The 72089-nt window shown below is 34.4% G+C and overlaps 6 protein-coding genes across 10 annotated transcripts in view; 1 reads left to right on the forward strand and 5 right to left on the reverse strand.

The window, feature by feature from the left end:
- LOC144567866 (uncharacterized) overlaps positions 1-680 on the forward strand; it is a 5110-nt gene extending 4430 nt beyond the window's left edge. The window contains exon 9 of the mRNA XM_078318073.1: positions 1-680. This exon is cut by the window's left edge and continues 250 nt beyond it. The gene's annotated coding sequence lies outside the window, so the exon portion shown is untranslated.
- Positions 681-2043: 1363 nt separating this feature from the next.
- LOC144567864 (glycosyltransferase family 92 protein At1g27200-like) lies at positions 2044-4115 on the reverse strand. The gene has a single exon (XM_078318072.1). It carries the CDS (start codon positions 3884-3886, stop codon positions 2243-2245), a length of 1644 nt encoding a protein of 547 aa, XP_078174198.1. The 5' UTR covers positions 3887-4115; the 3' UTR covers positions 2044-2242.
- Positions 4116-15105: 10990 nt separating this feature from the next.
- LOC144567863 (protein NLP1-like) lies at positions 15106-19119 on the reverse strand. 2 transcript variants are annotated; one of them, XM_078318070.1, is made up of 5 exons: positions 18880-19119; positions 17662-18365; positions 17356-17403; positions 16478-17261; positions 15106-16117 (listed from the first exon to the last, which is right to left on the reverse strand). In XM_078318070.1, the coding sequence occupies exons 2-5, from the start codon at positions 18298-18300 to the stop codon at positions 15480-15482; spliced, it is 2109 nt and encodes a 702-aa protein (XP_078174196.1). In that variant the 5' UTR covers positions 18301-18365; positions 18880-19119; the 3' UTR covers positions 15106-15479. The 2 variants fall into 2 exon arrangements, with proteins under 2 accessions (XP_078174196.1, XP_078174197.1); XM_078318071.1 differs by lacking the exon at positions 18880-19119 and adding an exon at positions 18778-18846.
- Positions 19120-27299: 8180 nt separating this feature from the next.
- LOC144567744 (uncharacterized) lies at positions 27300-33627 on the reverse strand. 2 transcript variants are annotated; one of them, XM_078317909.1, is made up of 18 exons: positions 33421-33551; positions 33106-33233; positions 32687-32834; positions 32506-32589; positions 32099-32327; positions 31899-31983; positions 31666-31787; positions 31448-31498; positions 31239-31358; positions 31018-31137; positions 30756-30897; positions 30479-30649; positions 30111-30266; positions 29873-29979; positions 29179-29269; positions 28947-29088; positions 28608-28764; positions 28401-28521 (listed from the first exon to the last, which is right to left on the reverse strand). In XM_078317909.1, exons 5-18 carry the CDS (start codon positions 32122-32124, stop codon positions 28401-28403), a joined length of 1611 nt encoding a protein of 536 aa, XP_078174035.1. In that variant the 5' UTR covers positions 32125-32327; positions 32506-32589; positions 32687-32834; positions 33106-33233; positions 33421-33551. The 2 variants fall into 2 exon arrangements, with proteins under 2 accessions (XP_078174034.1, XP_078174035.1); XM_078317908.1 differs by lacking the exons at positions 32506-32589; positions 32687-32834; positions 33106-33233 and adding exons at positions 27300-27783; positions 28185-28311 and having other exon boundaries at positions 28405-28521; positions 33421-33627.
- A 2396-nt stretch (positions 33628-36023) lies between these two features.
- LOC144567858 (ubiquitin domain-containing protein DSK2b-like) lies at positions 36024-40494 on the reverse strand. Its single transcript, XM_078318065.1, has 7 exons — positions 40134-40494; positions 39149-39565; positions 38665-38816; positions 38480-38538; positions 37936-37964; positions 37522-37614; positions 36024-36480 (listed from the first exon to the last, which is right to left on the reverse strand). The coding sequence occupies exons 1-7, from the start codon at positions 40339-40341 to the stop codon at positions 36293-36295; spliced, it is 1146 nt and encodes a 381-aa protein (XP_078174191.1). The 5' UTR covers positions 40342-40494; the 3' UTR covers positions 36024-36292.
- Positions 40495-44036: 3542 nt separating this feature from the next.
- On the reverse strand, positions 44037-46213 carry LOC144567765 (Phosphoglycerate mutase family protein). 3 transcript variants are annotated; one of them, XM_078317936.1, is made up of 6 exons: positions 46034-46213; positions 45849-45929; positions 45577-45705; positions 45398-45457; positions 45006-45130; positions 44037-44347 (listed from the first exon to the last, which is right to left on the reverse strand). In XM_078317936.1, the coding sequence occupies exons 1-6, from the start codon at positions 46136-46138 to the stop codon at positions 44158-44160; spliced, it is 690 nt and encodes a 229-aa protein (XP_078174062.1). In that variant the 5' UTR covers positions 46139-46213; the 3' UTR covers positions 44037-44157. The 3 variants fall into 3 exon arrangements, with proteins under 3 accessions (XP_078174062.1, XP_078174063.1, XP_078174064.1); XM_078317937.1 differs by having other exon boundaries at positions 45577-45702; positions 46034-46194; XM_078317938.1 differs by lacking the exon at positions 45577-45705 and having other exon boundaries at positions 46034-46194.
- Between the last annotated feature and the right edge of the window lie 25876 nt (positions 46214-72089).

Consider the following 72089-nt stretch of genomic DNA (forward strand, 5'->3'; position numbering starts at 1 on the left):
CAAGTCCCAATAGATACCTAACTGAACCCAAGTGCAGAAGCTATACCTGTTTCTGGTACAGTGGCACCTGCCAAAATTATTGGAGGCAGTAAAGGATGCAGCCAAGTGCCCTGTTTCAATTGAACATTGCGAGGTAATGTGTCTTCTCAAGTAAAGAATTGGGTGGGAATCATTGGGGCTGTCCTTGGGAGCAGCAGCTGCGGCCAGATAGAAATGGAGGGGTTGAAGTATGGTTGCAGTAATGGACTTTGTGTAGTTCAAGGGTTGTGAATAGGAGCAGTGTAGCACCCTCAGATCTGAACTTTAGGGTTTCAATCGCATGGACCTGGTTCACCTTGGTCTGCTGTTGTTGTGGATGGGCGATGACAGCAGCCCGATTTGGCCCTGCATTGGCGAGGGTCCTTAGTAGAAAATTATTTTGAGAGAGAGAGAGAGAGAGGTGAATTTATCTGATTTGAGGACATTTTAGGATTTTCTACAGATTGATTCAAATTGAAAATGATTTTTTTTTTTTATTTCAAATGGAAGCATAATATTAAATGTGTTGCACTGGTGCAGTGCTGCGTTGGAATATTCTGCCTGAATGGCTCTTTGCTCCCTTTGTTTCTGTCATGTGAACAAGTGATATATTATATTTTTCATTTATAGAGTCCTATCAAATACAGATTGATAGTTAATTATCTTTTTTTTTTTTTTTTTTAATTTTGTGAATTGTTCCCTTTTCAAGTTTAAATTGTGCTAATGGATTTGACACCGATGCCCTTTGTTAGGAACTCAGGTGTGCTATTAAATCTGACTAGATCAAAGACAAATATTATGCTTATCCAGCTTTGTACCCTGTTGATCCAGAGAAAAATAAGATGCAGATTAGTGGATGTTTTTCTTTTGTACTCATCGTTGAGCTCTCTCATTTAAAAAAAGAAAAAGGAAAAAGTATAATCTGTGAACTGCTCTCTCTCGTTTAGCAGTTAGCACAGGAAAATGTGAAGAAAGGGAAGGGCCTACCTAGGATTTAAGAATTCTTAAAAGTTCAAATTTGAGCTGATTATTGCACTTTTAATACATCGATGTGTGCAGTCAGTTTGGCAGATACAGAAGCAGAAATCTGTGCGTGATTTAGTTCGTTAATAATAACCCGATGAGGCCGATTCAAATGAACAAGTCTTCAGTAAGTAAAAGTTGCAGATGTGAATGCATCGGAGCAAGCTTGTACTTGTTTTTTGATCCTCTATTTGCTCAACTTGGATGAACATAAATCACCGTAATATGTAAAACAATACAATTCTCTTTCTAGAAAGAGAGAGCGATTAAGGGTTGGACAGACTATTCTCATTTCTTATTTCGATTGAATAAAATTTGCAGCAACCCAGGACCTGAACAAGAATGGCTGCTCAGTTGGGCTCCACCTCTTCTTATCAACTCAAATATACCTGGCATGTTTCATTCCTAGGTTTTCTTCTTATCAACTCAGTTGGGCTCCACATATCTTCTTATCATCCATGTACTATGTACACACTTAACCTCTAGGTTGTGTAATGATAGTGACGCATGCTTCTGTGGAAGATGTTGATTTAAGCATGGCATTTTGTTATACTAGCTTATCCGTCAATTTAAGCAAGCTGGTTAATTAGTCCGGTTTCCTTGTGGTGCAGGTCTCTGTCCCACATTGGCATTTCCAAATTCCTGAAACAGTCCGGTCTACCATGTCCATGTGGTGCTGATCGCTGCCCCAAATTGACATAGCTAGTTGTAGGGAGTCGAAAAATTTAATGAGATTGGGGTTGCAATATATTTAGAAGGGGACGGTCGTTCATACCTAAACACACTGAGTTTATTATTATTTTTTTTTTTTGTCTTTTTTTGATAGAGCGCAGACACTTCAAATAATATTAATCCGTATTTATTTAACTCTTTTACAAAGTATAGTAATTTTATACATAACTTCTGCTTTCAGTGGATATTACTGAACATGGGTAAAAAAAAAAAAAAATAGGGGTCTAGCCCGTATTACAAGAGATTGATTAAATCAGTAAATACACCAAGTTAGCCGGTCCCATGGAATATTGATATTATACTAATTATGAGAAAAATAATATAGAACCACGACTTTAACATAATTTTTCTCTCAAATAATAAGGATATATATATATATCTGCGTCTTTGCCACGTTTTGGTTTTCCTACCTATGTACAACAAAAATATCTAACAAAGAATAAAAGAATAAGAATTAAAAAAAGCAAAACTATACCCTTTCCCATTTCAATTTGAACCTTCCATCAGTTTCCTTTGTCATAAACCATCGGCGGGTCACATCTCGGAGCAGCGTGTCATTTTCCTCACAAAACTTGTGAGCCCAGCCGTCCGGTTCAACCGGCTCAAAACCTAATCCGGGTGTTCTATCCTGTGAACCAGGGTTCAATTGATCTTTCCAGTCAACCACGTAGGCTGATACCCGTCTCCGAAATTTCATCCGAAATTCCTCCCAAACTTGGTACTTGTAATGGTTTATACGTACCGATGCCAAATTCTTTGTTTTAAATCCATCCTTGAGTTTGAAGTGGTGCACTGAGTTAACCAGACTACGATCCACGGCTCTGAGCCGAAGTATCGACTTATGCCTCTGCACGGATTTTCTGCGGCAGATGTAACCCTGTGTAATGCCGTTTTTCGGGTGGGCCCTAAGACCGGAAGGTGCAAAATCATGGCAACGGATGATGATTTGCCCCACTTCACTCCTGACATGTTGTACCAACGAAGCAAGCATGGTAGGATTCGGTTGGTCTGAATCAGCCCATGCTGGTGCAAAGACGAATTCATCCACGTCAATGAATGCCATCCATTGGCAACTTTGCTCGTTCACGGCTGCACAGTGAGAGAACCCCGCCTCCTGAGTCTTTGGCCATGGCCAGTAATAAGTTGCCACGTCGTATCCCTCGTGTAATAATTGGCTGACAGTGGTCCCCAATTCATCCTCGCTTCCATTGTCATACAAAATGAACTTTACTACACCAATACTAGCATGGTATAAGACCCATTCCCTTAGAAACTTGGCCACATTAAAAACCATGGTGCAAGCACATATTAGTGATTGGTTGATCATTTTGGTATCATGCACCGGTGCACGTGGCAGACTGTAAGTGGCTATAGACGGTATCGGAGTCTTATTTGCACCAACCGCAAGGGAAATTTTAACAAGAGAGGAACTATTGAAGAAATTCAAATCCATCGAAGAAGGATGTGGGCAGCGAAACACTTCCTGAGCAGAGCTTATAGCTCCATAGGTGGCTGCATGGCCGTTGGCCACAGAGAGATAGACGCACTCCACATCACTAGCTGGAAGGTTTGTACCAGAGCGTCTATTCAATCCCTTGGCAAAAATTATTACATCCAGAGGTGTTGTAACTGCATCATACACTAGCTGGATCCATCTCAGCATCTCTGGTGCAGAATCAGAATCAAATTCTAATTTCTCTGAGCCTTTTGATAATGAATTACGTGAAATACTAGTAGAGATGATGCGAGGAGATAAGAAAGGTCGGGTACGACGCACCGATTTTGGTAGGAGGCAATTAAATGTAATACGGCCTGACGAGGGGACGACACCACCGAAGAAAGCTGCTGAGGTGGCACCATTCTGGAATTGACACATCATCTTTGAACGTGCATAAGCAGAGGAGGAATGAGGCGGTAGTAGAACGAAAACCTCCCAGTCAGGTAGCAGAATTGCATCAGTATGATCGGAGGAGATGATGTGGAGATGATCGACTGGTTGCACAGACCGGTTAAGTGCTGGGTTAACCACGCCGATGAAAGAAGAGAAATGATAAAGTATTTTTAGAGAGAGAACGAACAGGATGATGAGAAAGAAGCTCTTCAACTTGACCATGGTGATGACCTTAATACCGAGAGAAGGGAAGCTTTTTATGTTTTAATGCACATGAAAAGAATGGAATTTGTGGAAGAGATAAAATTATTAGTAGGAAATATATAAGAGCTTTCCATTTAAGAGAGATTGTACATGAATAGAGAAGATCAATACGGGGTTTCCCTTTCCATTTAGTGGAGATTGGAGAATATCTTTTTAGTTAATGTTGTTTATTTGCAAGCTCTTAGAGACGATGAAATAATTACACACATACATATAATAAAATGGTTACATGAGCAACAGATTGTACACCACAAAGTTGCTTACATCTAGATGTGTGGTTCACGATCGAACGTGCTTAGATATGTTACCATCAAGGAAAGAAACCGAGGGTAATTTAATTGGTCAAATTAGAACCATCCGGTGGATTCTGGTCTTAATTTTTTATCACATATAAAATATGATTAATTAGAGGGAATAAATTGACTAAGGTAGGCCCAATTGTTATATGATTCAGCAACGTATTACTATGTTTTTGTTCTCCTGTGTTAATTATTTAGTTTCAGTTGTAAGAATGATAACGATGTGATAAAGAAAAATAATATTTAATTAATTGTTTTATTTGCTTTATAATAAATATCAGCAAAAGTGGTGTAATTTGTCGCATCAAACTTTGCGTGGTGATGGTGAATTGGTGATGTTATATATCTTTAATTGGGAAAACTTAAAATACTTTTTAAAACAAACTAAAATGGACCACGAAAGGACACGACTGCTGAAACTTGCTGATTTGTCTCAAATATAAAATTTGATAAAGAAAAGAAAATTAGAAAAATACTATATAAAAAGAGGAGATATATATCAATGAGGAGGGTTCAAATGCCTCCATGTTTTTGTGCCTCCATCATGCCTCCATCTCTCTCTATCATTTTCAAAGTTTAAACAGTCGATCCGAACCGCTCAATCTAACCTCCATACTAAAATATGTTTGGAGACCAAATTTTATATTTTTATAAATTTTTTTACTATTTTTTAGATAGGTACAAAAATACTGTTTTTAGATGGTTCAGATTTACTGATTTTGTACCTATCTAAAAAAATAGTAAAAAAATTCCTAAAAATATAAAATTTGGTCTCCAAACATATTTTAGTATGGAGGTTAGATTGAGCGGTTCGGATCAACTGTTTGAACTTTGAAAATGATGAAGAGAGATGAAGGCATGATAGAAGCACAAAAACATGGAGGCATTTGAACCCTCCTCTATATCAATAGCCTGCTCAATACAATCATTATTGCTACCCACTATTTTAATAGCCTAAACTTTAATGTAAATAAGTGGAATATTAAAGTCAATAAACTGAATAATAATATATAATATAGTAAGGTCATATAAGTCTTGTCCTAAATCCTAAGACAAATAAGGTGAATATTAAGGTTGATAATCTAAATACTAATGTCAATAAATAAAATAAGCTTTATGTCCTAAGTCTTAAAACAAATAAATTGAATGTTAAGATAAATAAGATGAATATTAGGACTAATAAAGTGAATACTAAGATCGAAAAATTGAATGAAAAAAAAAACACACACACACAGTTCGAGGTTTGCCAAATTATTGTGAAATCTTCGCCAGAAGTTTCATACAGAGTTTGAATTTTGAAAATTAAGATAAAGATATTGAATATGATTGGAATACAAAGAATACATATCTCTTCAGGTCAAATAACTTGACTAAGTATACTTGAAACAAACGGTTCAAAATCATTTTCTTTAACTTAGCACGAATATCAAAGCACAAATAATACTGTCTCCTTTGCCATCCCGAATAGGCACTGGTTAAGAGTAAATCTGGACCGTCCGTTTCAATTGCATTGAGTCAGTACCTGAAAAAAAATATGGACCCGAGACAAAAAATAATAAGGCATTTTAACTCAACTCTTATTTAAAATATGAATTTGTCAACTATTGGTAGGTTGTAAGACTCTGAAGTTTTATTTTCTAATAAAACAGACTTTGGCCTTTTTAAAAAAAAGATGACGGTGTTATGAATATAATGGATGATCCATTCATATTTATTTATAATTGATAACCAATAGAGATATTATAATTTTATATTGTACATATGAAAAATATATGAACAAGAGACAGTCATCATTTGTATCTTATTTATATTTATTTATTTTTACTTTATTACAGATCGCAGCTTCTCGTAAAAAAATAAAACAAGAGGCGAATCAGAATACCGCATTCGGTCAGGAGTGCGTATCCTCTGAGATATCTCAACTTTTGCGTGACCTACGTGTCCGGTGCCTATTCGGGGGTGATGTAGGGGGTCCCTATTTTGTGTGCTTTGAGATTCGTGCAGAACGTCCTTAAACAGTTGGGATTTTCTATAAAATCACGCAAAGTTTGAGATATCTCAGAGGATATGAATTCTTCGGTCAGCTTAGGAAGCAGCTGCACACGGCAAGCATCTTTATCTTTTTAAAAGAAATATTCCTTTTGAAAAGGTTTCGAACTTCTGGCTTTCTCAACCTGTGGTAACACTTGAGACGGGTCATGTATATGAAATTGCGTTCACGAGCATGGTGACAAATGAATTATTCATGTTTGATTTGGCAAGATCAAAAATTCGTGATTCGAGAATAATTCGGGTATAATTTGAAAATGATTTGGAATTGTCTGGATTAGAGATCTTAGTTCTGCAATAGAGCAAAAAAAAATTGTTTTGGAAAAAATTATGAAAAAATTCTCAAAATTGAATTTTTTTTTTCTAAAATTAGAGAAAAATTGATATATTAATAGATTATACCTATTTATAGACAAATTTGAGCCCTTTATATATACAAAATTTGAACTCTAATCTTTTATTTATTTTTAACATATCCAAATTTTTTTTTATATATATACAAACTTTTTTTTTTGGAGGCCCCTTAAATTTTGGGACCCGGGGCAGTCGCCCTGACTGCACAGCACCAGGACTGAGCCTGACAATAATAATCGTCTTTTAGTATGTTTATTTTAATATAATACATAATTAAAATATATATTATTGATGAGTATTTTTGAGATATGGAATTGTGCTTTATGTATACTATTTTTGCCTTTAAATTTATTACCTTTAATACTCAAAGAAAGGTTTGTTGCAAGCGCACAACCGATCAATGTAGTAGTTAGGGTGTTGAACCACATGGAGTACGTTTAGATACTTAGCTTAAACTTTAACAATAAATTTCAGATAAATAAGGAAAGTAAAGTACAATAAAGTAGAAATGAGGGGATTTTGTTCTATCAATCTTAAATTTGGATTCAATACCCGAAGAAATGAGTTTTAAACAATAAATGAAAATAAAATAAAGAAAAGAAAGATTAGTTTGCTTTCAAGTTGAGGAGATCTATGGGCATTTGGTCTACAATCCCTTGCTAATTCTATCTATTCGTTATTGTTTAAATTCATGTATGATTTGATGAGGTTTCCAACTTAATGTGTCATTAAGGGTTACTTTCGTGAATTAATAATGTGCCTAAGTAATTTGGACTTCACGGTTAGGTCCTTTACCCTAGCTACCTAGACCATAAGCTCTTGTTAGCCTATTTTAACTAATTATTGATACAAATATTTTGGTGCGGTGGGTTAATGTTCCTCGAATTTTAGGTGCTGTCACTATCCTAAAGGGATATTTAACGCTCGTGCACACAAAATACATATCAATACTTAATCAATCTAAGTGTCTTATGTAAGGGTCTGACTTCACGGTCATTCTTCACCAAACCCTAACCTTTAATTTCTATAGTTCCGATTTTGGATATCAAAGTACGGTCGTTTCTAATCTAAATCCTAAGGTATTTATGTTCATAATTTAGTACTCTCATCTCATCCTAACTACTTTGGTTCTTTTGAATCAAAAGGGAATCCAAAGCAGGACTACATCGATTGCAAGTATTAAACTATGTAATCAATACAAATGATAAATCACAGAAATTAACAATCATAATAAAAATAAATAACCAAATAATATAAAATTAAACAAGTTAATGCATTGACCTAAATCCCTAGAGAGAGATGTACTCTTTCTTGGAGAGATCCATTACAAAGTTTGACAAAAATAAGAAGAAATGAAATAAAGAAATGATTACACCCTTTATCAAATCAAAAACCTCAATCTTGCCGAAATCTTGATCGGATCTTCTTCTTCTCCTTCCTTGAAAAGCCTCTGAAACTTCGAGAATTTCTGCAGATTTTCCACTGTATTTTATGGAAATAGACATGCACTAAGGGATAATGAGAGAGATGAGATTGATGCCTTGAATGGGAATTAACCCCATCTTTTATAGCTAAAGTTCATGCCCAATTTAGAGGCTAGAATGTGGGGTTAGTGGGTGCTATCTTTGCATTATTTTCCAGACTGTCATGTTTAAATTTAGACCCTTGAAACGCGTCTTGAATGCGCCAGAAATAGAAAAACTATCAAAAATGCGTATTTCTGGCTATCTGTGGGTCCAATGCGGATGATTTGGGCCGCACTGGAGGTGAGTGCGTCCGCATTAGGCTCGGACTTTTTCTGTGAAGTGCTGAAATATTGAAAATTTGTCCAATTATTGAGTGATTCTGCATTTTTCTTTTTTTAGTTTCTCAAGTTATAGATCTTCTCGCTAGCTTTCTGAAAAGTGGTCATACACCCAAAACGGAGTTACGAGTCAAAAGTTATGGCCGTTTTAAGTTCAGACTCCATTTTTGGCAGGCTGCTACAGTGCGTCCGCACTAGGGCATTTTTCTTCATGTTTCATCATTTCATGCACTGTAAAGCCAAAGCAAACATAGTAACTTGATTCTAGGTGTATTCTATTTACTTTATATTTAAAATACAAGATATTTGGTATTATTTTATGATAAAAACTAGATCGAATGTATATTTTATGCTTATCAATTACTATTATATTTAAAATTATACAAATATATCATATATCTGTTGTTCTAAGAAATAATCTTTTTCGTCTATTTGACTAATTTGCAAAACATACAATTATTGAATTTTACGATTTCTTCTATTTTAGAGTTATGCAGGTGCAAGCAAATTGGAATTGCAATATGGATTGCTTGAACTGAAGAAATCATGAAGACATTTATCAATAATTTAAATTGTAATATTTTAAACTTGGTAAAGTGTGTTTGATGTTGTTTCAACAGAATAAAAATGTTGGTAACATTTGTAAAACATTATAACGATTTAACCTGTAAGAAAACGCTGAGGAACAGCTTGATCAAACTCAGAAGGAATCACAAACGTTGGTAACGTTTGTCAATTGTTACAATGATTTAATTAATTCAGCGTTGTAACGTTTGATAAACGTTGTAACGATTTAATTAAATCCAACCTTCAGAAATTTCTGTTTTTGATTAAGTTTTTACAGGGAGCAATCGTTAGTAACGTTTTATAAATGTTGGTAACGTTTTGATCAATCTCGCAGAAAAAGAAAACCTAATTTGAATTTTGAACTAAAACGTTGGTAACATTTTAAGTCAAATTGTTCTTTCTGGAGCTGTTTCTATAAATAGAGTTTTGGGCCTCCATCTCAAATCCTCCCAGCCGACCCTAACGTTCAAAAACACTGTTTTTTTTGTGAGCTTGGTTCCTCCATTGTTGATTGAGCTTAAAATTTCAATATCTCTCAAACAACCTCAAATCCACTTTAGTAATCTTGAGTTAGATTAGGTTAGGTGAGATCTTGAGTGTTCTTCTTGAGGATCTAAACTTTGAGACTTTGTTCTCTCTTTGAGTTGGCTGTGTGACTTCCCGTTGGTTTGTAAGGATTCACCGGTTCACAAGTTATAAACCTTTCTCGTTGGGTATAGAAAGGCGCACCTAGAAGAGGTTGCAATGCCCCGGAGATGTAGGTCATTGGTTTGCCGAACTCCGTTATCATCCCGTGTGTCAAATTTCTCTAAACTCATCTATTTATTTTTTAATCACAATTATTTTTTTATTTTATGCGATTAGCGGTGCATTTAGTATAAAACAATATCATATTAATAAATTATGAGATGAGTTACAGTGAGTTGTAAAAAAAGTAAAAACTATTTCTTACTTCACATTTAAACATTGGTTTTCTACCTATCTGATAGTAAATAATTCTAAAAAAAATATAAAATTTGATTTTCGAAACATTTTCATATGAAGATCAAATTGAGTGGTTTGAATTGACTGTTTGAATTTTGAAAGTTGAATATATGAATGTAAAGTAAGAAAACTCTTACTTTACAACTCACTATAGTCAAGCTTATAAATAATTTAGTAATTAATTAATCAATGGTTTTATATTATGTTTGTAAAATAAATTATTAACACAAACTACCATTCTATTATTATACTTAGGCCGGATGGGTGTGCATAACTCAAAATCCTGTCTTAGTCCAGCAGCCTATCAACAGATTAGGCCCAATTTGATCCATTGAATATAAGATCGGATCAGGTCGGCTGTCGGACAAAATAGGCTTATGTGAATGTGAGCTTACTTGTCACTATTCTATTAATATAACACCAAACGAGAAGATTCGTACAAATCATAAGTTGCTGTCATGGGGATAGGGGTGATTAATGAGCGAGCATGAGCGAGTTAGAGTATGCTCATGCTCGCTCATTAAGTAAATGAGCGAGTTGTTAATGAGCGAGTTATGAGCGACTCACGAGTTATGACTTATGACTCATAACAAAATTATATAGTGTGCCCACGCATAACAAAATTTGTTAAAAGTCATCATAACAAAATTCAACAAATTGTCATAATTCATTTAAATAAAATATAATAAAAATCCAACAAAAATATAATCATATTAAAAAATCAACAGTATCATCAACACTTCAACAATAATACTTTCACAGCCATCGTCCAACAAACAATAATAAAATATTACAAAAATCAACAGTATCATCCAACAAAGTGTAATACTTTCACAGTAGCATCAACAGACAACAATCAACATATTACAAAAATAAAATAACTATGCTCACTATCTATCAATCTTAATAAGGCAAGATTGATGTTACACAGAATTATACAGGATTAAATGTGGCAAATTCTTAATGAGCGAGTTATGAGCGAGTTGGGTCATGCTAATGCTCGCTCATTAAGTAAATGAGCGAGTTGTTAATGAGCAAGTTTAGACGAGCTTTTAATGAGCGAGTTATGAGCAATTTACTCACCCCTACATGGGGATGATACAAAGACAGAATTCGTACCCTCTGCATTAACTCAAAATAGGAATCTTTCGAGTTAATACATCTAGACCGTCCGATTAATTTTAAGATTCGTGTGAATTAAAACTGCATTAATATTAAAGACTCTTATGTTTTAAACGGAACCGGATAGGCTCCGTTTACAATCGGACAGTCGATATCTATTAACTCAAAAGTTGCTCTTTTGAGTTAATGCAGACGATGCGGACTCAGACAAAGAATCCCCGCCATCACTCTAGCTTATTATGATCTTCCAAGTATATAAAATTTGCCAAAAAAAAAAGCCATGGTAAACTTAAGAAATCTATTAGAATGTCAGATATTAGATGTAACTTTACAATTGTGTACTGACACGGAACAAATAATTTTACAAAATGTCTTTCCTTTTTAAAACATTCCTTTTTCTAAATTTATTAATAAAATGTTCAATATACACCTTGTCACGTTCTCTGTTCCCTCTCTCTCTCCGTCTTTTACAAAAATTTGCCAGCATTCCATCTTATTTTATGGAAATTAAAGCACGGTATGTAAAAAATACGAGAGTGTATCGAGTTGTTTAATTTAAAAAAAAAACACGGTAAATAAAAAGCTCCAGAACTAAACGGCTGATTTTTTTTTCCCTATATGTAATTTGTAAGCTTGAGTTCAGAACAAAATCAGGGCAGAAACAAAGAAGGGTGGGTGGGTGTGTTTTTTTTTTGTAGTTCTAATTAATATTTGCTCTTGTTATGCTTGTTTTGTGGTTCTTTGGTTTAGTCGTTTGCACATGGTTCTTTCGTTGGAATTTTTTTTTTCACGCTTTGTGTCAAAATGGAGGTACGTAGCTGTGAACTCTTCGTCCTGTTTCCTCTAAATATACCATTGAGAGCATACCTGAAATTCAAATAAATGAAGTAAATGTATTTCTTTTTTTTATTTTTTATTTTTTATTTTGTTTTGGTAGGTTTTTTTTTTTTTTTATCTTTCTCTCAATTATATAAAAAAATATTAAATGAGCCTATAATTATAATCTCCAGAATGGTTGATACTTGCCAATATTATAATTTAGTTCATGTACAACAAATAAGGTGCAGATCACATGCACTGAAGTGGAATTAATTTTTTTTTTCTTAGTAAAAATTAGAGCTTAATCCATCTAACTATTTAATATCTACCAAAAAAATTTCTATTTAGATTTCAAATCTACGACTTCTAACAAAGATGACATTGTCTTGCATTGCACTAGATTAAAGGGTGATTCTTCACTAAGGTAAATTATCATTGTCTAATTCAATTCTTTATTTTCTCTTGGAAATTATAAAAGAACGCTGCAATCAACATTATTTATTCAGAAAAGCATAACAAAATGATATAAAGAATTAAGAATATAAAGGAAACAAATATATTAAATTAGCCGGTGCAGAAAAGACATGAGCCACAAGCAATCTGTTTTGAGTAGAACTATTGTGTTTGTAAGTTCACCAAGATTTTTGGTGAAGTCAAGTCTAAAATCTATTAAATCGGTTTTAAATGACGAATCCGAACCGTTGAAACCCACCTACTTTACGAGTGAAACATCTACATGTGAAAATTTTAAACATTTGAATTAATTTAGTTTAAAGTCAAGCGGTCAAAACTAGAAGGTTAATAAAATAATTTTAATGTATTCATTTTTTGAACGTATTTTGACCACTTGACTCTATACAAAATTAATTTTTTTTACATGTAGACTCATCACTCATAAAGTAGGTAGATTTCAAAAGTTCAGATTCATTGTTTAAAACAGATTTGATGAGATTTGCCTTGGTGAACTTAAGAACACCCTAGTTCTACTCATCTGTTTTTTTGTTCTTCGTAAAAGAAAGTAATGGCAGGATATATATTTGGATTTTACATAAATATTTGTCAAATTCAAATTTGAAGGAAGAATATTTACTTGATGTTCTAAGAAAGAGAATATTTCATAAAGTCCGCCACACTGAACGGTAAGCAACAATATATAGAAGTAAAAATCTATTTTTCTTGGACAATTAATTCGAAATATGGATACTTTTTATTGATTAAGTCTTTTATCCATGATCTTATGTTAAATAAGACTAATGTCAGTTAAAAAAATGCTAGACAAAGTAGAAATAAATCGGGAGTGCTTCAATGAGTATCTGATCAAATTTATCGGACCAAATTAGGTCAAATGTCAGATTAGAATTGTATGATTTGCATCAAGAATTGTGTTGTCAACTTTATAATTTGTACAGATAAAATGTGTGCTCATCCTTATGTCAATCGGACGGCTCTGATCAGAAATTGAATGCCCCCCGCTTCGAGTAGGAATAACTTTTCTTTTCATTTTAAGACATATACAACAACATGATGTGTGTTTAGCCCAAAAATAATTCCCGCCATACCCCTCTCTCTGAAGTCGGACAAATCAGTGATGACTCAGGGGCTCAGGGCCATTGAATAGCTCGCTGTTCTCTCTCAGCCTCTCAGGTCGAAGCTTCTTCAGGAGATAAATCTAAAGGCATTCAACAAGGGGGAATTCGTATCCTCTGCATTTAGGGGTGCAAATGGGTTGGATATTATCCGATCGTATCCGACTCTGCATCCGAAAATTTAATACGGATCTCTGATATACGAATATCCGTACAGATACAGATACGAAAATTTGAATTATCCGTATCCTTATATTATATAATTTAATATGAATTATGAAAAAAATGATGTTATTCACTATTATAAAAAGCGGATATCCATATCCGTATCCGGTTAATATCCGATCCGTATTCATATCCATATCCGTCTAATATCCGATCCGTATCCGAAAAATAAAAATGGATATGAATATGATTTTACCACTATTCGATCCGTTTGCATCCCTATCTGCATTAACTCAAAAAGAAATCTTTTGAGTTAATATATTTGGACTGCCTGATCAGCTTTAAGATTCGTACAAATTAAATCCAGACTAACATTAAAGACCTCTCATGTTTTAGATAGAAATAAGATGGACTCCGTTTACAATCGGACAAACTATATCTATTAAATCAAAAGATGTTCTCATGAGTTAATGAAGACGATGCGGACTCTTGCGGGGGCGGTTAGCAATCTCCAAATATTTTCTTGTGTTGTAATAATGTAATATGTCACAACTCACGAACTCAATTCGAATTGGGAGAAATCTTTTGACTTTGACTAGGTCAATGAGGGGATGGAGAAGGGAAGGTCGGTCAGGGGGTGAGACCGACTTAACTAAGGAGGACATTAATCTCCACTAAGGCAGACCTGTTCGGTCGGATTAAGAACAAAAGGAGCTTTAAGGACCCTTAAGCCACCGTGCCGAACAGGTACAAAGTTACACAGGAAAGTTGGGGCTAACAGTCAGAAATGGAGAGCAGAAGAATTAAGGAAATGGAGAGCAGAAGGGTTGATCGTTAAGAAGGTCGTTTGGCCAGATCAGCAAAGTTCGTCCAACACATCGCTTACGTGTCGCGTCGTAGTTAATTCCAGAGATTTAGTCAGGGAATCAAAATTGTTTCTTTTGTTAGAGTATCGCCTAGAAAAGGCAAATCCATGTATAGATTCAATTTATGCAATAACAAAGTAATCATTGAATTTCAACTCTCGTTTTCGCTCTTTTGCATTAACATGTATCTCTCCGATTATCTCAAATCCACTCAAATATTTGATTGTTGTTGTAAAGTCTTGATTCTCTAATCAAATTAGATTCTGTACTTAACATAATTTGTAAGATTGCGTACGATACGATCTCCCTTCTCTATTTTTCTTTTATTCTTTGTCCTTTCGAGATTTATTATGCTAGGTTGATTAATTAATAGTCCGGAGAATGCTACCATTAGTATTGCTTTCTTTTGACAGCGTATTTTCTTGATGTTTTGTTTTTCTATGCTTTTTTGTTTTTACATAAGCTTGAATATCGTCTAGTTTGGATAAGAGAATGACAACTGTATCATTACACGCAAATCAAATATTTTGAAACTGGAATATACAAAGGAACCGAAAATTCAGCACAAAAGAATGCAAGCAAAAATTATAATTTACTAGTACGAATTTACAAGAACAACCCTTGAAAGGTACCAAATCTAACAGTACAAATTACAAAAGTGTCTTTTCTACCACCCAACTACTCTCTACTTGAGTTCTAAAGCAATAATCATCATTTCGACAGATTCACGGAAGACCTGAACTGTATTGAAAATATGAAGAAAATTTTCTGGTAAATTCCCAAATTTTATAGATCCCAGTTCCCCTTTCTACTCTAACCTTCGCAATTATCTTGCTCCAATCCCCCAATAAATCTTTCTAACACCAAATATTAATATGCTATTCTAATATTAGCTTTAAAGAAAAAAAAAATCATCCTGAAAATGAAATTACTACATTATGACTGTCTTGAAGTTTGAACGCAGATTTTGATTGTAGCAGCCTTAGATGATTTATACACCTGTACGCACTCCTTCAAATCGGCCTCGCAAGTTAAAAGAATCCATTCAGACTCGTCATCCAAGTACCTTAAATTCACAGAATTACTATTCTCTATATTAAAGCGGCTACAAATCTCATCTTTTAACTCCTTAACACCCCAATTTGGATCTAATCGGAGCCGTATGTTCTCTGAACAATAAGTTGCCTTTATTCTACTCAATACTTCTCCATTCCTTTGTGACTTATTTCGAGTACTCTGTTCAGCTTCAGCGGTTTCTTTTTGTTCAGCTCCAATGGTTTTCTCTGGAGAAGCATTTTCTTTTGTTGTGCCATTAGAAGAGGGCCCACTTGAGCTAGAATTATTGCTGCCTGATGAGGCTGATTTCTTATCTTTCAGTGAGTTATTTTGTGGTGATGGGGCTTTTGTTAGGTCTTGGTATAAGGTGGTGAGCTGGATGGCTGGATCTGCACCGTGGACCGAGTCTATGATCAGTTGGAGCTTCTTTAGAGAGTGGTCCACCTTTTTTATTTTCCGAGATGGCCACCGGGTTATGCCATGCTGTCTACAAATTCTCTTTAGAGTTGTAGGGCAAACTGTAAAAATAAAGGAGAAAAAAAATGTGTTAAATTTTGGAAATAAAAGGATTGAGCAATTTTATAGTATTGGATGACAAATAGTTGGATAAAATGTCTATATGATCAGAAGCTTAGGATCAAATAGTGAACTTGACTCCTGATATTAGCAAAAGATAATTGTGCCAATGATGGTAATTTAGGTTGATTAGCACTCTCATGTTGTAAATTGATCAAGATGGAAATGTGAAGTGAATAGTAAAATTAATGCAATGCATCCTTATAGATAAATGAGGAAATTTCTTTCCTGAAATAGTTGAAAAATGAAAATCCCAAATTTATCACGATTTTAATCTTTTAAGTAAATATATTACTACTAACCTCCAAGGCTTTTTGCAGCATCTTTCAAACTACCGGCAAAGTATTTTCTCAGAACTGACAAGCTGATGGTCTTCTCTGCCTTAGTTCGTTTCTTCTCTGTTCTAGACGCCTCACCTTGTAAATTTAAATCAGCACCATTTGACAAGTCTTCTTTATCTTCATCCATTAGTTGATTGCTTTCTCCAATTTCGGAGTCGATCAGAACATTTAATTCACGTAATTCCAACACAGTTTCTTCCTCAATCTCACTGTCTTTTACAACACGTAATGTCTGGCAAGCCTTTTGCACTGTGGTAGACAAAGAATTGAGCAAAACCTTCTGGTCTTCCATTTTTACGCAATCAAATGGTAGGAAAAATTCTAATACAAAATCAGCTGTACCGGTATGGGTGCACCTTAACCTAATCGCCACCACTCCCTTTAAATTAAACATCCTCGCATGGTGAGATAAAGGATAATCATATTTACTAAAAGAGGATATGTCAGGAGCAAAACAAGGTTGGTTTGTTGTAAATGCCTTTCCTGCCATGCCCTGGCCTCTTACCAGGTGGTGCTCTGAGCATGCCACATGGAAGGCCATGATTGATGGGTCATTTATATAGCAAGCTGAATCAACGGTTGAGATACAGTGGTGGTAGTTTTCATCTGTGTGACGGGTGCCCCTTTTTCCTTGTTGGATACATCGAACCCATGTTTGTGCTAGCGGAAGATTGTGTTTGTGGCATACCGTGGTCAATACATGCTGTATTTCTGGTAAAGCTGCTTGGTAGGAGTTGCTGTTAAACTGAGAGGAAGTATAAATATATATATATATACTTTAGTAAGTACTTTAAAAATATGAGTTTTAAATCTTTGTTTTAATTTGTTAATGTGCTTACTGTTAAGAGGGAAGCAACTGAAACTTCAGAGGTTCTGAGATCAACTGCCTGTAATTAAGAGTATGTTAAAAAGAAGAAAATTAGACAATCAATTTTATATGACAAGGAGTTTAAATAGTATATAATATGCTCCTTAGCTTTGTTAATGTCTGGGAAGCAACTGTATTTCACATCTAGCTTGGGTAGATTTCACATGGTAGGTGCCCAATGACATAAATTAGTCATCTTATGGGCAATGAATCTAATCATAGAATATTAATATCAAACACAAAGAAGCAATTTGTTTACTAGTATATCATTGATTACCTGTAGGGCACTACAAATTGTGACAAGCTCAGGGGCAAAACTGGTCTTTTGTGCTGTCACGATCACTTCCACCACACCTAGACATGTGCCACTGTCTCGTTCAAACACCGGAAGGGCTATAGAGCCGTGCATATCAAATCTGTGTGCATAGATCACTCGAGGATACTCATATTTACTAAAAAAGCTGACATCTGGGGTCCACTCTGGCAGCCTCCCAACAAAAACCCTTCCCGGCAAACCAAGTGACTGGCTAGTACCCACCTCGGCTGAAAATTCATAATTCGTCGAGACATTTCTGTAATTCACTAATTTGTCGCTGTTTTCATTTAGAGCGTATGGCTGGCCCCCGGTTGTCAGCAGCAGTTTGTTTCCTTTCTGTACTGGGACCCACAACTGTACTAGGAAATTGGATTCAATTCGTGCTTCTCTGATGAAACTCAATGCTTCTTGAACCCTCTCCTTTAGGGAGTTGTTGGATTGCCAGAGAGGGGAGAATGATGTGGAATTGGGGATACTAGTTGACGCATCTAACCAATTATTATCTGTTGAGAGAAGCTGGTCTAATAGATCAAAATCGGATGTACCGCCTGAGAGAGTGAAGTCAACTGAGATTCCAGCTGGATTGAGGCTATCTTCCATGTGAAATTTTTTCTCTAGGTTCTTCTCATATTGCTCAGAACTCAGAAATTATGCGATAATTGTGCCTGGTAAAAGAGACAAAAATGATTGTTATCTCATAATAATTATCAAAGCAGGCTTGAGAGATTGCAAATTCATTAGTTAACAGAAATTGGCAATAAAAAAAACTACAGCTGAAGAGTGTGCTCTTGTGGTACTTGTAATTTTTAAATTGAGGCATGAATTCAAAAAGAAGAGCAGATACAAAGTAACATTAATAGCTTATTAGAGTTAAAAATATCAGGATTGGTGTTAAAGGATGAAAAGAAAAAAGAAAATTTTGTTAATAGGCTTAATTTTCTTCTGATGTAAATGCGCAAACTCCTTAAATTATTAAAACAGAGAAAAGGATCACATAATTGCAAAGATTTATTTACAATCTCAAGAGAGAAGTCTTGATACTTTAAAGAAACACAAACAAGTGAAAAATTATCATACCTGATATTCTCAGATAACTTTAACAAAACAAAAGAAATATCTTCAAAGAAAAGAGAACAGGAGGCAGTAAACAATAGTAACAACAAAGAGAGAGAGCACTACCTTTCGTGGAAGAAATTCCCCCTTTCCTGGAAGGCTCTGTCTTTGTCCTGATAACTCTCTCTTGTAATTAAATCACAAGCACTTTTTCCTGATAACTCTCTTTTTGAAAGAAAAAGAAAACGAAGGAGAAATTGAAAACCACCTGTTTCCCCTTTCCTATGAGCCGACTTCTCTTCCTTCCTGTGAGCTAGTGGTGGTTTTTTATTTTGACGCTTGAACCACAAAAGAAATTGAGCTGGTGCTCTACTGAACCCAGACCATATATTCCATTCAATACTTGCATCCTTGGAATCCTGAGGGAAGAGAGGGACCTTTTGGCATTTTCCCGGGAAACTTTTGCGTGTGGGACCCTATAATATTTTTTTGGGAAATGTTTCCAACTGCCAACCGATTCACAGCAAAATAAGCCGCCACCTTCTTTTTTTTTTTTTATTTACATACAAATAATTCTTTAATTTCTTTCCTAGTATATACACTTTTTATATAAAAAAATTCAGCATTAGAAATAAAAATCTGTTGTTTTTTTAAACTAAACTTGGTTATATCATTGGCGAGAAAAGCTGCTGTTATTCTTTTGGAAAAACAAAACATAAACTTATTTTTTCTCATCCAACCGTTGTTTTTATCGAGATCCGGACATTAAAATAAATAAGAATCCGTTTTTTAAAGAAAAATAACAGTCGATTCGTACTCTATACCATTGTGCTACCGTCTCAGTACAACTTTATCAAAACTAATATATATATTTGTTGCTACAGTAAGCCTACTTGTTGTCTTGTTGATGCAGTATATATTTATCAATAAAGTGTCTGTATTTTTCTTTTTCTTTTTAAAAAAATGACAACATGTATTTTTCTAAATAACTTATCCAATATATAAAATCTTATATTGGATCTTGGCCTGGCCCTTGGCCATTTTTTTCTTTGTCTTCTAGTGTCATGCCAGGAATTTTTAATGCTAGAATATTTCGCTCTCATCCTGGGGTCCACAAGCTTTGAGGAATCCAACCATCTCTTATTCCTTATTAAAGTCAACTTTATAGACAGTTGTGTAATTATGTTTTCTTTTGTGATTAACTATGTAATTATTGAAGGTGGATTTTGAAAAGGATTCCATCCGTTGAAAGGAATATTAAATACTTTTCATCTCATTTCTGCGGGTAGTTGAGTTGGGCAGGACTCCTCTCAGTGGTTTTACGACTTCCCCTTGGGCAGTACTTTTCATTTCATTTCTCTTTTCTCTTTTCATCTCTTTTCACCTATTTGTTACTTGTTTATTTATTTCTACTTTGTAATCTTAAATTGATAACCATAACAATTTTATTTTAAATTGCACACAAATATTTGACCTTTAAAATTTTGATTATTGGATACCTTTAAAAGATTCAATCATTCATGAGTTAATTAGAGCAACTACTTTATGGATTGTTTAGTTGATCAGAAATAAAATTTATTTTCAAAATACACAAGTGTCATCTATTAGTTATGTAGCATCTTCTATTATTGTTTTGACTTCATATTGGTGTAAGTCTCGTTTAGATAATTCATATTTTAAATTGTCATTGATTATGTCTTTTGATATTTCTACTCTGACTCAGATAGGTCCCCTGATAGTGATATTGGACACAGACTCTTAGGACAGAACCAGCTCCCATATGGTTTTAGATGGGGTCTCTTCTCTTGGTTTAGGAGAGTCAGATGATAGAGACATGTATGATGCCATTGATGAGGCAGCTAGTTTATTATCTCTTGATTGGTCTTTAAGCTGATAATAGCTCTTCTTCCACTGATGTGATTGCTATTATGATTGATATTAGCGATTTTAGTGATGTTAGTTTGATTATATTTTTTGGTATACTACTTTGTTTTGTGGTTACTGATACTAGTTGATTGATGTTTCACTAATTTAGAATAAATGAATTTTTGTATAAACTATATTGTTTCGTAATAAAACAGGTGGAATTTCACTTTTTCAAAAAAAAAAAAAAATTGAGACTTAAATAGACTTAAATAAATGATGATAATCCAAACAATTAGAATGTGAAAATAAGATTAAGAAACGAGCTAATTAGCCTCCAAATTTTGGAAGGAAATAAAATATCTATCTTAAAACCATTTAGTACAGTATTGACTGACATATTTCCCTAGCATATGGAAATGCATGTAGAATAGGATTTTTAGACTTCAATTCATTCAAATCAAACAAGAATCCGTTTTAAAACTGCAGATATAATTTTAAAACAGTGTGGGTGTTCAAAATACCGATAGTAATTAATATAAGTAATCTCGGAATTCGGAGATAATTATCTCCGTGGAATTATACATGACATTAGTCATTTTTTTTCCACATTCTTTATATAGATTTTCTTAGAATTATGAAGATGAGGTGAAACATAATAAAATACAATATCTAGCATGGCCTACTGATCACTACAACCCTAACAAGTATTGATATGTACTTCATACTATATATGATAGTGATTCTGAATTGCTGATGTTGCTGGGAAAAAGGTTCGGACATAAACTATATTGGATATTTGGATCCATCTTTCATTAAATGAAAGTGCAAGTGGATTCCTAGCTTACTACTCTGTTATTAATTTATAAATCATACTTTGTGGTTAAGGTGCTTTGTGATGAAGCAATGATCAATTAGCTAGTGCATTCATTCTAAATCTTCATTTTTGAACTTAATTTGAATGGCTGATCTAATTAATAATTCAATATAACCTAGCTACATATATAATGAAATAATGTACGAATGTATATATTGCTTTATTAATTTTCTTATTTTATTTTTTCTACTATTATTTAGAAAGAAAGAAATTCCATTGATTTCAAAAAATTCGGTAATCCCTAATTTCTCGGGTGCAAAATTAAAATCTTTAAGGAATAAAATCTAGAATCCTAAAATAATAAGTCCAAGACAAGAAATTACGATGGATGAATAATGTTCAATCTCATTTTAAGCACTTTAAATAACGATTATTGTGATTAAGATTAATCAATTTCGAACAAAATATTGATATTTAACATGCTTTAGTATAGAACGTGAGTAATGCAGTGGCACGAGCCTCGTCTCTCTATAGCTAGAGATATATGTTTAATTCTAAAAAAAATAACAACTAAAATATGTTGGATTTACTTTTTCTTTAAAAAAGGTATATAAAACTAAATTTATTTTTTTCCTTAAAGTTAGCAAAAGCTACATTCAAATTAATACCAATGCAAATTTCTTTTCCTTCAATTTTTATTGACAAAATTAGCTAATATAATTCATTTTTTTAATGTAGTTTTTGTTTTTTTGAGTGAAGATTGGAGGTCAAACCACTTAACTATTTAACATCTACAAAAAATTCCTTCATACGAATTTCAAACCGGCGACCTTCTATACAAATAACATTGCCTTTTCTTCTAAACCAAAGGCTAGTCCTCAATATAGTTTTTGTTGAACTTTATTAAATTGAAGATATATCAATTATCATTTATATTAAGTATTGTTGTATAATTGATTAGTTATTTGTTAATAAAATTTTAAGGCTATTCTTATCACTACTTTATGTTTACTCTTAGTCCTCTCTATTTCATTCTTCTAGCACCTCTGTGCACATCCAACATAACATATTTATATAAAATATTTTGGATCTTCATTCAATTTTTAAGGATCTTTTTAATACATTAAATGAGATTTGGTAATTTCCAACGCATAAAGACTCAAGAACTGAATCCACAAGCAAGCATTAATTAGAATCCACCACCACTCAGGTGCTTGATCTTTGCTAGCTATTAATTGTTCAGAATTTAAAATTGCTCATTAATACAAATTAACCATTAATGTCACATCACTGATTAATACAAGTTGTATGTTAGCTTGCAATTGGATTTAAAAAAAAAAAATGGAAAGATGCACCAAATAATCATTGACCTGTTTCTGTACATGAATGAACTATGAAGGTGACAAAGTTGGAGATTTTACATGAAGAAAATATTTTCTTTTTTAGAATAATAATAATAACAACAAAAGCTTGTTTGATGTCTTTGATCTGTGTTTTAAAGTTTTTTTTTTTTGAGAGAAGTGTTTTCAAGTAGACTTTTTCCGAGGTTGTACTGGCAAGAGGGTGACATGTTCGGTCCAAATTTAAAATTAAAAAAAAAAAAAAAAAAAAAAAACAAGGAGTTCATTGATGGGATGGTGCTGATTTTATTTCTCCTTTTCCTATTTAATGGAGCTCCATTAAGAGATTTAGACTAATTAAATATTAGCTCATATTCTGAAATTTGAGTTTATTATAGAGTTACTTGTACGGAAGTTGTACTGAGACTTTTATCATTTTTTATATATGTAGTTTGATGACGATGAACCTACCTGTTATTTTCACAAAAGAAAGGAGAAATATTTCCGAAATATTTAAATGCTTCGTTTTTTTTAATCTCTATTTCAGGTCTATTTATTAAATTTTTCATATGAAATTTTTTACACATTTAAATAACAAGATAAACAGTTGAATCTGATTTTTTTTTTTTTTTTTTTAAATACATGTAAAATGTTGTAAATAATGCTTCATTTGTTTCATCCACAATCCACATCAATTGATACTATACCGATCTCTTAATTATCACATAAATAAAACTGAACTGTTCAAAAACTTCCAATGCATGTTAAATAAACGATACAGCTAGCTCTGACAATTGCATACAATTAAATTTTATTATTTTTTACTTTAGATATCTCATTGTTAATTAAGAATATGAAAATTGGAGACACGAACTGCCTCCAAGCACAATCAAGACATCACTTTCATGGTGACATCTCTCTGCTAAAAGAAAATGAAAAATTAATATTGTTCGTTTGGTTGCCTTGTCATGTGTCACTATTAAGAGAAAGAGAATCAGCTCAGCTCAGCGCCTGCTAAAAGAAAGAAAAAAAATGAAAAATATGATTCCGTGTATGATTCCGTCATGAATTCCACCAATAGAAGTGGACCAGAGCATCTTTTGGAATTTTGTTCCCGAAGACCATGACTCTATTAATTAACACCAACTCTGTTTGTGTTAAATGTCTCCAACAATTTGGGTACACTACAAAGGAATCAAAATATGGGCTCAAACAGGAAACTTTGTCTGGTACAAATCATTGCAAGTGGTACAAGATGCAAAGCATTGCAAGTGGTAGCAAGTAGTAACCATGTAAAATGTTAATTGTACTCTCCAATCTCCATGCCATTATGCCAATACCTCACAAGAGCACATGGTTGCCTATTTCATGGTATCATATATATATATATATATATATATATATATATATATATTGCTAATTGCTAAAAAGGAAAAGTGGTTCCTTTCATTGGTTATCGTTATTTTTGGTTATAGCACCGCTCTGGTTAGATCGATAGATGGACTTGGATTCATTCATAGTCAAGTTATCATTTATTAAAGTGGGGTCTTTTTTGTTTTTGTTTTGATGGAGCTTAGTAAATTTATCATTTATTCAGTGTTAATTGGACTTTCCAGTTATTTTCTCAATAACTATATAATTGTAATTTTAATTTAATTGCATCGCTATGTCTTTTGTAAATCAAATTATAAAAATCATTATTTTTTCTTTAAATAATTAGTTTGTAAATAAAAACTAAGTAATTAAGCTAATATATGTGAAAATAGATAGATCACATCTTTTAAGACAAAATCAATTTTGGTAAAACTTAAAATATAACCTATATATATGTTCTTGACACGTTCATTATTATTATTATTATTATTTTTTCAAAAATCAAACATATAGATTGAGAATTATGAATATAATTCTTCAATAATGCATTTATAACGTATTATGTGTGTTTGATGGAATGAAATTCCTGCTTTTTCATCCAACCGTTAATTTTTTTGTTGAGATTCGTGCATAAAAAAACTTGAACGGTTGGGTGATGCTTTTCCAAATGAAAGGTATGAGATTTTCAATTTGTTTGATGACCTTCATAAGTATGAATTAATACAAAAGATCTCAGAATTGATTTATCATACATAAATATGAACCTCACATTGAATAATTAATTATGAATATATGTGTTCTTTCACGGACCCACTGTGATTAATTGTTGTTGTATACAATAATAAAATTATAATATAACTTGAATATGAAATAAGTATCTAAATCTTTTACTTATCAAATTTACTTATTTTAGAATATAAATATTAAATTGAAAATTATTGTTCATTATTATATATTTATGATCTCTATCTAAAGAGATTGTCGCAGTGTCGCCAACAAAGCATGTACTCAGCTCTTACTATTAATTTTGTCACATATATTCTATTCTAATGTAGATAAACACTTTATTTTATTTTTTTTTAGATATCACGAATACCTGTACATATTTAACTACATATATATATTGAGAATGTCAACTATTCACAAAATTTCAAACACCCAATCAATGTTGGTCATTTTATCTATCTATCAAGTACAATCTGCTTTTATACAATACTGCATTTTAACTAGAATTAAATTGGGTCATGATATTAAAACTGTTAACCTTTTTTTATTTTTTATTAATGTAACTTATCTAAATATTTTAATATATATAGTCATTTTTATTCTTCATTTATTTTCTTTTAAAACTGCTTCTCTTCCATAAATTATTATAGAATTTCTTTCATTAATAATTATATTTAAAGTAATTATTATGTTTAAAGGTGCTTCTCTTTCATACATTATTATATGATTTTCTTTCATTAAAAGTTAATACAAAATAAATCAATATTATGTCTCATTTGTTATTTGTATCTCGTCATATCCAAGAATTCTAAAGATATTACGAAAATTAAAGAGATTATTGAAAATCTATCAACTTGGTATATTGATTTATCCATTCAGCTCCACAAATTAACTTTTATTGATAATCTACTTAAAAAATGTTTTGACGAATTTTATCATTATTTTCACAAAGTAAACTAAAGAAAATGACATGATTACTTATAAAAATAACAATACCCCCTAACACTACAAAAAAATATATACATCAATCATGCTAAAATTAATAAATTGATGATAACTCATTCATTTTTGAAAAAATCCCTCAAGTTGATGATAACTCATTCATTTTTTTTTCTCCTTAATGATGTATTCTCTTGAAAATTATTTATGCTTTGCTATTTCCATGAACTTTTGGATTATTATATGTTCTTTAGAAGAGATACCTATTTAATCCAAAATCATAAGAAAGAGAAGAAATAGCATCTAACAATTATGAAAATAATATTTAATAAATCATCACAACATTAATTACATTATGAAAATATATGACAACTAGAAAGACATTTAAAGAGGCTAAAATTGTTCATACTTTTTTAAGATATTATGCTAATAAAAAAATAATGGTGTTAATAAAAATATTAGTTACTATTAGAAAAACAGTTTAACTTATAAAGTTGCTCCCTACCCTAGCCCATACATAGTCTAAGTTAAATTATTTTTTGATTAAAAATAAATTATAGTTAGATATATGAGCTAACTTAAATTGTTATCATTAAAATTATTATATTAAGTAAACAATACTTTTATACGTCATACAAAAAAATTGGTCTATCGAATTAAAATGGCATGAAAATTCTAAAGGAGAAAAAGGAGATTTTTTTTTTTTGTTCCGTTCCTTGTTCTTTATATATGCTAGAAAGTAGAAAAGAGTTGTAATTAGGCAATACGTAGTAACAAATTAGAAATTTGAATCTAATCATATTAAACATAATTCATAATTTTCGTTACAATACAAATCGATAATAGTTCATTTTCTATTTTACAAATCATGTACAAAATTAATGTTGATCTTTTAAACAAGCAAACAAAAATATTCTCAAAAGTTTGCAAATTATTCATGTTAAGTTGTATATTCTTTGTAAAATTTACAAATAATATTTGAGACCTTCCTCAAGAGTCAAGACAACTAGTACTTGTTAGAAAACGGAACAAATAATACAGATTATTTTCTCCAAAAATCATTCAACTTTATCAAAGAACACTTTAATTAGTTCCACAAATTGCAAGTGCTACCTCCACCTCTTATTACTTTAAGAGATGTCTGGTTCCTTAATGGAGTTGCATAATAATCCACTTCTGATTTTATAATTAAGTAAACACATTTAAGTTATTTTTTGCGTCTACTCTACGAGACTGACAAAATTAAGTATTTAAAATTAAAACCGCTGGAAAGCTTCCCCACATGTTGCCTATACCAGTTTACCAGTTCATACTGGGCTTAGTCACCACCAACTTTGGATCAACTTGTAATTTAAAAAGTTGGAATGCATTTTCAAAAAGCAAGAAATCATATACAATTTTCTGTTTGAATTTTCCAGTAGCTTGGTGAATTAATATTCTAACCCCGGCCGTACCAGAGCTTGTATCATTCAATGCTAAATTAAGAATACCAACAAATTAAAGTTCTCTAAAGTCGTACGCTGTACTCTAATAGCACTCCTGGATCTATAATTGAATATACCAAGTCAGGAGAATATGATTCCTTACAGCTTCTTAATTAAAATTTTCACATATTTCGTACATCTAATAAATCTGTTAATAATCTTGGGGAAATAAATCGTACAGCTGGAGTTCGTGGCACCGGTGCGGTATCCATGTGTAAATAAACAAATCTCCGCTTTACTGATGCTAAGCTGATGTAGGCGGCCCCTCCATGCGAATATAATCATACATAATGCCTTGAAAAGGGCTTTGGGTTCTATTTTGTGTCAGAAATATTATGTTCTCTCCTTGCACAAGCCAACCACTTTGCACGTCGATATTGTATACCCAGTATAGACCATGGATTCCATGTCTTGCAATAGAATTGTCTCGACCGATTAGACCCGTAGTGAAATGAGGCCGATTTGTTGTTGCATCATTGAACCGGACCTAAATTACAAATGAAAAGAAGAATATATTTATTATATTTTCATTTTGTCATGATTTCCTAGAATCATGATTCTTTTTCATAAATGTTAGAGAGATTGTGGTTTATTGTATTAGTACAGAAGTATATATATTTTCTTTGTTATGAAAAAGGGGCTAGCTATATCACAATATGATACTTTTAGGGTCTTTGCTGTAAATGTTCCATAGCTAGGATATAAATTTTTTTGGGGCTGTAGAAAAAATCAAAAAGCAGCCACCACGTTTGCTTCAATCTATTTTTTTTTCTTCATACTCTTTGTTTTTCTTCTAATTAAGACATTCAAGTTTCTCAATCCTTAATAAAGTCCAGTTCTTATTTCAATAGAAATCCCTAAAAGAAGTTTAATTTTGACAAATCATACCTGTAATTCAGAAAGTGCGGCTGATGCAAGTGCTACTCTGAGTTTGTAGGTGGCATTTTGATGAACAGTTTCGAGTTGAAACTTAATTTGCCATGTGGCTGCTTTAAAGGAGTTATCATTACTCTTTCTGTAGATCATAAAAATCAAAATACATGATATTGCTATTTGAGTTTCATCAGATATACATACTGTAATACTTTGAACTTCTTTTAAGTATCACCTGGTAACATGAGCAAAAAACCAATCTCTGGTATAATCACTTTCACCAACTGTGTAAATAAGATCGGTGTCAGGATAAATCTCAGTATATCTCTCCCATAGACCATACTGCTTAAATCTGAACAAATGCGAACAAAAATTGAGTATTACACTTTAATAATTTATATTAAAGCAAATTACAAGCCAATGCAAAACAAAAGTTACTTGTCGGGATGATTGATGAAAAGCCGGTTGACAAAATTAGGGTTAGGGTCAGGAATGTAAAACTCAGAAGCTGAGCGGTCCGGGATGCCTATCTCCCACAAAGTGGGTCCGTCTCTTGGTGGTTCATATACAAGCTCACTGAGATTAATATCTTCACCTTCATCAGATTATAACAAACATCATATGCTTGAGTCATACAAATTTAAATTATAACTTTGAAGTTGAATCAAAACTCAAGAAAAATAAATTTTCACCACTCAAAAAAACTACATTAGCAAGGAAAGTGCACAAATAACTCCTGAAGTGTATGAGCATTTAAATTCTTAATAAGAGACGAACCAGATGAGATGGTTACTGTTGCTTCAAGCTTGTAATCCCCTATAAAACCAGGTACCCATGCGTAAAGATTATAATTGCCGGCTCGTACATTGCTTATGTAGAAGTTACCAAATTCATCAGCTCGGTTCCAAAATTGGTATCCCTATAAAAGAACAATGATATTCAGTACTGTGCTGTACTGTAATACAAAAAATATAAACAGGATGTAATGGAGCTTCTAAAGTATTCTTACCTTGCATTCTCTTTGCCATGATCCAGCTTCACCTGGTAAGGCTAGACCAACATAAGCTTGACTAGCTGGTATATCAATGTCACTAGCATACCTAATTAATATAAAACAATGTCAGATGAGACAGGAACAGAAAGCAATTTACATGCCCAAGTATAGCCGAAATTTTTATTAATAGGAAAATAAATAAATAAATATCAACAGTGGGGAAGGAAATGGCGGAATTTTGACATCTAGGAAAAATGTGATAGTTTAACATATAGGAAATTTTTATGGACTATGAGGACGTTTTAAACAATCATGGCCTGCTTAGCAAAATCTATAACTACTCTCTAACTAAACAGCGGAAAAAAAATTCTAGACTTCATAGTCCATTACAGCCAGAGATCTTTGGCCGTGATGGACTATGAAGTTCATGTATTCTCTAGCTGTGATGGATTATGAAGCCCATAATTTTTTTTTTCCGCGGTTTAGTTAGAGAGTAATTAGATTTCGCTAAGCTGATCATCATTGTTTATAAACTATCATGTTTTTCCTAGATGTCAAATTTACACCATTTCTTTCTCCATTGTCGATATTTATTTATTTATTTTCCTATTAATAAAAATTTCAGCAAGTAAAGTTTACCTAGCTTTCCAAATGAAGATGGAAAAAAATAAAATTAAAAAAAAAGGCTCATAATAAATTAGATGATTACCTATCTCGAACAAGCAGGCGGCCGCTAATAGAACCTCTCTGCCAAGATTTGTCAAAATCATTAGAAGCTGGAAAACAATATGGCCAGCTCTCCACTTCGATTAGCATCTGAATTCATTTTGAAAAAAAGGAGATGTCTATTTTCAATTCATGCATTAGGAAATTTCATACCAAATTACTAAAAAATAAGAGCATTTTCATATTGTAAAAATCATATAAAATATAAATAGAACTACAACCTGAACTTTGGCATCTTCCCAGAGGAGAGTGGGGTCGGATCCATCATAAGATGAATTACAGTACATAAATACAGGACCGAATACTTTCTTCCAGTATTCGCCATTTGTGAACTTCGGTGAAAGATCATCTCCAGCATAATGCGCACTCATGAACATCTACACTTTGATCAAATTAATGCAAAAATCAGAAAGTAGAACTTCAGTCAAAGGTGTCTCTCCTTTATGTTACTGAGATGTAATTTTTATTTATTTTGGTGTAAGATATCCTAGTTGTGCTTTCTAAATGTAGTTTCCCATTTAAGTATTCTTTTTCAAGTTGAGTTTCCAATCAAATATTTAACCGGGTAATTTCCACGTAAAGGACTTACTGCTAGAGTGGTAGGACCCACATGGGAGGTCAAATTCTGCTTAGGGGGGCCACCAGTACGGAACTCGTCACTAGGTGTGATCTGCCAAAAGCCAATCGGAGGATCGAAACTTATCCATCCATGCACCTTGTTGTCCTTGTTATCACATGAGTACTGGTACTTGTCATCCACCTTGCATAACCATTCTAAATTATTTAGATATAGGGAAAACAAAAACCTAAATTATTTGTAATTGCACAAACTTGACCAATTAATTAAATAACATGAATCGCATTACCTCTCCTCTGAGATTTGCATTAACAGGGTTGGTTAGAAGAACAGCCTCAGGGTATCCTAACTGTTGGCATCTTCCAGGTAATCTGTCATCTGGCAGTGGCATCACTCTTTGCTTATTGTCAGCCATAGCCATGTACTGAAATCTACAATTAAAATATAATTATTTTAAAAAATTTGCCAGTATTACAACATAAGACAAATATTGGTGATCATCTTCTAAGTTCCGATCTAAAAATATGGGAAGGATGGAAATTTGTTCTTACTTGTCTTTTCTAAGCTTGAAAGCAACTCTAGTCTCGCCTATACTGAAGTCTGGCCATCCTTCCAAATGTTCATAAATTGCGTAAGTGTAGAAACCTGAGCTGCCTCTGAGAACTATAAACCTTGAAGTTTTAAATAGTTAACAACATGCATCAATAGATTATAACCCAAGATATCATGCATGTAAAATTGAGATTAAATATAAATAACCAAATTGATGTACCTTTTATCAATGTTCAAAGGAACAAGTTTGCCTTGAAAAGATGGGTCCCATGTCCTTGTGAATGACACTTCCACTTGATCATCGTCTTGTGTAACTATGCTGAAATTTGTTCCTTTTATACTGTAAAAGTTATACACAATTAGCATGTTTCACACCTTTGTATGGAGGAGAAAAAAATGTGCAAATAGAATTTAAATTAGTGCACTTACACATCGAATATACCAGATTTTCCTGGTTCATTCCATACAATGTCCCAATACCTACACACAAAACAACGCTTATGTACATTAATTACTCCAATAAGGAAGTTAATAATTACAGCTGCATGATAGGCTTTAAAATTCGTGCTCAGTTACTAATTTTAGTCCCTAGGTCCATAGTTCAATTATTGGTTTTGCCATTAGGGAAATAATATGAGATAGTGTACCCTCTATTATCTTCTTTGTTAAGTATCTCCATCAGATTATCCACACCATTGTACTGAATCCCTGTTACAACCCCATCAGGCTTTGAAAGTGTGAGCTGAATTATCCCATTTTCAATCACAACCTGACATATTTTTAAATTTTATTATCGATGTACATCAACAAGCATCAATTGCAACAAAAAGGATACAAAACTTAAAAAAAAAAATTATAACCAAAGAAAAGTTGCACCTACATATCGATCCAATACTTTAATTCTGACACCAGTAGGAGCCATTTCAGGCAGAGGTCCTGAGCAACAAGACAACACACCTTTGCAGCTATAGATATATTGATCACAAAAGCAAATTAGACTTGCATTTAACTTGTTATGAAATATCAGATATATATAGAGAGAGAGGTGATATCAAAGTATCAAACATTGAGTGCACTTACCACTTAAGCATGCGCTTACTAGCCATGATTCAATTGGCTCTGTCTAGCGCCTTCAACAGTGGCATGCAACCAAAGACTATATCCCTTGTTTTGGAAGCAAAGCATGCATGGCTTGAAAGCTAAGCCACAGAGAAATGGAAACTGGTAAAGAGTGAGAAGATCTAGGAGAGTCTTGATGCAAGCTTGGGCTTCTGATTTGGTGCAAAAATTGGGACACGTGTCATAGCAACTGCATCCCCGTTTAAAGAAGACGGAAGATTTGATTTGTTAAGTATTGGGCCTTTAAAAAAAATGCCCCGGCCCAAAGGCCTAACTAAATGTCCGAGGGCTATTTTCATGTTTCCCAGTGGGTCCCACATAACGGGAGATACGAGAAAGAAGTGAAAGAAGACAAAACAAAGTGGCACCTTTTCAGTTTTCACCTGCTATCTATCGATCCCTCCTTTCTAGAAAAACTATTCCAAGTAATTAAGGTTTCTCTCTCGTCACGTCTGTCGAAAGCGTAACCAATAAGAATAGGGAATCTTTTCAAAAAAAAAAAATAAGAATAGGAAAAAAACAGACAAGAAAAGACAAGTAGAGTACTACGTCTCTTTGCTGGATTTGAGATCTTAGCATCATAGCATGCGCAGATCTGACGGTCACATTGCAGCTCCGTTTCATTGAGATGTGCGCTGAGCAGCTATGAAAATCTTTTCTATAAATCCAAGGGCCAAAATCTTTTCTATGAAAACCCCTACAAGTGACGAGTGCACGTTTCTATTGTTTATCACAAAGCCCAATAAGTTTAGTGCATTTTTTTAATATATTGGTTTCGTACAAAGCTCAGATATATTCAAACTTTTTTTCATGTAAATGCTACTTACAAAAAATAAAAATAAAACATCAAGTTCTATGTCCTTTTGTTTCTATCAAGTTCTATGTCCTTTTGTTTCTTTCGCAAGTGTTGCGTACGCAAAAGAGTTATTTAAAATACGAAATTGACAATGATGGGGAAGATATTGGACCTCATAACAGAGTACAACGCGGGAAATTGATTCTGCGCCACAGAAGATCCAGAGAGCGACGATAAAAAAATCCTGCTTCCTGATATGGGTTAATTGGCAGCGATTGGGATCTCGACTTAGATCTCTTCCTGAGCTTAGTTTAATAGAAAAACCTTTGTTTAAATATACCGATAATTGATTAAGCATATTGAACCAAGTTATTTCTTGTCTCATGCGCTCTTGGGAGAGAGCGAGTAAAAGAGAAAAAAGGGGAAAAAAAAAAAAAGTAGCTTAGAAAATGAAGTAAAATGATTGAAGGGATGAATTAGAGCGCACCTGTTATTTGTTTCCTTTTGCTTCTCGATTGCACAGATTAATTGGAAACTCACCCGCTTCTGCTCCTCCCTGTTCGAATCTAATTTGCAGAATTGCAGAATGGGTATTTCTTTACACCCGATTGAGGAAATGTTTAGACCAGATTCTGATTGTCAGCGATCTTGACAGCTGAGCTGCTTTAATTAAAGTAATTTTAAAGGACGGACTTGAGAAATATCACCCGTTGTCTAAAGAATAGTTTCAATTTATTCTTAGATTGAGAGATGATATATTGATCTCACTATTAATAGCATGTTGATATCACAATTCATTCAATTAGTCAATTTTTTGTATCGGTTCATAATATCTACATTTCTTCTTCTCCAAATTTTTTTTTATCGGTAAATAGCTTTCATTGATATATATTTTTCTCAATTATATTAAAGGGTCCTAGTACATTATATAATCTTTTAGATGTTATTCTCGAGAATTAATATGCGTCTCTATGTAGAGAGATCGTGCCACTGCACTAAGTCATAGTTTTATTTGATTATTCAATTCTTTTATATACATTTTTCTTAAAAAAAAATAACTTTCTAGCTATGGTAGAGCTTCGATATACTATTGGCAGAGAGCTTCGACATACTATTGAACTTTTCACGATTTTAAGAAAAATTTCGGAAATATATAATGTAAAAAATAAAACACATAACGTGAACAATACAAAAATCAATATGAATAATTAAACAATGCAATCAAAATGAATAATTATTATTTCTGACGGAACTCCAAGGAACTTCGGACGGAGACACCTAATGTGACCAATAAAGCGCACACAAAATTAACATAAATAATAAAACAAAGTAATCAAATTGAATAATAACTTTTGAAGGAGCTCTAACACAAAATAAATAATAAAGTAATAAACATGAATAATATATAAAGAACTCAAAATTGATAATACTAATTAAGAATGCTATTCATTAATTATTCATGTTGAGTATTTTAATATCAGATACTTTTGTTATTCAATTTGCTTGTTTTGTTTATTATTTACAATTACATTGAGTGCTTTATTATTCACATTATTATTTTTCTATTCACAATAAACGTAAACGTCTCCATTTCCTGATCGAGTTTGTCAGGAGGTAGAGCATGGAGGAAAAGAATTGAATTAGGTCTTTTGCCATATAGCCATTAAAATTTAGTGAAGTCTCGAAAGATCATATTTAGTTTTTAAATGCATGCATCGCAAATTTTATTTACATTCATGTGCTCAAAAAAATTGAAAAATATTAATTTTGTTTGCAAGTTTTCATGCATTCAGTACTTGGAATTTTTTTGTTTGCATCTTTTAATTGTTTGAACAAACAAATTCAATATAAATTACTAAATTCAGTTGATTGGCTGAGAGCCGGGCCCACACTCGTAATTGACTTGAACTGACATATACGTACTAGAAAGAAATTGCTAATGATGTCAAGGCAGGACAATGTTACTCGATCAAAACCTAACTTGCTCACCAATTGGCGTGCATCATGTAATCTGAAAATGTGAATCTACATGATTAATATTTAACACAAGCGAAGTTGGTCAGATACTCAGATGTATCTCTCTTCAATAGTAGACTGATAGAATTAAATTGAGTTCGGTTGGATATTTGGGATTGACATACATCCAACATGACGCGTATTCATTGATGATTAAACGGACGCGATCTGAACCCTGGCAATCAAAATATCCCTTATACGTTATACCTATTTTCAAAACCTAAAAAATGTTATATTTCATTGAAAACTATACACTAAGATTTTTTTTTTTTTTTTCTAATGATGAAGTTCATACTCAGTTTCGTTCTCTCTTTGCAAGTACAATCAAAGGTTGTCATGAAAGCTACTTCCATTGTTTTTTAGCTTCTTCTTCAGTTGTCTTATAAATTAATTGTTTTTTTTTTTTTTTGCCAAAAACACGACTTAGAAGTTAAAATTGAGAATATATACCAGTTGGCTGCTGAAATCAATGATGAAAGTTCTTTTTTAAGAACATATAACTCTTAATTTTCATTTTTCTGAGGAAAGTCTGCTCAATCTTTCTTCTGAGCAGAAAATTAAGGTCTTCAATGTTTCCTATTCTTAAAAAATTAGTGGTGATCTTTGCAATGTCCTTGCAATTTTTTTATATCCCATATATCCAAATACATGTGCAACATGAGAGAGAGAGACACAGACAGAGTGAGAGAGAAATGATTCGATCAGATGACCGGTGAACAGCATTGTACTCTTGTTAAGTAGGTATCACCTCAATCAGACTTGAATCAGGGATAGAAACCCAAGAATCAGACGGCCAGTGAGTCTAGTTGATGTTGTCTGTATAATTCTGTTTTATACGAAAAAAAGGAAAGAAAGGAAATAAATGAAAATTAACCAACCACTGTCAAAGGTAAATGCAAATCAGCAAGGCGAATGCAACTTAAATTGAACTGCATGTTCATAAAGTAACTAAAAGAATTTATGGATATAAAATTTGCCTTAAACAAGCCGTCTATACAGATTAATTATTATGCAACGAAATAAAATAAAAAAGATCTAGACAAAGTTTACTTAATCAAATGCATCTTGTATCTATTCAGTACCATCAAATAATTAACTACTGAACAAGCTGAAAAGAATATAGAAATTATGTATCACAGATGCCATTCATCCACATGCTCATATTTACACTTGAAAAAATTCTACACCATGAACCATGACAAAGACAGAGAAAAAAATGAACTCATCAGTATGAAACAATTCTTTATTTTCTTCCAAACGAAGTCATGAGGTGGTGAATTAAAAAAAAAAAAAAAGGTAACTCATGAGGTTTAAAGCAACTCGAGAAAAGCTTGTCATCATAATCATTGTCCCTCCTCTGGATATGTTTTTTCTAGAAGCCTCTCGACAGCCTGCTCCACATCAGCCCCAGACTTGAGCAAAGCTCTGAGATTTTCTTCACAGTTCATGAACCCCATCTCCTCCATTTCTGCCAACTGCAAGGCAAGCAGCTCCTCTGATTTTTCCTCCAGAGCAAAGCCATAGCTGCTATCTAAATTATGCATATGCACAACATCAACTATAATAACAAATGTAATTTGTCATGTCTCAAAATCTGAAGCTACCAAAAAGTTATACTGCCAGAATTTTTATTTATAGCATAATAAAAACAAAACAAAACACACATTTGATCGGAATTCGAGAATTACCCATGCCGCAAATTGGTTCTGGAGTCCGTAGAACCAATCTGCGGCCCCAACTTTTGTTTTGTTTTTTTTATACAGAAAATATATTAATAAAAAAACAAAAAAGTTAGTTTCTGTGCAAGTCAGAGTAAAATTGCAGAGAAGGTCAGACTACTGTAGCTTGTGCTGCCACTGAAACATGTCAAAAAAAAAAAAGTTTTTTGTTCTATCTCTGACATGCACAGAAACCAATTTTTTTTGTTTTTTATAAATAAATTTTCTATAAAAAAAAGTTGGGGCCGTAGATTGGTTCTGCGGACTCAAATACTGGGTCCACAGAACCAATATGCAGCTTGGGTATTTGTCGAAATCCTCCCGAACCGGGGTGATTTGGTTTATTTTTAACTTTTTTATGCAATAAATAAAATTTCGGGTTCTATTGGCGGTTATTATCAAATATTCATGAGCTGATATGCCTACTGAAATCTGAATTGACTGTGACTATTGATTGCCTTTTGGGTTTCTAGTAATAAACCCTATTTGAGCTGATACCCCATTCTAGTGATGTATGTAACATATGGCAGTGGCCTGTCCCAGTTCGTGTAACAAACAACAACTGGCATCCCTGTTCAAAGCAATTTTGACACGTAGAAACCAGTATACTACTTCTACCAATTCGACTTTGCAATTATGATGGCATGGGAACACCATGCTAAAATGCACCAGCCCCAACCTAAATTCCAGTTCTTGTACTGAGTAGGTGGGTAAATTTTTACATGAAAATGGTAGAGCATTTACCACTAGCTGAACAACAAGAATCATCTCGTCATTTTGAAGTGCACAAAGCATTTTTTTAATAGGACCAAGTAGACAGGTAATTTTTTACATAAAAATAGTAGATTTATTACCATTAGATGAACAGGATGAATTGTAATCCAGGTCATTTGGAAGCACAAAATTCAGATTTGCGCAAGGAGGCCAATGTGGATCAAGCAGTTTACCTGTTATAAAGCATGTAAGAGTTTGACATAGTAGGTTTAAATTATAGATACTTAAAGTTAAAAGAGTAAACATTTTTACTTTTTAACAGTATGTCCAATTGCTTAGAAGACATGTATTAAATGAGAGGCCTTCGTTACAAAAGCATAAAAATGCATCATCCAGTGAAGTTTCAGCGAGTTCAAGTTCCTCTATTTCATTTTGTGAAATTTTAGTATTATAAATGCAATCATATGTATTATTCAGCTGGGAACAAAATGGAAGAAAAAGATAATATTGTTATCAAAACAAATGGGGAGTAGATTACTATCAAAATATGTTACCTAGTCCGTCTCGTGTAGAATAGGAATATCTGCAGCCACAGACAGAGTTATTTGAATGTCAGAAGTGATAAAAAGGTTGGGTATGAACTAACATGCCAGCTCATCAAACCATTTAAGGGATCAGAAAGGAAAAGATTTATAAATATGCTAAAATATGATACTTACGGAAAAGAAAGGCACTTTCAATGCATTCTAAATTTAAATCTGGATGGATGTTTTCGACGCAAGTCCCCATTAACTTAATATTATAATAATTACTTCTGGATATTGTTCAATTCGGAAGAGTTATTGTTGCCATGGCTGAGTCGTCAGTCAATTATGTTACAATGAAATGTTATTTCCTTGTGAATTATTACAATACAAGGTACAGCACCAATTTGTTTAATCAGATTCTGCCATAAGGTTAATCATAGACTACCCATCAAATATTCAAAGAACAGCTCATGTAAAGATGAGAGTTGTCGACAATTATGCCCGATAAATCAAAGATACGATGTTCTGACAATAAGAAAAATAATTTCAAAAAGGGTATCATATGACTTACCGACTGGGATCATCCCACCCAAGCATTGTAACAATAGCACGATCAATTGATTCACCTTGCTGAACAGAAAAATTAGAGAAAAAAGGAGAATCAATATATGGACACATGATGCATAAAAGAACAAAATACAGTGCAATACAAATTGTAAGTGTGAGGTGGAAATATTCTAAAAGTATGTGCCTAACCTTCTTGTAATGTCTCAAAAAAGTGGCATCAGAGAAGAGGATCTGCTCAAAATTATCAATGGCTTCTTCATGAGCTTCATGCCTAAAGGATGGTTCCACTAACTCGTTACTTCCACATGCTTGTTCCATTTCTGACAAACAGGTTCCATTGGCTGGTAAAAGGTAAAGAGGATACCATAAAGTTAGTTAATTATGGGAAGGATTTTCATCGGGGAGCTATATTTCTTATCTTTTACTGGGTCCTACGTTCTTTTTTATTGCTATTTTCTACGTTGCTTTTTGGGATAGAACACAGAAACCAAAGAAGAACAAAAAATAAGTAGTTATCTGGTAATCAATTAACAAAAACAAGCACCCAATGGGTTGCGAAGTGGGTCTGTATTGAGTGTCAAGTCTGACAAGTTGGTAGTTGAACTCTCTGGTTCACTGGCTGACATGCCAAGTCAAGCTACAAATTATTGTCCTCTGTTTCCAAGATAATTACCATGCTGACCATCATAGATGCACTCGAGTTTGTGGGATCCCTCAGTCTGTGCTTTGATATTTTTCGTTAAGTCGGCTCCGCCACTTGCCTTGCCTCTGTTAGTCTCGAAATTGAACAGGTACGACAAAACACAACGTAATATTACCGGGTTTTCTAGCATTTCACCCACCTCAGGCTGCTCTGAAGCTTCAAAAAATATGGGGATGCTCTTTATTATTGCTCCGACATCTAGCAGGGGCTCGCTATGAGAAACATTGGTTGCATTCAGTCCATTAGTCTTTCCAGGGAATGTTGTAGTGCTGTTTCTTGACAGAGAGACAACAGGTTTCGCAGTGCTGTTTCTTGACATAGAGACAACAGGTTTGCTGGGTGGTAGTCCAGTGCGAATCAAGTATATGGTCTGATCTGGCTCCAGTTCTGTACAGGTAGAAAATAATTAAGAGTAAAATTTGCAAAATTACATATTTCAAGAGATCAGTTTGCAAAACTCCCAAAAAAGGAGATATTTGCAGAGTTGCAAATCTATCCTGTGAATGCTCAATATTCAATTTTACTCACAAGCTTACTGTTCATCCGTGCAATAATAAATATCCAAAGATCATATATGAACAACCCAGGCAACTCACGTCCAGTATTGAACTCACTCAAATGCTAAGCTCAAAAATCAAAATTAATATCTGATGGTTGAGATATTCTAAGCAACACATAATGCTTGTGGGTTTTCAGTGGCATTAAAACAAGAAGCTGTCTTGCCAACTAAAATAAGGGATTTCGAAGGCCTAATGCTCCAATATACCATCAAAGAAAGTTAAAGGACGGTATATTACGCTTAGAAAATCAAACATTCATTACATACGCTCGCCAACCATTCCCCACACCAAGATTTTAAAAGTTACCATAAGAACCCTGCTTCATTATTAAATCTTGAGGTTACCAAATGTAGTCAAGAAATTAAATCAACAATTAAATGAAAAGAGAAACAAACCATAGCTCCTGAGTGTTTGAGGATTTTTAAGGTTATGTCCCTTGTAAACCAATTGTTGCCGATCGGGCGGTATTCCGGTCAGTTCAGACAATAACAGCTTGAACTCCTCGACCGTCGGATCGAGCTCAGTTTGAAAAGGGAATTTGATTCGATTAGACGCCAACTGAATTTGTAGAGTGATCGGGCTACAAACGCCTTCGGAGCCCATTGCCACTATTGAAAGAAAAGTTTAAGCGAAGGGTTTAAAACTGGAGATGGGATTAGTTCGATCGAAGAAGGATCATTGAGATATGTTTGTTTATAGCTTATAGGTGAGTTTTTATCGCTTTCGGGGAGGGACTAAAGAAGGGAACCGAGAAGAGAACTAACTATTCCTGGAACTTGTTTATAAATAGAAGTGAAGAATTAAATTTTGAAAAAAAATATTATTAATTGATATTGGGAAGTTCAATCTCAACAGTCGATTCGACCATGTCGCTCTGCTGCGTTTCATTTATCCTCTGCGGAGTTTTTCCGTGCGGAGCTTTTAATCTGGTCCGTTCGTTTCGAATCGGACCGACCAGATCAGATCTTGCCTGAATTTTAAAAAAACTCAAAATTTGATGAACCCTTAATCCAGTCCGTCCGATCCTAAACGAACGGACCAGATTAAAAGTTCCGCACAGATCCGCACGGAAAAACTCCGCAGAGGATAGCGTTGGCAATTGGCATACATATTTGGGCCGAACTCCCGGACTTAATTTTGTACATAGTGGGCCTGTGTCGGCCTTTACAGTTTTCATTAGGAACATAGTTTCACATTACTTTTTCCTTAAATTTGTAGATCCGTGCTTTTTTCTTTTTTTTTTGAAAATTAGGCTTTTGGTCCGTTTCATTAGGGATGAAACTTAAATTAAAGTTCTCAAGTCTCACCTAGCAGGCTATTTTCGTGTTATATTAATGCCCGTTCTCCTAAAACCAATCAAACGACTAAACCCTGCAGTTAGCTGTTCACAATCATCCCCAGAGAACAGTAGCAGTATACAAAACATGTAGTACCTGTTCGGCGTGCTTCCTTTAGCCTCCTTTAAGGCTTAATCCTGCTTAAGCTCGCCGAACAGTCAGTCCTTAGCTAGACTTAAAGGGGTTCCTTTAGATCCCATCTTAAGCGCCCTGAACCCCCTCCTAAAGGATTGAGCTCCTTTGAGGCCTCCTTAGAGCCTTTTTCTCATATTTTTTAGACAATTTTACCCCGAAAAAGCTCCTCCTTAAGGAGAGCATCTTTCCTTTTAACATATTTTATTAGTTCTCTCTCTCACACCAGCACATTCTCCTAGGTGAGGAGAAAAACGCCTCCAGCTCCTCTTCATGCCTGATCATCGGTGCTCCATCGACAAACTCATGAAATCAATACCAAAGCAAGCTTCGCTTGAAAGCGCTCTTTCTTTTGACATCCCTTTTGATAAGTATTTCACTCATCATCTTTCTCGTCGTTAATCTCCTTCATCTACAGACAACAAGAACATTTGATTCGAAAATTAGTTCAAATACTTTAGACTTTTCATTGTTTTCTCAATACAAAAAAGTTTTGAAAGTTATGGAATATATCGAGATTTATCTGAAATTCGTCGGTTAATTTTGGGCTTTTGCTTTCTCTAATTATCAATTTATATGTGAAAGTTATGGAATACATCAGCCATATGATTTTTCTGAAAGTTCTGGTTTTTGCGTGAATCTGAGTTTAATTTTTTTGAAATACATTAGGTTATGCAATTTTGTTTTCTGAGATTTTTTACTGTACCAATTCCTGACAATTACTGTATCATAACAGGTGTTTATGTGTTTTTTGTTGAAATCTCCCAATTTAATTTTTGTACCAGTTAATTATTTTTCCATTTGGGCCAAGTTTGTACCAGATTCTGTACCAGATTTGTACACAGATTTATGTAAATATTTTCTTATTGAAGCAGGCTGAGAAGGCAGAAAAAGACTTGGAAGGGTCTCGAGGGGTCTATGCACAAACAAATGGAGTTCCTTGATTTTGATTAATGTCTCTTTGACTCTTTCAGTTTTTTTTGTTAATTAAAATATAATTAACTTCAATGAGATTATATCTAATTACATTACATTAATCAAATTATACTATAATAACAGAAGAAGTTATATCACTATATGTCAAAAAAAGATATTGAGGGTAATTTGGTCTTTATGTATATTCTTATAGTAAAATACATTTTTTATTCACTCATCCTCCATTCTTAATCCATAGAATCGTTGCCGAACACCAACTCCTTAGTAAAGATTAAATTGTTAAGCCTCAGCTTCTTAAGTCATGGTGCCGAACACCCCCGTAGATCTTTATGCTCTGACTTCTTCAGTTTTTGTTTTCTTTTCTCTTGGTAAAAATAATTAGTTCTATGGAGTGAAATCATAATTCTAGATTTGAATTTGAGTTTTTATTGAAGAGCAATTAAAAGCTTTCAAGCTAAAACGAAATTTAAATTTTCATTCATGTTTCTGTAATTGAGTGTGTATATCAACTGGTATATATATAGAAAGAGAAATGTAATACTGCTTTAACTCCTAATCTAACTACAGTTTACTTATTCTAACTCTAGTTGTTTAGCTAACAGAATTGCTAACAATCCTAACAACTTCCGTAGTTAGTTAGAAGAGCTGATGTGTCTTCGCGTCCAGTAGGATTCAGAATAGATGGTTCCACTTTACTCCTATTAGCAATGAATTGTTTTAGAATTCGATTTCGGTAATAAAAAAATAAAAAAGAGGTAGGAAGAAAAAAATGAGGATGAGATGGAGGATATCCACTGGTCCATGAAAAAGAACATATATTTATTCGGGGGATCAAACTCAGTTGTTATTCTTAGTAAAATAACAGACGCTGCTTTTCCTTTTTCTCTCTATCTCTCTCTTCAAAGAGGAGGAGAGAGAAAGAGAAGAGAGAAAAAGAGGAGAGAGATAGAGAGGATGGCATGGAGTTTGGATAATAACATATTTCATTCCTTATTCGGATGGGAAAGACTGAAATGAGGATAAATTATTGTTCGATTGTATCACTGATTTATTGTGAGAAATTTTATTTATCTTCTTCAAATTCTTGATTTTGGTACTAATATTTTATTAAGAGTTACTAATATTATTTAAATGAAATAACTATTTTTTTCATTAATTGTTTGATTTTTTTTATATAAAATTGTAATAAACAATAAACAAATAATGGATTGGAGCGCCCGGCCAAGAAAAAAAAACCGCTCTTTCAAAAGCAACCAAAATCCTTAGCGCAGCTGCCTCTCACCTTTTGTAGGCCTCATCCCTGACACAACAGTACCCCTCTCTCAGTTCTACCTCCTTGAACGGAGATGAAAATAAGGAAAACTGAGGGAGAGAGAAGGGACCAGAGCCGAGAGTGTAGTATCATCGGAGCTCCGAGCGTAGTCTCTACTTCATCTCGATCGGAGCGCGACAGTGATGAAAAAAGCAGATCCGATCGTGGAGAGAGATGGTGATTAAGGTAATAGAGTCATTAAGAGTGTATATAAGTAAGATTAGAAGATTACAATAGTTCAGAGAAATTAGTGAGAATAAAAAAAAATAGATCTAAGAATTATGGTCATTTGATTCGTTGTAAATACGTATTAGTAGTCATTTAAAGCCATTAATCTTTTAGAAAAATAAACAAACAGTGAATTTTTATTATAAAAGTTTGTAAAGAACAAGAATATTTTATTTACGTGATTTAAATTAAGTCTTTTAGTGTGTTTTATTAGAAATTGATTACAGAAGATTTCAGCCAAATAAATTAATTCTTTATTGATGACCCTTGAGTTTATATAGAGCTTACATCTTACAATCAAGTCTCTAGGCTTCTCTATATTCCTATTTCACTAATAGGCCTCTAAACTATTGTATTCCACTAGATTGGGCAAGTTACATGGATGACTTTTGAGAAACCAACCCAAGGAGTACTAAAATTATTTTCATGGTTATTATTAAATGATCAATAATCCATACAAGTAAAAATAATGACTCAAATTATCTGACGGAGCTCTCCAGTTAGCAGTGCAAACTTGCGGTGCTGGGACAAGACAGTATTAACTATTAATCCTTTTATTCTTTGTTCGATATCGTCATTGGAAGAAGGATTTTCTTTCAAATTTTGAAGCAGGGTTTGCAAGATTTGGAGAGTATCTCCATGGCTAACTATCAGGACTGCACATCTGCATGCATGATAAAGAATGGAAAAGAAATTTAAGGCCAGAAGCCTATTTTTCAAATAAGAATATACAAATTTATGTTTACTATCACCAATGAAACAACAGAACTATTTGTGGTTTCAAAAGTGGGTAACAGTACTTATTTTCATTTGCACAATTCTGATGTATATAGAACATTTATTTGGTAAATTGATTAATATAACATATTAATAGTGAAAAGAAATCTTATATAAAATCTATACGAACATGGTCACTAGTTATAAGCCAAGATAACCATTACACTCTTTGCACTCTTTTAGCATCTTTGTAATTGACAATTGTGACTGCTAAATGGACAAGTTAAATGAAGTGTAAGAGTTGATACCAACAGGTCCATAAATCGGGAATAATTTAACACCAGTAGGTATATGCTTGAATTGAGAACCCAACAACTATGGTATCCCATCTTGGCATGGTAGTTCACTAATCCTTGATTTGAAATTGAGCACCGAAAGAAAGTGAAAAGATGTGTTAAACAAGCAAATTGATTGAGTTGATTGGGTGTGCAATTAGTCTACAATCTACATATTTCACAGGAATATTTAGTGACATAGAATTTCAAATTCTGAATTTCAAATGCAGTAACTTCAGCCAAAGAAAAAAGAAAACTGGAATGGAATACCCTTGAAATGCTGTCTCAGTAGCAAGCAAAGCTGCCCTAAGTCTCGAAGCAACATCAGCAACACTTTCACCGCCTTCCGGTGGCATAAAAGGATTTTTTTCATCAAGGGCCCACACCTCTGCATACTGTTAAATTGAAACTAATTTTAGCTACGTGTACAAAAAGTTAAAACCAAAAAAATTATCGACAAGAGACCACCAGTACACCTTGTCAATAGATCTGTTTTGATTCACTGTTTAAAAGAGAAAGTTTCATGTCTTCTGAACTTCTCAATGTGAACCAAGCATTTGCAAACTTTATTTTTCAAAGAGAACAATCGCTCATTCAAGAAAGGCTACTACTACTACTACTACACGGTGCACTATATATTGAAAGCCAACTCAATGACTCACCTTATCATGTGAAAGGAGCTCAAGTGTCCCAAAATATCGTTCACTCAATTCTACCATTTCCTACAAAACATTAACCCAAATCATTACCAACCTCAATTTTGTGCCATAAAAAATACAAAAAGTGAACTCCATAGTGAAATATTTCGAAAACATATTCAGTCTACACAAATAAAACTTACTTTACAACTGGAGCTATCAATTGAAATTCCCAAAACTCTAGCAACTTCTCTAGCAGTTTCAGTTGTTCTTGAAAATGGGGAATAACAAATCCGGACTCTGTCAATTGTGAAGTTCTTTTCCTCTAACTCCTACAATCAATATTGTACAACAATTATTTGAACAGAAAATAATTCATATATTACTAATTGCACATTGTTAGTTATCTCAGCTCGTTACATATATCTCTCAAGAAATTAGTTGTCGCCTAACAAAAATTGATAAGAAAATTAACCTTCTTAAATAATTCGCCAGCTAATTTCGCCTGCTCGATTCCGAGAGCAGCCAACCCAAATTCCTCACGAGTCCCATTTTCCTTGAAAATTGTGCAAACAGCTCGCTTTAACAATTTGAAAAAAAAAAAAAATTGCAAAATACAAAGGGACAGATACAAATCAAAATACTGAAAACTTAAGTTACCAAAGAAGAAACAATTAGACCACGCTCGTTTGGTATGCTTCGACCATGCCTCAGCACCCAGTAATTGTTTCGCAAGCGAGTGAAATTCTCTGGCCTTTCCCCCATTTTTCACACGCGAGGAGAGGGGAGACGCTGATCGGAGAAACAGAGCCCTTTATTGGGCCCAATACTTTTCCTTATGTAACAAAAACAAGGCTAGGCTAGGCCCAATATATTACTTTGGCAACTAAAAGAGCTTGTGTCACTTGGAATTAATTATAAGGCCCAATAAAGTTCCTTCTATTGTAAATTTGTAATGTATAATACTAAATTTCATCTTAAGATTTTGGAAACACGGAAAAATTAAGATTTTGGTAATAAGACTATGAGCTTTTTGGGACATGGTAAATTTCAATTTTGCAACTGAAGGGATGAAATTGTGGGGATGATGATCATTTCAATAGATGGAATCAGTGTTTTAAAATGCGGCCGCATGGGCCACATATGCGGCCGCATATGCGTATGCAGTCGGCAGCCGCGCTCAGAACGGCCATGCAGTCATCCCATGCGGTTTTGAGCATGCGGCCGCATATGCGGTCCGAATATGCGGCCATGCGGAATAAAAAAATGCATATGCGGATTAAAAATGCGGCCATGTAGTCCACCCATGCGGATCAGCAGCCACCGTTGGATCAGCAATTTTCAAAGTGGCTTAATAAATAATAAAAAAATTCAGAAAAATGTAAAATTTGGTCTCCAAGCACATATTAATATGGAGAACAAGATGAACGGTTCGGATCGACGTTTTGGATTTTGAAATTTTAAATTTGGACCGTATGCATACGAATGCACATTAGTCACACACACACTCTCTCTCTCTATATACGTGAATTTTTATTTTAAAATCCGCATATGCGGTATGCAGTGGCCTTCCACATGCATGAACAAAACCGCATTTTAAAACACTGGATGAAATCATAGCATGCAAGGATCAATTATGCACTCTTATATGAACGATTTATGCTCATTTCCTTGCATTCATGTGTTGCTACACATAATGTGAAGAGTAATATAGATTAATATATTTTATTATTTGTTTGTCTTGTTTTTTTTTTTTTCGTTATACTTAAATTTTGTTGGAATGGAGGGTCGAGAGAGAAAAAGAAGGGTAGGGAGAGAAAATTACATAATAATTTATTCACTATGCTGTTCCATGAGGTTGATAGAAAATGTTCATTTTGTACTTAGTCTAACCAACTTTTCAAGACCATGATGATAATATCTTTCTCATCCTACCATTATAGATATTTTTATAAACTTCCACACAGGTGTCATGTCATATGGTAACCAATTGTGCTCCTCATCATGATAATATATTTTATTTAGATCCCTAGCTAGTAGGGGGGACATTGACATTCAAGAGTCGCCTTGTGTGAATTGAGGATCTTTAAAGCAACAAGAACTGTACATGAAATTTAATGCACTAAAATTTAATTCCGTTGTAGTCAGCATGATATAATCATTTAGGCCCAAAATTTTGCATGGAATTATCACTAGAAGAAGAACAAGATCAATTAATGATGCGGATCAATTATTTATATATTGAATTCTGAAATTTAAAATAAATGTTGTGACATCTTATGAAGTTAAATTTTGAAGATCTCCACAATTTTTATACAATCAGAGAAGAAATTAATAAGAACGTACAATCAGAGACGAAATTTTTAAGTTGTGATTTTGAAGATCTCCACAATTAGGGCCTGTTCGGCCGATTCACTATTCACGTGGGAAAAAAAAAATTCAGTTGAACTGAATTTTTTTTTTCCCACGGAAACAGTGTTTTTCAGTTCAAATTCCGTGCCCGCGTCTATTCCCATTTGTCGGCCGAACAGGCCCTTAATGTTCTCCTTGCTGTTGTACCCGTGAAAATATTCCTCCAGTGAGTGATCTTCTATGAAATTGACTCTGTTAGTGTTATGGAATGATCTTGTGTCTTGGGTTACTTACAACAAGCATAGTGACAAATGAATTATTTAGATTCGGTTCGGCGAGATCAAAAATTCGTGATTCGGGAATAATTCGGGTATAATTCGGGAATGATTCGGAATTATCCGAATCAAAAATCTCAGTCCTGCAAGGGAGCAAAAAAATAATAATTGTTCTTGAAAAAATTAATTATTCGGATTCGGTTCGGCGAGATCAAAAATTCGTGATTCGGAAATAATTCGGGTATAATTCGGGAATGATTCGGAATTATCCGGATCAAAAATCTCAGTCCTACAAGGGAGCAAAAAAAAAATTTGTTCTTGAAAAAATTCGTGAATAATTCGTAAAATTCGGGAAAAGTTCGTAAAATTCGAGAATTATTCGGGTTTAATTCGGTCAAAGTTCGGTCAACCAAATAATTCAGCGTTCGGTTCGGCATCACCCCAAAAAAGAATTATTCGGGTATCTTGTCACTATGCTTACAAGGAAGATCAACGGTAACAAATAAAACAAAGATTTTCTCTGCATTATAATATTGTTTATTTTTATGAAGAAAATGTGTAATTAGAAAAAATATCGAAATTATTTCAATATTAGGTATCGTTTTATTTAGTGGTGTATCCTTTTTCATTGTGCCATTAATGTGATGTGTATGAATAAATATACCAATAGCACAATGACAAACTACTTTCACCAAGTTGAAAGGAAGAATTTTGTCAAGTTTCCTCATCTATTTTTCTACCATATATTTCTAATTGAAACAATAACTTTATTCCACTGATAGTGCGCAAGAGCACAAATATTTTTGTTGTTCGAGTACGTAGAGTTAAAATGTCTAATCATTTTTGTGCTCCAATTGTGATTTGTGTCTAATATTTTTATTTATTTTTAAAATAGAAAAAGTCAATTTAAACCGTAAAATCTTCTAAAATGTAGTGATTTTGTAACTATTAAAAAAAGTAAAAGAAATTCAAAATAAATATAAAATTAAGTCTCCAAACACATTTAATAAAGATATTATATTAATCGGTTCGAATCGATTATTTAAACTTTAAAAATAAAAATAAAAATATATGATATGATTAGACGATAATTTTTTATTCATAAAAATTATTAAAAAAAAATGAAAAAAAGGAAAGAGTATATCAACTGTTATAGAAAGATCAAAAACATTATTTCCAATTTAAATTTAGATTAAAAAAAAAACAATTATATCTATTCAAAATATTATTTTTTTTTCATCTCCAGTTTGCTCTCTCCTCCACCTCTTAGTTATAACATGGATCTCACTAGTGTGGGAAAAATGGCACAGTGGAGTCGGCTCCGCCACGGAACGGCACGGTAACAGCATGGAATGGTACGGTAATGGTACGGCACGTGTTACTGTTCAAATGGTGAATCTTGAAAAAACTAACTTAAATTATGAAAAAATAGTTAAATGTGAGAAACGTGATTAGTTACGTTTGAACACGGCACGGGAGTCACGGCGTGACTCGCGTACCGTGACCACCCTTTGACATTTTGGTCACAACACGACACAGGTCACTATTTACTTGATCACGGCAGGGCACGAGATCAAAGTCACAGCATATTAGTCACGACACGGCATGTTTTTTTCACTCTATATCCCACCAAAAAAATCTTCATCCCCCAGTTTTTACTGTGGACCCACTTAGATGCATCTTTTTTCTATACTTATCCACATGGACCCACTTAAATGCATCAATTTTCTGTACTTATCCCCGGGTACCCGAGTCCAAATCCTCTGAACTAACATAATTGTATTTTTTTTTTTTTTTTTCCTCCATCGTAGCATGTGGGGCCCACGCGGAGAAAGAACAAAAACTAGAGGACAAAACTAATTGTATTTTGGATCGTTATTGTTGTTTCCGATTCAAACTCTAATCTCTATATGGATTTAATAATTGAAGTATTTGTATTTCTCTCTAATACTTTTTAATAATTTCTACGAATAATTTTTTTTTTGTAGCATGAAAACAATAGAAGATTTTTAACCCGTACTCAGAAAAATGGAAATCATCATTTGCTTTCATATTTTTGGATTACAGGAATAAGATCATTTTAAAGGAAAAGTATAAAATAAATTCATAAAAATAAAACAGTCTGATTTCCATGAATGAATGAAATTACTTATTTTCAAAAAGACAAACTATCAATGTAGCCCCACTCATATTTATTAGAGAACTTATATTGCTTAATGTTGTTTATTGGTTATTGAACTCGTAACTTAATTAAGTATTGACTTTAAATACAAAAAAAATCAAGTTTTATTAGGAAAAGTAATTCCGGAAGTTTACAAAATAATATGTCGTCATTCAAGTTTTAATCGTAACTTGCAATTAAAGATTCTATTTCCTGCTTTCGAGTATATATATATTAGATTTGGAGATATTAACTTGAAAGTCGGGTGGTAGCATGATGTGCCACAAGAAATCAGCACAAAGTCTTCCAGTAATTAAAAACACCCCCGCAGTTCATGAGCTCCATTAAAAAAAAAGTTAATTTGTTAATACTAACCGACTCTCCACAATTTAGTTCTTTATTATTTCTACAATGTACTTATATCTGTCTGGCCTTCACCATGTCTGACTTCAAAATTGTGTTCAGGTGCTTTCAGCTGGTGGTAATCATTGGGTATTTTTTATTATCCAGATCTGATCAATGATATAACGATTGATTATAAAATTATTGGGATCCGATATATTAATTGAGATATCACATATAAAATTCAACCCAATCTCTATTTATAATATCTCTAACAGTAATATTTGGTTTGAATATTTTGATAACAATATACCATACTTTCAGAACATATATGTGTAATATGTATCACGTACAGTTTTAATGCTCTTATGTATTGAGCCATCTGTAAAATAATGAAAATATTCAGAATGAAATAGGAACTCATGGGTTCACAATTCAGCTTTAACGCACGAGTTCAGATTAAATTGTGAATGCATACTTTCACAGTTCATTTTGAACCCATACTATCAGTGCCCTGTGTACATTTTGCATATTTTTATGTCTGAAATATATATATATAGTAAGGCTATCATACATTGCAATGCATAGTCATTTTTATGCATTGGACTACAAATTACCGGATTCAAAGTTCAAATAACTGATCCAACCCGTTCATCTTGTTCTCCATATTAATATGTACTTGGAGGCCAAATTTTATATTTTTTGGAAATTTTTTACTATTTATTAAGCCACTTTGAAAATCGCTGATCCAACGGTGCCTTCTGATTTTACTGTTACCGTTGGATCAGAAACTTTCAAAGTGGCTTAATAAATAGTAAAAAAGTTCCAAAAAATGTAAAATTTGGTCTCCAAGCACATATTAATATGGAGAACAAGATGAACGGTTTGGATCGGTTATTTGGACTTTGAATTCAGTAATTTATAGTCCAATGCATTGCAATGTATGGTAGCCTTACTATATATATATATATAGAGAGAGAGAGAGAGAGAGAGAAGCAGAGTCAAACTTTTAAACTATGAGGGTTAAACGTAAATGGAGGTCAATTATATTAAATATTTGTACTATGAATGGGGGTTAAACGCTCATTACTTGACTGTGTCTCCGCCTCTGTGTGTGTACACTTCACACTCATATTTTGTGATTTCAAAATTCAAAATGTTGATTCGAACCATTCAAGTTGATCTCCATATTAAATTGTGCTTGGAGACTAAATTTTACATTTTTTTTTAAATTTATTACTATTTTTTTCGAATTTTTTATGGTTGACAAATTTTCTGGAAAAAAAAAGTGATTTTCAAAAATTCGAAAAAATTAGTAAAAAAATTATAAAAATTGGAAAATGTGGCATCCAAGCATATTTAATATGGTGATCATTTTGCACAATTCAGATCGACGTTTTGAATTTCAAATATTGATGATATAGACGTGAAGTAAAACACTCGCTTTATTTCATGAAACACCGTAGCCCAACTATATATATATATATGAGCAAAGGTTGGAAGTCAAGTCACTAAACTACTTAATACTCATGTTATTACAACAATGGATTTTCTCCATTCAAGTTTCGAACTTATGACATACAACATCTCATATCAGATATTAGGATTTGGCTAATATGCTATGGGTAGCTAAGAGGCCTCACGTGCTACGGCTCAATATTCGACTTTTCAAAATCCTAACGGTCGATCCGAACCGTTCATCTTGTTCTCCATATTAATATGTGCTTGGAGACCAAATTTTACATTTTTTGGAAAATTTTACTATTTTTTTAGATTTATTGAATATCGCTGTTTTTTATGGTCCAGATTTGTCTGAAAAACAGCGATTTTCAATAAATCTAAAAAAATAGTAAAAAATTTCCAAAAAATGTAAAATTTGGTCTCCAAGCACATATTAATATGGAGAACAAGATGAACGGTTCGGATCGACCGTTAGGATTTTGAAAAGTTAAATATTGAGCCGTAGCACGGGAGGCCTCTTAGCTACCCATAACACCGTAGCCAAGTCCCAGATATTATGTGTTTTTGTCATTAGACTAAAAACTTGTTCTTAAAAATATTTTCTTTTACCTATCTTAATCACTAAATGTATGAGCAGAGTCAAAATACTGAATGCAATTGTTAAGAAAATATTCATCTGAGTTTTCAAATTTATTAATTGAAAATGTTCGTTGTTAGCAGCCTCTGCAAAGTTCTCAAAAAGAATGTCGTTGTTAGATTTTTTTAGAACATACGATAAACAAAAATTCATTGAAATTTTCTCTACCTAAAATTTCCTTATTTTTATTTTTATTTTTGATACATTTTACTAAGATATGTACAAGAACGATGTTCGAAGATGTCACAGGGTGGAATAAAAATTCAGAACTGAACATATTTTAAAATTATTTTGAATGACATGCATATAATTGCATTTTATTGAAAAAATCATAATAAAATTGCATATACTTTAAAAAAAAAGTTAGTCTAGGGGGTGCAAACATGTTATAGACAAAAAAAATTGAAGGACCAGAATGATAAATAAGTAATACTTTATGAACCGAAACAATAATTTAGAAAATTAAAGACTAAAATGATAATCAAGTGATACTTTAAGAAGTAAAATAATATTTTAAAGACTCCAAAAATAAAATAAAAAATTAGGGATATTATAAGAACTATTTGTATAATTTAAATAATTCCCTTTTTTTTTAGCCCAATGCAGATGCCCTTGGTAAACAATAGTAGATGCGTATGAAATTTTGAATTCAACAACACCTTCCAGTAGTTGCAAGTTACGTGAAAGAATTGCTCATTTTTCCTGGATCAGTCAAAAGCAAAGCACATGTGGAAGATTCATGTCCTAAAACAGGCTGCTAACACCATAAGGCGAAAGAAAAACAGAAAAGGTGTTGGAAAGATTTCTATTTGTGGGTTGGCTCTTCTCTCATGCATCTCCATTTTCTCTATGAGCACGAAATAATTTTCAGTACTTATCTGTTGGTTACATCATGACATTTAATTTTGTTACAGTTTTAGTAAGTGGGTACTGGGTAGGCAACAAAATTGTATTTTTCTTGTTTGAGAAACGACATTATGAGCAGATAAACCAAAATAAAAAATGTATTTTTCGATTGAACAAGAAGTCACATCACCGTCTAATCTGTCCTGTTTCAATGGAATGCACCTCTCTCATTGTGTTCAGAGTAGGTCCGATGGGCTTATTTTGGTTGGATGGGTGTAGTGAGTAGTGACCATCCGATTGCATTAAGATTTGTGCGCTCAGTATTAAAATACGTGCATGTGTGTATCAATTTCCGTGTACACAAATCTCTATGTTAATCGTACAGTTCTAGAGCTAATTGAATCTAAATATAGGTCCAATGCCCCTCCTATCTATCTCATTTGGTGTAAAGTCAATGGCCGTCAAAATTGGCTTTTTTGGCTTATGCAGAGGACCCATCCCTTAATTTTTTTTTTTGAAAGCTTGATAGAGACTACTAAAATTGAATTAATAAGAGTGTTTACAAGCACAATTCCTATATTATTTCACTAATTGCTATGTTATAGCATAAATATTCTTGTTTACATCTCTCTGCCTTTCACAATAGCGCAACCACAATTGTGCAAGAGAGATCTCTCTGCCTTTCACAATAGCGCAACCACAATTGTGCATCCTCTCTTGCTCTATTGCGCAACCACAATTGTGCATCCCTTTAATTGTATTTGTGTGGCGGATTGATCAGGGGTGTTCATCGGGTCGATCCGGCATACTTAGTTTAAAATTGAATCGGGAGCATTCTGATTAAATGGTTTAATTTTTTCAATTAAATGAATTGGTTCGGCTTATTTATTTATTTATTTTATAAAGATAACTTAACACCACCAATTTTATAATCAGAACAAAATCTACAAAATTAAGGTATTGGTACCAAGCTGATACCAGTCTTTACTATAGATCTACGTATATACAACTCAACATTACACAAAGCAAATGAATAACCATTACATTTCCTACTGATATCTATCACAAAACTACTTAACATCAAAACATAACAAAAAACCATCTTAATTATTTTATTCGATTTGATTTATAATTTTTTAAAACTGATTAAATTGAACCGACCAAAAATTTTGAACCTGACTTCTGTCCGAACCAAACATTTAGAAAATTCAAAAATTATGACAGAATCTATATTGCTTGGTTAAAAAATTGGCAAAATAATATTTATTTTTATAATTAATCTTCTTATTTTGTTCAGTTTTAATTCGGTTGATAAGTTTAATTTAATTGATTCAGTTGTATTTTGGAAAACCGAATAAAATATTTCTTTTGGCTTCTTTTTTGTTTTAACCGAACCATTAAACACCTGTAGCAGTGAATAACTTTCTGCCTGCCTTGAAAAAAAAAAAGTAAGTAAAATTATCTCTTCAAATCACATCTATCACCCGCGTGTCTAACAGCGAAAGAATTGCATTCAGTACAAATGAATGGAGACTCGTCTTAAATAAATTTTAGTGAAAAGATTTGAATACAATTGGATAAAACAATTGTTGGATAGCACTAAATTTTGTTCTACTTGATCTTGAGCATTTCCTCTATCCTACCCTCAATTGATGTAATTAATGTGCCAATTTTACAGCGTATCAGCGGCCATTTTTATTAATATCCCTAAAAAAATTGAAATTTTAAAAATGCCCCTGCTCACAATTTTTTTTTAAATATGGCCTGACCGCCTGGGCTTCGGGCAGCCCAAATACCATGTGAGGCGCCACAGGGCCGGGCGGCCCATACCACAAGTGAGGCGCCACCCCCTGGGGCGCCCCATGGTATTTTTTTTTTTTTTGAGATGTTAGTATTTTGATTTGAATAATTTTGTAAAAAAAAAGTTTTCTTATTTAGAGTGTGCCAAAAAATAAAATATTTGATATATTTACGAAGTGATGTCGTAAATTTTTATAACTTTAATTTTTTATTTTTTATTTTTTTGGTGAACTTTGATTTTATTTGTCAGTTGGATATCACAAGTCTAAATATAACACTAATAAAGACTTGGCCTTTATTATGGTTTTTATAATATATGTATAATATACACATATACATAATATGCGTGTGCCAAAAAAAAATATTTGATATATTTACAGAGTGATGTCGTAAATTTTTATAACTTTGATTTTTAATATTTTTATTTTTTTGGTGAACTATATGTATAATATACACACATACACATACACATACACATACACACATGCACATACACATATACACATGCACATACATATATACACATACACATACAAAAAAACTCACATATACATATACACATACACATACATATACATATACATATACATATACACATACATATACATATACACACATACACATACACATACACATACACATACACATACACATACACATACACATACACATATACCAAATAAATCAATTCGCATAAGCAAAATAACAAGTTTATCTGCCACCACGTCTGAATAAACCTAACAAACGACTAGTTCTTCTGGTACCAGTGGCAGGTGCGGCATTACTTGTAGAGGCTTGGCTACTAGATGATTGGCTTACAGGAGGAGGGGGTTGTGTTCTACCGGTTGCTTCAGCAACAACTCTGGCATTTTCTATTTCGTTGTGTTCATTTATTGCATCTAAATGTAACAATGCAATTCAGTTAGTAATATAATTAAAGCATAAATAAATTTTGTACAATTCTACGTACCTGCCCTGCGCCTGTCGGAAACAGAACGGCGAGCCCGATTTCCCGACGGTCGCCTACCACCCATCTCGTCCATGGTCATTACAATACGCTTGTGTCTCCTCCTTCCCTTTCTTATCCATCCTTCTGAAGGTAATATTCTATCTCTGACATATGCAGGCCACTCATGCTGATCAGGATAAGAATGGAAAGATCCACCCCAAGTGGAAGTAAGGTAATCGGTACGGTACATGTTAGCAACATAGTGATCCTCACAGTAGTTCCTCACTCGGCATACCGCCATCACGTGACTGCAGGGTATGTGACTTAGCTGGGGTCCTTGGCATGTACAGGTTACCGCCCTGGCATCTCCGAATTTAACCACGTACTTCCAAGCCCTCTTGACAAACGCCATAGTGCCGTCTGGTTTACGGCTGGTAGGAACGTACTCATTTGGATTTTGCACTTCGAATTCTGTTCCATCATTACCCATCGGGATCACGATCATAGTGTTGGGTTTTGGGGAACGGTTCAAACCCTTTAATTAGCTTAAGCTGCGGAAAGAGTAAAACAAAATTTTTTACATCTAACTTAAGCTACGGATTAAACGAGGTATGTCAGGAAACCTTCCAAGGCGGTCCACCTTCAGTATTCCTTTGGCATCAAAACCTCATTTAATTCATTTACAGATCTACTCCATAATTGATTTTCTAAAGCATTAAATCTATTTACAAATTAAATAGATTAATATAACAATTTATACCTTGATTCCAAATCTCAGTTGGAATGCAGACCGAGCGAGTAGAGCCTCACCAGGGATGGAATCGACTCGCAGTATCACACGTGTGATACCTCTATTGGTTATCCACCAGGACTAACCGGAGAGCGATTTATTTCTTCTGCCAGAAATACCGTAAACCGCGGAATTCTGCAGAAACACTATTCACCGAAACCGTAACCGAGAAAGAGAGAAAATAGAAACTCGAATCGATCAGACAGATCAGATACGATACATGTGAATTAGTTAATTTTCTCTTTCACCTCACCCCTCTATTTATAGCTTTCAAAATGCATGAAATTACTATTTTGCCCATGCCACCTAATGTGGCGGTTTAGAGGAGTGAACAAATCAAATTTAGTTTTGCATCTCATAGCCGACTTAATTTATTCATATATATATTTTGATTATTTTTGCTGCCGACATGCATAACATATTTGATTTATATATATATATTAATTTTTGCCTTTGGCCGACATGAATATATATATATTATTTTGATTTTCGGATTTGAGTTTAATTAAGGTTTTAATTTATAATGGTTGTTTAGCTCAAAATTAAATCCTTAATTAATATCAAAATTCAAATCAAATATATATAATTGTTCTAAACAATTATATTTTCTCACGGTTCGGTTTCGGTTGTTGTTCGGTAACTTTTATATAACGTACCGGGTACGCTTATAAATTAACCGCTGTTTCTGCTTGTCATTTTCATATGACATTTATAATTTAATTATATCACGTATAATTAATTATAACCATCTTAATATTAATTATAATCAATTTATAATTAATTAGTAAGATTCTCCGAGTAGCTCCTATATGGTGTGACCCAATAGGATCTGTGTTATGTTGGTAAACAGAGTTAAAACTGTTTTAACTTTTGTTAGTCATGGGTGGCATCTGGCAACACATCATGACCATCCAATTACACAGATGATGCTGTACTGTACAATATCACGATCCAGTAAACAATTTACTTGTGTCATATCTTCTGTCTCATAGCTATCAGATCAGTTTCAAGGTAGATGTGTGTCATCCTTGGTAACTGTATCTTTTATTGATCTTGAGTAGATTATCAAATATAATTACTCTTGTAATTATACCGCATGCAGATAATCTAACTCTATCAAGGGGCCCAGTGATGCTATAGCTCGTATAGAGATACGAGGGACAAGTAGTATTCTTGGTAGACTATCACTTCCTCAGCTAAGTTATATATATGGAAATGCTACCGTTATGGCTGCTTTTTACGGACAGCGTTAGATAACACTTACTCATATATATTTCTTAGTGGGAACGATAAATACCTCATACTGTAGAACTTTGACACTGAATGAAAACATAAATGACACGAACACAATTCTATTTAATGTTTCATTCGGGGTCTGTCAAATACCATGTTCATAGAACATGTATCTATGTGATTAAAATGACATCTCGTGTCAAGTGGTTTGTAAAACTTAACCATCTTTTAATCCACATACTAACCTTATAGCGGTAATTAGTGTTCCTGCTAATTACCTTGGTCAGTGACCTTTTAAGAGTATATATCATCTATATTATGGAGTTTCACAATTTCAGTCATGAACTCGAAATGATCCATAAATGCAATAATACTCACGGCAACAAAATGATATATAAATAAACATTCAATTCATGAACAAAGCTTTATGATTAACTTATCGTATTATTGACTTCTAGATTATTACAAACTAACAATCTCCCACTTAAGCTAGGAGCCAATCATCGTAGGCCCTAGTTACACAAATCTCTAGTATTCTAAAAATCTCGTAGATCTAAAGAAAAAAAAACTCATAGCCAGTCTCCTATGTGTCTCAGACCCATAGAGGCAATATGCATCTGGTGCTTGGCTTGAGGAAGAGGTTTCGTGAGTGGATCAGCTGTGTTGCTGACTGTGTCAACTCTACATATCTTTACATCACCTCTATTTACGATCTCTCGTATCAGGTGAAAACGCCGTAGAACATGCTTGGATTTCGAGTGCGATCTCGGTTCTTTGGCCTGAGCTATAGCTCCATTGTTGTCACAGTAGAGGTCCACAGGGCCTTGAACACTGGGAACCACTCCAAGTTCGCTAAGGAACTTCTTGATCCAGAAACCCTCTTTAGCTGCCTCGGATGCAGCTATGTACTCTGCTTCGGTGGTTGAGTCTGCTGTAGTCTCTTGCTTTGAACTCTTCCAGCTCACAGCACCACCATTGAGTATGAACACATACCCAGACTGTGATCTCGAGTCATCATGGTCAGTTTGGAAACTGGCGTCAGTGTAACCATTAATCACAAGCTCGGAATCACCACCGTAGACGAGAAACATATCCTTAGTTCTTCTCAAGTACTTAAGGATATTCTTTGCAGCAATCCAGTGCTCTTTGCCTGGATTAGCCTGATATCTACTCGTCACACTCAAAGCGTACGAGACATCAGGGCGAGTGCACAACATGGCGTACATGATAGAGCCAATAGCCGAAGCGTATGGTACTCTACTCATAATGCTTCGCTCATCAGTTGTCGAAGGACACTGAGTCTTGCTTAGCTGAACACTATGAGACATTGGCAGGAATCCTCTCTTAGAATCCTGCATGCTGAACCGATTTAGCACTTTGTCAATGTACGTGCTTTGACTTAAACCTATAAGTCTATTTGATCTATCTCGATAGATCTTTATGCCTAGTATATAGACAGCCTCGCCCAAGTCTTTCATTGAAAAGACTTTCTTCAACGAAGACTTGGCTTGTTGCAAAAGAGGAATATCATTTCCCATTAGTAGTATGTCATCTACATATAGGATAAGAAAAGCGATGGCACTCCCACTAGTCTTTCTGTATACACATGGTTCTTCTTCGCATCTGACGAAGTCAAGCTTTTTGACTTCTTCGTCAAATCGAAGATTCCAACTCCGTGATGCTTGCTTCAGTCCATAAATGGACTTAAGAAGCTTGCACACCTTCCCAGCATTCTTTGAATCCTCAAAACCCTCAGGCTGTGTCATGTACACATCCTCTTCTAAATTTCCATTTAAGAATGCGGTTTTGACATCCATTTGCCATATTTCATAATCATGAAATGCGGCAATTGCTAGGAGTATCCGAATTGACTTAAACATAGCCACGGGCGAAAAAGTTTCATCATAATCTACACCGAGAATCTGTTTGAAACCTTTCGCTACTAGCCGTGCTTTGTATACAGTCATCTTACCATCCATGTCTGTTTTTATTTTGAAAACCCACTTGTTAGCTATGGGTTTTATCCCATCAGGTGGTACAACTAGGTTCCAGACCGTGTTGTCATACATGGACTGTATTTCGGATCTCATGGCCTCCAGCCATTTATCAGAGTCGGGCCTATCCATTGCTTCCGCATAGGTCAAAGGATCTTCAGTATCATATGCTGAGATCTCGTGCAGTCCCAAGTACCTTTCAGGTGCATGGACTACTCTTGTTGACCTACGTAGCACTCGTTCTTCGGGCTGTTGAACTTGATCCACAACTGTCTGCGGATCCAGTTCTTCTTCAACTTGCGTTGAAGTACTTGAGCTCGGGACTAGAACCTCATCCACAACTACTTGTGGATTTGGTACTTCCAGATGCTCATCAGCCGAAAAATCAAGAGGTGGGTTAATCTGATCTGGTTCAGATATTGTATTGTGTGATGTATCTTGAATTTCTTCAAGTATTACATTACTCCCACTACTTCCTTTTGCGAGAAACTCGTTCTCCAAAAATCTACCATGACGAGCAACAACTATTTTGTTCTCGGATTGGTAATAGAAGTAATATCCTTTCGTTTCCTTAGGATACCCTACGAAAAAGCATTTGTCAGCTTTGGGATCAAGTTTGCCAGACGTCGGACGTTTGACAAATACTTCGCAACCCCAAATTTTAAGATAAGACATAGTTGGGATTTTCCCAAACCATAACTCGTATGGAGTCTTTTCTACTGACTTGGATGGAACCATGTTTATTGTTCGTGCAGCAGTTTCTAGTGCGTGCCCCCAGAAGGATTTCGGCAGAGTGGCTTCACTCATCATGGATCGAACCATATCCAGTAGAGTTCGATTCCGTCTCTCAGAAACACCATTCCATTGTGGTGTCCCTGGAGGTGTGAGCTGTGAGACTATCCCACATTCCTTTAAGTATTCTTTAAACTCAAAACTCAAGTATTCGCCTCCACGGTCAGAACGTAGAGCCTTAATACTTTTGTTCAATTGATTTTCTACTTCAGTCTTGAATTCTTTGAACTTGTCAAAGGATTCAGACTTATGTCTCATCAAGTAGACATAACCGTATCTACTGTAATCATCAGTAAACGTGATAAAGTAAGAAAAACCATTTCTTGTGCAAGTACTCATAGGTCCACATACATCCGTGTGTATAAGACTTAACAAGTCACTTGCCCTTTCGCCCTTTTTGGAGAAAGGCGCTTTGGTCATTTTACCTCGTATACAAGATTCGCATGTGTCAATTGATTCCAGATCAAATTTACCAAGAAGTCCATTTTTATGTAACTTCTTGATGCGTTTCTCATTTATATGACCAAGGCGACAATGCCACATGTAAGTCGTGCTTTCATGTGATGCTTTGAGTCGTTTGTTATTTATGTTAAACACGGGTTTATTCATTTCCAGTATATAAAGACCATTCATCATATAAGAAGATCCATAATATAATTCATCTTTGTATATAGAACATCTATTGTCCTTTATCACAAAAGAGAAACCATTCATCTCTAAACATGAGATTGAAATGATGTTTCTGGAAATGCTAGGAACAAAATATACATTTTCTAATTCCATTACAAGCCCGCTGGGCAAATACAACTCTATACTACCAGCTGTTACGGCTGCAACTCGTGCTCCGTTTCCAACTTGGAGTTGTATCTCCTTGTTACGTAGCTTCCTTCTATTCTTTAGTACCTGCATATTTGAACAAATATGAGCACATGATCCAGTATCCAATACCCAATCATTTATAGAGGTAGCAACGTTAACTTCAATAACAAAAATACCTGAGGTTGAAGCCTTGGAAACCTTTCCAGACTTCAGATCCGCTAGGTACTTCAGGCAGTTCCTCTTCCAATGACCCTTGCTATTGCAGTAATAGCATTCAGAGGAAGCAGCAACCTTTATCTTGGGAGGATTCGGTTTAAGAATCTTTTTCCCTTTGCCTTGATACTTGGGAGCCACCTTCTTTGGGGCTTTCTTTATCTTTTTCCCACCAGCTTGGATCATGAGAACAGAAGACTTTTTCTTCATGTCCCCATCAGCGATCCGAAGCATCCCTTGGAGCTCTTGCAAACTTTTATCCATACCAAGCATATGGAAATTCATGATGAATCCCGAAAAGCTTGGAGGAAGTGAGTGCAGGATAATGTCCGTAGCAAATTCCTTGCTTATCGGAGCATTCAGCTTCTCGAGCTGCTCAACATCGCTCGTCATACGGAGCATGTGAGTTCCCATAGAGCCTCCCTCGGCCAACCTGTGACCAAGTAGAGATTTTGTCACTTTAAATCTCTCGATACGCGCTTGCTCTTGAAACATGTTCTTGAGCTGATCGCATATGATATAAGTTTTGGTATCCATGAATCGGCGCTGCAATTCAGGACCCATAATACTTACTACGAGACCTTGTACATCAAGCTCATCCTCTTTGTGCTTGTTGTACTTAGTGATATCCTCTGGTTTGCCATTTGTTCCTGGCTCAGCAGGGACAGGTGAGTTTAAGACATATTCTTTCTTTTCACGTCTTAGTACAATGGTGAGAGTACGGAACCAATCAGTGAAATTGGATCCGTCCTCTTTCAGTGTTTGTTTCTCGAGCAGGGAGCGTAGAGAGAAGGATGTTTCTTTAGCCATATTACTACAATGTTTAAAATGTAAAGATTTTAGCTTTGTTCATGTAATGTTTTATTCTAATGATAAAACTCCTACTGCAAATTTGTTCTATTCCCGTTTTGCAGTAGGACCAAGATCCCTATTTTCACTAATAACCAAGGCAGTGTATGCATATCTTGGCTATCAGTTATCTTAGGTAAGCAAACTTGCTAATCACACCTCTTTGTGATTCTTGGTTTCGTTAAAACATCACGTGTATTTAACGAAGACTTTGCCCCAAGCCCAAAACTGTTTTGGAAATCATTGGTAAGTAACCTCACTCTATTTGGTTTGATATGTCGGACATAACCCTCGACCACCAAAGGTAAAAGGCGATGTCTACTGAGTAGTTTAATCATCAACCAATGAACAATGGTTTGAGGAGGATAGAGTGGGAAGGGCATACTACTTAATATTTAATGGGTTGGTGTTTATGCTTAACAGTGCCAGCAGTTTCTAAAAGGGATATGTCAGGAAGAATAATTAATGTGATTCTATTCGTATCTTTAAGCGACCTCTTTCATATGCTTCATTAAGCAGTCGCGGAAAGGAAGTCTAGAGTACGAAATGTGATCGCATTTTTTTCTATCCTTAACGTGCCAGAAAGAACGACTAATGTGATTTTATTCGTATCTAAAGAGACCTCTTTCATATGCTTCATTAAGCAGTCGTGGAAAGGAAGTCTAGAAAGGATACCGAATATGATATCCATTACTTTCTATTCTTAGCGTGCCAGAAAGAACGACTAATGTGATTTTATTCGTATTTTAAAGAGACCTCTTTCATATGCTTCATTAAGCAGTCGTGGAAAGGAAGTCTAGAAAGAATACCGAATATGATCCCCATTACTTTCTTTTCTTTTAGCAGTATCTCTTTCATATACTTAGCTTTTGTTAAGCAGTCAGTTCTTGCAACTGACATTAGACATTCTAGCGGACACGTGAAAGTCGTCTGCCAGAAAGACAACGGTGAGTTCCTTCACAAATCTTTCTTTGACATCACGTTCTTTCACGGTTCCATGAAAGCGATAAATCTAATTTATTCAGTTCATATCAAAGCAGTAAATCTAATTTACTTATATACGGGACCAAGTCAGGTATATTTATTTATCAGTTCCTAATTCTTTATTTTGCAGTTATGCTCAGTTCTTTATTCTATACCGTTTTAAAGCATATAAACAGTTTACATGTTTTTAAAACAGATATTCTTTTCGTTCCATAAAGCAATTTGGTAACGTGACAAAGTTCCTTTTGGGCCAGTCATTAGGACATGTAAAAGGGGCCCCCAGGAAAGATTGGGGTCACGAGGACCGCTTAGACTCAATCTTTCCTAGACAGAACCATCTCTTTTACGGTGTGGAAATGACAGTTCTTACTAAGGTACTTTATTGCTTCATCACATTCTTCGATGAACTTTATTTTCCGAAGGTTTTCGAAAAGGCGAAAGATTTACACTAAATTTTGTCATTTCAAAAGCGTTAAAGCAATTTGGTAACGTGACAAAGTTCCTTTTCGGCCAGCCATTAGGACGTGTAAAAGGGGCTCCCAGGAAAGATCGGGGTCACAAGGACCGCTTAGACTCAATCTTTCCTAGACAGAACCATCTCTTTTACGGTGTGGAAATGACAGCTCTTACTAAGGTACTTTATTGCTTCATCACATTCTTCGATGAACTTTAACGCGATCAAAAGTTTTTGAAAACGAAAATATAAAGAAAGCATAAAGAAAGCGTAAATCTAATTTAACTTTCTTAGTCGGAAAAACCGAACCAAGAAAATCTCATTTCTAATCGGTTTTGGACTTGTGCTGCAAATGTAAGAATTTAAACCGATACGCGGTACATGCACCTTATTTGCATAAGTTATAACTTTAGAAAATCAATCAGCGGGAGAGCCTTGAGCTCTGATACCACTGTTGGGTTTTGGGGAACGGTTCAAACCCTTTAATTAGCTTAAGCTGCGGAAAGAGTAAAACAAAATTTTTTACATCTAACTTAAGCTACGGATTAAACGAGGTATGTCAGGAAACCTTCCAAGGCGGTCCACCTTCAGTATTCCTTTGGCATCAAAACCTCATTTAATTCATTTACAGATCTACTCCATAATTGATTTTCTAAAGCATTAAATCTATTTACAAATTAAATAGATTAATATAACAATTTATACCTTGATTCCAAATCTCAGTTGGAATGCAGACCGAGCGAGTAGAGCCTCACCAGGGATGGAATCGACTCGCAGTATCACACGTGTGATACCTCTATTGGTTATCCACCAGGACTAACCGGAGAGCGATTTATTTCTTCTGCCAGAAATACCGTAAACCGCGGAATTCTGCAGAAACACTATTCACCGAAACCGTAACCGAGAAAGAGAGAAAATAGAAACTCGAATCGATCAGACAGATCAGATACGATACATGTGAATTAGTTAATTTTCTCTTTCACCTCACCCCTCTATTTATAGCTTTCAAAATGCATGAAATTACTATTTTGCCCATGCCACCTAATGTGGCGGTTTAGAGGAGTGAACAAATCAAATTTAGTTTTGCATCTCATAGCCGACTTAATTTATTCATATATATATTTTGATTATTTTTGCTGCCGACATGCATAACATATTTGATTTATATATATATATTAATTTTTGCCTTTGGCCGACATGAATATATATATATTATTTTGATTTTCGGATTTGAGTTTAATTAAGGTTTTAATTTATAATGGTTGTTTAGCTCAAAATTAAATCCTTAATTAATATCAAAATTCAAATCAAATATATATAATTGTTCTAAACAATTATATTTTCTCACGGTTCGGTTTCGGTTGTTGTTCGGTAACTTTTATATAACGTACCGGGTACGCTTATAAATTAACCGCTGTTTCTGCTTGTCATTTTCATATGACATTTATAATTTAATTATATCACGTATAATTAATTATAACCATCTTAATATTAATTATAATCAATTTATAATTAATTAGTAAGATTCTCCGAGTAGCTCCTATATGGTGTGACCCAATAGGATCTGTGTTATGTTGGTAAACAGAGTTAAAACTGTTTTAACTTTTGTTAGTCATGGGTGGCATCTGGCAACACATCATGACCATCCAATTACACAGATGATGCTGTACTGTACAATATCACGATCCAGTAAACAATTTACTTGTGTCATATCTTCTGTCTCATAGCTATCAGATCAGTTTCAAGGTAGATGTGTGTCATCCTTGGTAACTGTATCTTTTATTGATCTTGAGTAGATTATCAAATATAATTACTCTTGTAATTATACCGCATGCAGATAATCTAACTCTATCAAGGGGCCCAGTGATGCTATAGCTCGTATAGAGATACGAGGGACAAGTAGTATTCTTGGTAGACTATCACTTCCTCAGCTAAGTTATATATATGGAAATGCTACCGTTATGGCTGCTTTTTACGGACAGCGTTAGATAACACTTACTCATATATATTTCTTAGTGGGAACGATAAATACCTCATACTGTAGAACTTTGACACTGAATGAAAACATAAATGACACGAACACAATTCTATTTAATGTTTCATTCGGGGTCTGTCAAATACCATGTTCATAGAACATGTATCTATGTGATTAAAATGACATCTCGTGTCAAGTGGTTTGTAAAACTTAACCATCTTTTAATCCACATACTAACCTTATAGCGGTAATTAGTGTTCCTGCTAATTACCTTGGTCAGTGACCTTTTAAGAGTATATATCATCTATATTATGGAGTTTCACAATTTCAGTCATGAACTCGAAATGATCCATAAATGCAATAATACTCACGGCAACAAAATGATATATAAATAAACATTCAATTCATGAACAAAGCTTTATGATTAACTTATCGTATTATTGACTTCTAGATTATTACAAACTAACACATAGTTGCACCTTTGTCTCTGTGTCGTCTTAGTTTCTCCTCCACCCTTGTTGAAAATGACTGGTTCATCCTTATTAATTCTGCGGCCTTAGCACGCCGTTCTTGAAACCAGACATCTAACTTGTAGAATGTGTCCTCTACAATTGCAGCCACAGGCAACATCCGGCTCTGCTTGAATACTGCTGATACCTCGCATATTTAGCCTATATTTGACTTGATTTCGTACCAAATTCATGTTCCAAATTGTCAAAATCATGTGCATTTCATTGATATATCCTTAGAATTTGGTACTGCTGAGAGTTTGTTTGTTTTCTGCAGGATTGGAGCAAAATACACGAAGAAACGGCGTTTTTGGATACCTTGGTACGGCCCTTACCAAACTTGGTACGGCCTGTACCAAACTTAGCCGTTTCAGCCTTCTTCCCACCTTGTACGGCCTGGCCGTACCAAATTGGTACGGGCCGTACATAGGTGCCGCCTGACAGAATTCAAATCTTGGCAGAGGCTATATATAGCGGGGGATCTCTCCATTTTCGAGGATTCCACTTCATTCCAGATTGAGAGCTCAGTGAAAGAGAGAAAGAGAGAAAGAGAGCAAAGGAGCAAGAGGAGAAGATCAAGGAAGAGGAAGAGGCGAGAATCGACGGATCTACACCTTCTCCATTCCCGATCTTCAATCTAGTTCTTTCATGACTTTCTCTATCTCTTTTCTTGTATATCTGGACAGATCCATGACTTGTGAGTAGTAGACTTTCGTTTCTAGGGTTTGTAGATGGATTTTCTTGATTTGTGTTGCTTTTCTTGATTTGAATCTTGTATGAACTCTTGTGATTGATTTGATTGTGAATTTGCTTGTCTTGATTGCTTTGTGTTGCTGTGATTGCATGTGGTGTGCCTATAGTGGTAGATCAACCCTAACAAGGTCATGTGACCATTGCCTTCTCTCAACCAAACCAATCCCTTTAGGTAGATTTGATCGAATTGAAGCCGAAAGGTTGAATTCTCCTCTAATCGACAGATTAGAGGTTACCTTAGATCTCCAATCAATCAACTAGAGGATCTGGACCAAAACACGAGAGTTGAGGTTTAGAAACCCTAGAAGGTGAAGAATTGAATCCAAAACTTAGATCTTGAACCAACAAACGAGAGTTGAGGTTTAGGAACCTTAGGTATGGTCAATTGAACCTTTATCAAGAGTTTAATACGAGGTACCAGCAAGAAATGCATCAACTCGAACTTGTAAGCTCTGTTCTGGTAAACCAGTACGGCCCTTACAAGAGTGGTGCGGCCTACCCGTACCAAGCCCCATACGGCTTGGTCATACCAGGTTGGTGCGGCCTGGCCGTACCACTAGAGGCAAATCAGAGATGAAGTCTGAAACCCTTGAAACACCTTTTATCCCAAATCAAAACACAGTTTATACCTTTTCTTGCACATTTACTATTCTATATCATTGTGTGATTGCTTGAGTTGATTCCTTAGGAAAATTAAACACCAAAACCCATTTTTCTCACTTCTAGTCTTTAGCTAAGCTAAGTAAAATTCTAGATAAAGAAACCGTCCCTGTGGATCGATACCCGATTATACTCCTCGATAGGGTTGTGCACTTGCAACCCTAATCGGAAGGTGTAACCGAGGTTTAAAAGGTACGCTCCCAAGCGTACCGAAACTTGTGTTGCGCTTTACGCCGATCAACTGCATTCAGCGACTCGGATCCGTTGGTGGTCATAATTCCCCAACGCCAACCTCCATCCCGGGATTGATATATTTTCTCGTATGCTGGATCTTCGTTGACATCTCGGGGATTATTTTTGCCCACCTTCATTAAGTAGAGATTTGCCTTTGGCATGTACTACATAGAAAATAAGGAAATAGAATAATGTAAGTAAACAATTGTAGTAAAAAAAATTTGTTTTCTTAAAGTACAATAATATATGTAAACAATTGAAATACATGTACCTTTGCAAAACTGCTAGTCATCTCTATCACCCTTCTCGGCCTTTTCTTTCTGCAATTTCATCTAAATGTATCAGTAACCCACGTGTCGCCCCCGGTTGCCTTGGAAAGGTTCTCCGCAACGTGTTGCATACACAACCTGTGCACACACTGGCCAGTACGTGTTGACCAACCGTAATCTTCACGATCATAGCCACCGCCTTGATGCTCATCGATGGATCCAACTTAATGTCCTCCTTAATTGCATCGGCAATTAATAATGCCGTCAGCTGCGCATGGTCTGTCCTTGTGGACGCAGACTTGCATGTATGAGGTGGTTCACACTTCTTAATCATCCATGCTTCCCCTGAACCCGCAGGGGTTGCAAAAAGGCGGAACTCGCAGCGCGGGTGAGTTATACAAAGCACAACTAACCTTGTTCGGTCCCTTTTGTGTATTATACATTCCCAGTTGCCGTGAACATGAGTCTCATTTATTTTCTTTACAAGTTCGTCTATGTTGGTATAAACTTGCCTTGCAACAAGTTCTTTGTTGTATTCAACACGAGGACCAAAGAAACTAATGTCTGCCTCTTCGAAAGCTGTGGTGTCGTTGAATGTGGCAACCGGATGCTTATTCCCCCGACCTCTAATCGGGAATTTTTCTGCCCTGGACAACCTTGGTACATTTGCATCACCATCTGATAAGTCATCAGCTTCCCAAACCCCTCGGTATTCATCCCCCGTTTCCATTTCCCTTTCTGGTACGACATCAATAGCATCAACATCAATATCAATATCATTTCGATTAACGGGTACCGGTCCTGACTCTGGCATAGTTGGAAATCTAGGCATTATGGGTGTCTGTCTGGGTGGTAGTGGTAACTCTTCAGTATTTTCTGGGGAGTTGTGGTAACCCTGGTTGTCATAACCGGGGCTGTGATACCTCTGGCTGTCATAAGGGGAGTGCTGGTGATATCCCTGGTTGTCATAAGGGGATTGCTGGTGGTACTCCTGGTGGTCATAAGGGGAGTGCTGATGGTACCCCTGGTTATCATAACCCGAATTGTCATAACCTGAAGGTCCAGCCCCAGCCGAACTTGAAGGTCCAGCCCCGGCCGAACTTGAAGGTCCAGACCTCGTTCGGGGAACCCTCTTCGAATATATGTCCATTACCGGGACCCTACAAGCTACAAATTGAGTATACACAACTCTCCACAAATTGACATCTGTTATTGGAAACTTAACAAAGTAAGGTCTACCCCCCCCCCACGTGAGTTGTCAATCCGTGTAGCCAATTCTATTTCATACCTGTTGGGGTTTACAGATGTCTTTTCGTATATTAGCTGCTTCAGTTCCTCAAATGTGGTATTTTCATTAATCTCGAAGCCAAATGCAACTTCTTTCGTGTAATGCACGCCATCTTCATCCCTTTCTAGCTTGCCGCCGACATACAGTGCAACTAACATCTCTTCTTTAACAAACTACATTTAAAAAAAAATTACAAGTATTACATGACATAATAATGGGTACAGTAATAAATGACTAATTGAAAAATAAATAAATAAAAGTTAAAAAAAATTACAATTTTTATACAGTGCGTGCAACAGTAAATGTACGGTACGCTACAGTGCGTGCAACAGTAAATGTACAGTACGCTAGAGTACTTGCAACAGTAATGACTAATTATTATAATTAAAAACTAATGACTAATTATTATAATTAAAACATACCTATTCATTCAGCTTCTCGCCTCGAGAGAAGTTCTCAAGTCGGGAAGTGACAGAGGCAGAAAACGGGCTTAAATCATACTCCATATGGGGCGCCTGGGGGGGTGGCGCCTCACAGGCCTAATGGGGCACCCCAGGGGGTGGCGCCTCACTTGTGGTATGGGCCGCCCGGCCCTGTGGCGCCTCACATGGTATTTGGGCCGCCCGAAGCCCTGGCGGTCAGGGCATATTTAAAAAAAAATTGTGAGCAGGGGCATTTTTAAAATTTCAATTTTTTTAGGGATATTAATAAAAATGGCCGGCGTATCAGCTGCCAACTTTAGGTTGGAAGATAGGATGCGGCCATTTTTATTAATATCCTAAAAAAAAGAAAATTTTAAAAATGTCCTCTAATTTCATTTTTTTTTAATAAATGCCCCGACTGCCAGGCTCAAGGGCGGCCCAGAAATGCCACCAAACTGCCAGGCCCACGAGCGGGTCACAACACAAGCGGACCACCCCACGGGCGGTCCACTCTTCTTCCTTTTTTAGAGAGATCTTAGTATTTGATTTAAATAATCTTGTGAAGAAAAAGTTTTCTTGTTTAGAGTGTATGCCAAAAAATAAGACATTTGATATATTTATGAAGTGATGTTGTAACTCTTTATAACTTTGATTTTATTTTTTATTTTTTATTTTTTTAGTGAACTTTGATTTATTTTGTCAGTTAGATATCACAAGTCTAAATATAACACTAATTAATGACTTGGCCTTTATTCAAACATTTCCAAGTTCTGACAGCTTGTTGGTCTTCTTCTCTTTTTCCGGTTTTTATAATATATGTAGCTCTCCTCCTTATTAAGGAGCTTAATGTCTAGATCCTGCAAGGGTTTGATTTACTGTTTTTTTTTCGGAATGATGCTCAGCCGTTGAATTTCCAGATCGCACATGGATGAATTTTCCAAATTATGAGCTTCAACACTTAAGTATGCATTGGTCGCGCCGCATATGATCCCAATGCCCGTAGACCGCGCGCCGCACCCGTGGACTGCGCCTCTGAACCACGCACAGCACCTGCAGACCGAGCCTGTGCACCGCGCACCCTTTTTCTTACCACTACACTAGAGTTCACATGTGTTATTTTATAGATAAATATAGTATTTAACTATTTTTCTTTACAAATTTGATTTAAATTATCTCTCCTCCTTATTAAGGAGTTTAATGTTTTCTACTACATAATTTGCTCCCGTTGCTGTGCACGGGCACGATTACTAGTAATATATATATATATATATATATATATATATACACATATACATATACATACATACATATACATATACATATATACATATATACGTATAAATATATACATATAGAGGAGGGATCAAGTTACAATAATTTTTGAGTTACAACAAGTTACAACGATCATTTTCTACATTTTCAAAGTCCAAATCGTCGATCCAAACCGTTAGATGTGATCTCCACAATAAAATGTGCTTCCATACCAAATTTTACATTTTTGGAATTTTTTTACTATTTATTAAGATGGGTACAAAATTCAATGGTCTGAATTTGACTAGTTTTTGTACCCATCTTAATAAATAGTAAAAAAAATCCCAAAAAATGTAAAATTTGGTATGGAAGCATATTTTATTGTGTAGATCACATCTAACGGT

Source organism: Carex rostrata, chromosome 16 (genome assembly GCF_964058835.1).
Source record: "Carex rostrata chromosome 16, lpCarRost1.2, whole genome shotgun sequence".
In the NCBI taxonomy this organism is placed as follows: domain Eukaryota; kingdom Viridiplantae; phylum Streptophyta; class Magnoliopsida; order Poales; family Cyperaceae; genus Carex; species Carex rostrata.

Coding starts and splice junctions, on each gene's coding strand:
- LOC144567864 (XM_078318072.1), bottom strand. CDS start 3,886: ATGGTCAAGTTGAAGAGCTTCTTTCTCATCATCCTGTTCGTTCTCTCT.
- LOC144567858 (XM_078318065.1), bottom strand. CDS start 40,341: ATGGGCTCCGAAGGCGTTTGTAGCCCGATCACTCTACAAATTCAGTTG. Junction 38,817..39,148: donor CATCTATGATGGTCAGCATG/GTAATTATCTTG, acceptor ACCTTTTACCAG/CCAATGGAACCTGTTTGTCA. Junction 37,615..37,935: donor TTCTACACGAGACGGACTAG/GTAACATATTTT, acceptor GCTTTATAACAG/GTAAACTGCTTGATCCACAT.
- LOC144567863 (XM_078318070.1), bottom strand. CDS start 18,300: ATGGAAGATAGCCTCAATCCAGCTGGAATCTCAGTTGACTTCACTCTC. Junction 17,404..17,661: donor CAATTTGTAGTGCCCTACAG/GTAATCAATGAT, acceptor TCTTAATTACAG/GCAGTTGATCTCAGAACCTC. Junction 17,262..17,355: donor CAGTTGCTTCCCTCTTAACA/GTAAGCACATTA, acceptor ACTTCCTCTCAG/TTTAACAGCAACTCCTACCA.
- LOC144567744 (XM_078317908.1), bottom strand. CDS start 32,124: ATGGCTAGTAAGCGCATGCTTAAGTG. Junction 31,788..31,898: donor TTAAAGTATTGGATCGATAT/GTAGGTGCAACT, acceptor AAAATATGTCAG/GTTGTGATTGAAAATGGGAT. Junction 31,499..31,665: donor AACAAAGAAGATAATAGAGG/GTACACTATCTC, acceptor TTTTGTGTGTAG/GTATTGGGACATTGTATGGA.
- LOC144567765 (XM_078317936.1), bottom strand. CDS start 46,138: ATGGGGGAAAGGCCAGAGAATTTCACTCGCTTGCGAAACAATTACTGG. Junction 45,131..45,397: donor AGCTCCTTTCACATGATAAG/GTGAGTCATTGA, acceptor TCAATTTAACAG/TATGCAGAGGTGTGGGCCCT. Junction 44,348..45,005: donor ACTGAGACAGCATTTCAAGG/GTATTCCATTCC, acceptor TCATGCATGCAG/ATGTGCAGTCCTGATAGTTA.